Genomic DNA, 71,466 nt, shown 5'->3' on the forward strand with positions numbered 1-71,466 from the left:
CCTTCACTCGCCTCTAGATCAAAAACCCAAAATTAAACTATTTTACTGCTTTTTAGTTTAGGTTTACTAGTTTTAGCAATTAATCTCCTCCCTGTGGGTTCAACAACTTTTATGCTGCATTGCACGTCTGTATACTTGCAGAGGTAGTATTTTTAGGGATTTATTACTTGTTTTGTGTACTTAAATTGCACCCTAAAAATCACAACAATTAACATGTCATCAACGTAGAGACACACTATAACATATCCGTTATAGGTGTTCTTAATATAGACACATTTGTCACACTCGTTGATTTTAAACCCATTCGATAACATCACATTATCAAACTTCAAGTGCCATTGCAACGACGCTTGTTTCAATCCACAGAGGGACATAACCAGTTTGCATACATTTTTATCTTGTCCAGGTACTACAAACCATTTGGGTTGTTCCATATAGATTTCGTCCTCTAGTTCACCATTTAGAAACGCAGTCTTAACATCCATTTGATGAATCTCAAGATTGTGCAATGCAGCAATCGCGAGAAGCACTCGGATAGATGTAATCCTCGTTACAGGTGAATAGGTATCGAAAAAGTCATGTCCTTCCTTTTGTTTAAAACCCTTTACGACCAGTCGGGCCTTAAACTTATCCACTGTTCCACCGGCCTTAATTTTCTTTTAATCACCCATTTGCACCCTAAAGGTTTCGCACCTTCGGGCAAATCAACCAACACCCAGAGTCAATTTCGCTTTGAACAGCTTCTCTCCAATGTAACCCGTCTTGGCCATCAAAGGCTACTTTTATTGACGTTGGCTTTTCATTCAACATAAAAGCAATGTAGCCAGGATCAAATATTTTTGGTGTTCTGACCCTACTACCACGTCTTAGAACTGCATCACTTGGATCAGACCTCACTCGCTTGCGCGATTTAGGCTCTTCATCCACTGATGTAGACTCAGTGGCTTCATCCACTGTTTTAGAACTAGTGGCCTCATCTTCAATTCTTGTCTCAGAACTGATTGTGACTTCTTCTTTGTCCTTGTAAGGAAATGTATTTTCGAGAAATACGACATTCATTGACTCGATTGTTGTTCCTACTGTAATAGTCGATATTTCAGATTTGTGAACAACAAATCTATATGCACTACTGTTAAGTGCATATCCAATGAAGATACAATCAACCGTTTTAGGTCCAATTGTGACTTCTTTGGGCGGGGGAACCATTACCTTCACCAAACACCCCCACACTTTGAGGTATTTGTAGGATGGTTTCCTTCCTTTCCACAACTCATAAGGAGTGATGTCTTTTCCTTTGAGTTGGATTTTATTTAGGATATAGTTGGCTGTCAAAATAGCCTCTCCGCACATGTTATGTGGTAATCCTGAACTTAGTAGCAACGCATTCATCATCTCTTTTAGAGTTCGATTTTTTGCGTTCTGCTACACCATTAGATTGTGGTGAATATGGAGCTGTTGTTTGATGAATTATACCACTTGCGTTGCATAACTCCTCAAACGGGGCTACATACTCGCCTCCTCTATCACTTCGAATTGTTTTGATTTTACAACCAAGTTGATTCTCAACATCGTTCTTATAATTTTTGAACGCTTCTATTGCTTCATCTTTACTTCTTAAAAGATAAATGTAGCAATATCTCGTGCAATTATCTATGAAAGTGATAAAGTACTTTTTACCACCTCTAGTTTGCACCATCCTTAAATCACATACATCGTGTGAATTAATTCAAGGGGTTTCGTTTCTGTTCAACCGGGTGAAACGGCAACTTAGTCATTTTAGCTTCAAGACATATTTCACATTTGTCTTGGGTATCCACTTCAATTGCCTTTAGTAAATATAAATTTACTAATCTTTTCACGGCTTTTGAATTTACATGTCCCAATCTACAATGCCACAAATTTGAAGACTCGGTCAAATAAGAGGAAGTAGATGCTTTATTAATATTATTGGGCTTCGTGGCACTACGAGTTGCCACACTAAGCTTGAAAAGTCCATCGGTTACATAACCTTTTCCGAGGGACTTCCCAAACTTATACAATGCAAACCTATCAGACTCAAATATAAGTTTAAACCCCTTATTAACTAGTATTGATCCTGACACTAGTTTCTTGAGGATGTCCGGGACATGTAGCACATCCTTCAAAGTGATAGTGACGCCAGAAGTCATCATGAGAATCACGTTACCAACGCCGAGGACTTCGGACGATGCTTGATTCCCCATGTTATTCTTCCTCCCTTCAACAGCAGTGTAGGAGACAAACTTGCTTCTGTCGGAGCAGACATGAGCAGTAGCGCCGATGTCAATGTACCAGCCCCCCTTGTTGTCAACAAGGTTCACTTCTTCGGTGACCACGGCAACGAGGTCATCTTCATCCCAGTCCTTGAACTCCTTCTGAACGACGTGGGTTGTCGGATTCTTCTTCTTGCTTCGGCATTCTTTGGCAAAGTGGCTAATTTTGCCACATTTGTAGCACTCGCCTTCAAACTTCTTTGCAGGCTGCTTCCCCTTCCCTTTGTCTTTCTGATTTGGGTGGGGGCGTTTGGTGGAGGGACCACCCCGCTCCAACAAGTTGGCTTTGGCCTCAAATGGACCTTTAGCCTTTTGATAGATTTTGCGCACGTCGGTCTCGATGCGCAGTTTCACGATCAAATCTTCAAGACTCATCTTCTTTCACTTATGTTTGAGATAGTGCTTGAAGTCCTTCCAACTAGGAGGAAGCTTCTCAATGAGTATGCACCGTATAAAGTTGTCGGGCAAAATCATCCCTTCAGCCACGAGTCCGTGGATGATCATTTGAAACTCTTGAACTTGTTCCATGACCGGTCTAGAGTCGACCATTTTGTAGTCCATAAATTTGGATACTACAACATGTTCAGTACCTGCAGCATTATCGATACTGTACTTTTTCTCTTGGCTTTCCCACATCTCTTTGGATGTGGTTACAACGGAGCATACACTGTATAAGTTATCATCTAAAGCACTTAGAATGAAATTTTTACAAAGATAGTCTCCTTTGCGCCATTATTCATAGTCCGCCAAGATTTCGAGACTCGTCTCTTGATCACTTGGCGCGGGCGGCTCGTTCTACGTGAGAAAGTTGGCGACGCCCAATGTTGTCAAGTAGAACAATATATTTTGGTACCACCTCTTGAAGTCAGATCCTCCAAATTTAGGTGGCTTTTCGCCGGGTGGCATCATTCTAGGTGCCCATGGTGCCGCACTTGGTCCATTGAAGGAACCAATCCCGTTGTCCCCGAAGGAGCCAACAACATGGTTGGGCATAGAGCCCTCACCATTCATGTTGGGCATAGAGCCCGCCATGGTCGTACCAGACCCGAAGGAACCGGCACCCGTGTTGGACCCGAAGGCCCCAACACTCGACCCATTAAAGGATCTGAAGGAACCACTAAAAGTGGAACCAATCGACCCACTGGAGGAGGATCCAACAGTGGGCCCAAATGGGTTTGAAAACCCCCATGACAGAGTTGATGAAGAGGTGAACCCAGGGGTTGGGACCATCGTCGAGATCGGTCCAGTGTTCGCCATGGTGGAGGAGATGGTGGCGACGGTGGTGGCCGGAGTGGAGGCAGCAGCAATGTTAGATTCAGTCGACATCTCCAGCAAGGGTGTTATGTTTCGAAAGTAATTAGGTTCAGTTTAAAGATCCAAATTCCTTCAACGACAAGTTATATCTCGTCGTGCGATTGCTGGTTTCTGGATTACAAAAGATAACCGGGCGTAATACAACCCAAAGAAGGAATACATAATGTAAAGAACTGAAACAAAATTATAACGGAAACTGAAACAATAAACCGTGAACAAAATTAGCCGAGTCGAGGAGTCCTCTTTCCGCAAGACGAGATACGCCCCGGTAGTGCTCTTCGGATTTACGTTTCGTCCCCAAAGATAAAACGGCTACGTCTCTGGTGAAGCAGCACCACTATCATCAGAGCTCCGACGAACTGGATGGAGGTGAGGGAAGAACTTCTACAGAAGAACTATGCAAAAGAGAGAGAGAGAGCTTATGCTTTTGTGAAATGCTTGTGAATTCTAGTTTCTGGTGTATTAGAATGCTAAAATGACTAGCCTATTTATAGGCTTAGTCCACCTGCAGGGTGAAGAGGTTGGCAGCGGAAGCATACATAAATCGATTATATAATAATCCTGATCTATTTAGTCGATTATTTAGACAAATTCTATTCGCGCAATTATCACATGTATCATGCTCATAACTCAAATAAATCATGCTTTAAATTAATTAAAACCTAAAACATGCTTTTCTACGGTTTAGCTATTTTACCTTGATGAATCTCGAAAGAATCGAAGATAGCTAGCGCCTTCTCCACGTGAAGATCTTCAGTACTAAACCACATATCTTCTGTCTGGTTCCCGGACTGTAAATTGATATCAGGGTGGGCTGATCTCACCAGTATACTAGGACTTAAATAAAGAAGACGGAAAACCTTTCCCACGGAGGAGATAAATCGTTCCTTTCCTATGTAGAGAGGGGGACGAAAATTTGAAGAAAATTAAGTGTATTTTATGTCTCCTTTATTCTCCTATATATATTAAATCACATATTGGGTCCAGACAAGAATATATCAACTCTATTTGGATTTATACTAGATAAACTAATTTTATCAAAATCCAATTAGATAAGGATTATCTTGTATTATCTTTATCCAAATTTATCTAGGATATTTTCTAAATAGAATAAATCTATTTATATCCATAAAATTAGGATAAACTAGAATTAATATTAATTAATTCAACTAGGATTTAACTGGATAGAACTAAATCTATCTTAAACCCAAAAGATAATTACAATATTGGATTAATAATTATCTAAATCTTCTAAGATATATTCTAGATAGATGCAAATCTATCAATATCTATAAGATAGAGATAAACTTAATTATCTAATTCAACTAGGATATTTTCTAAATAGAATTAATTCTATATATATCCATAAGAAAAAGATAAACATGGATTTTAACTATCCAAATCTACTTAGATATATTCTAGATAGATATAAATCTATCAATATCTACAAGATATGGATAAACATAATTATAATTTATCTTAGTCTATCTAGGATTTATTCACATATAATTAAATCTATATAAATCCATAAGACCATAAAATTAATTATTATCCAAATTTATCTAGGATTTATCTAGATATAACTAAATATATCTAAATCCATAAAATAAGGATAAAATCCAAATATAGTTAATTATTTTATCTAGTCTATCTAGGATTTATTCACATAGAATTAAATCTATATAAATCCATAAGACAAAATAAAATTAATTACTATTATCCTAATTTATCTAGGATTTATCTAGATAGAATTAAATCTATCAAAACCCATAAAATTAGGATAAAAATCCAATTAATCCATAATTCAATTAAAAATTACATTTTGGATAATCCACTTAAGATATATTCAAATCATATTCTAAATTATATCTTGAATTATTTCCAAAAATGAATCCTAGGATTTGGAAACCCTAATCAAAATTTGGAACGCGAACTCGCAAGACGAGGCGACGTTGCACGGGTTCCACCCGTGCGAGCGTCGCGCATAGGGAAAATTACCCTAATTCAGCACCGCTGCACTCCCACTGAGCCTGCAGCCGCTGCTGCTCGTCTCCACCCATCGCTGCTGTGCTTCTCCGCCGGCGCCAATCGGAAATCCGATGGCATAGCCTGCCGGACAGCGGCGCTGCTGCTGCTGCGTCGTCATCTTCGCAGCTGCCAGCACTGCTCCGATTGCTGAATGTCTCCCGAGCCCGGGAACTGCCCACAAAGGGCTCCCACTCGAACCGCCACCGCTACAGCCGATTGGATAACACCGAGATTTCGAATGCAGCAATTCACGAACGTCGTGATATAAAATCATGTACGAATTGAACAATGGTTAATCAAGTCATAATACCACGTAATGATTGCAAACCAGAACCATAACAAAATTGCTACATTCACGCAATTCAAAAAATGAATTGAATCATTCAAAATGAATTCTTGCGGATATCACCGCAATTCACTCCACGTAACCATATGCACGAAAAAATGATTACAATAACAATAAATAATCGTAATTCATAAGTAATCATTTCATACGTTACAAGAAATGATACAGATCACAAATCACATAATTAACGAGATTTGATTATCCCAAAACGTGCAATTAGGTGATACGTGCGAGTTCACCCAGAACTAGGGTTTTCGAAGTTTACATGATACAACATATAATCCAACAACGAAAACACATCTGGTCATGCATTCAAGCAATTAATATAACATGAAATTAATCCACATAATCAGAGCCAAAAATTGGCTCTGATACCAATTGCTGGGGATTGGTGCCCCTTGCACAGCGGAAGACATGCATACACAAATAAATCAGATCTACAGATCTATTTGACCGATTATGGGATTAATTATCTACATGTTAAACAAATCAAATTGCATTCAAGAACACAAATAAATCCTAATTCATGATTTCCTACGGTTTAGAATTACCGATCTGATTCTCCAAAGAATCGTCGATTGCTTGCGCCTTCTCCACGAGATGATCTTCGTACTCAACCATAAATCTTCTAATCTGTATCCCGAACTCAGATTATGACCTTTGGGTGGGCAAAGCTTGTCAGAATCGAAAGGCTTGATTAGAAAGAAGACAGAATATCAGTTTTGTCAAAAACCGATTTTTCGTCCACTCCCAGAGGGGAGCACGAAAATTAATGATTAAAATTCTATTAAGTCTCCTTTCTAATCTCCTTTTATATTGAGTTGTGGTGGGCCAGATTAGGGATCCATGGAGGTTGGACTTGGACCAAACCTGTTGGACTTTTACTAATTAAATTGAGCCCCAATTTAACATAAGTCCAAACAGAATATTATTATCATCCACTATAGTATAATAATATTGACTGCCCGTCCAATCCCATATTACGAGTAATCCGGGCTTTTACCTCTTTAATTTATTATTTCTCGTGTTTAAGATATAAATATCCATTAATTAATTTAAGTCTGCTATTTGACTTTAATTAATTAATATCTTTTTCCAAGAGTTGTCTAGTTCAAAATCTTTATTTATTATTATGGAATAAATTCCAACCGGCCGGGTTTCTGAATAATAAAACCTTTTTCGAACACCTCTTGGGGATATTATCAAACTGGACTCACCCAACACACGATTCATTGCAATAACAATACTAGCACCTCTAGACATTGATCACCACTACCCAAGATATCAGGATTCTTGGATTGCGAAAAATCCGCACCATTTGATAAATCAAAGTAGTGCATAATCAATATCGTATGCTCAATGTTATGTCAACAATGATTAAGAAATAACAATCACTGAGACTTCGTCTTTCGGTAAATAGCAAGAGAGACTTATCTCATCCGTTAGATCATTCAATGCTATACCACACTAGTGTCGTTTATTTCCTAAGGTAAGGAAATATGCGGACTGACACTGCAACCTTTCACGATAGGTAGCCAAAGTCTATCTAGGTTGTGAAATTCTATTTCTCTTCTACAAAGAACCGACTGCGTCACCTTTTGTGAACGTCGTTCACGACCAGTCTACTATGTAGAAGAATTAGACTTATTTGCTTCTTATATATTTAAATATTTGAGAAACATCTTATAAATGCACAAGCAAACATCAATGCGATAAAAGTACTACTTCTTGCCTTGGGTTAAAAGTGGATTGTAGAATTTATTGTATCCAAGCAATTCTATCCGTGCAACATGCTCGAAATATGCTTTTCAGTATACCAATCCTAACAGAACGTCACTCACAACCGGTCTACTAAAACAAAGACTTAGACTTTGTTAAGTTACTTATACATTTAAACATGTAATAAACATCCATTAAATGTATAATATAACAACATTATGACAAAAATAATCTGTTTTATTCCTTGGAAAATAAAATAAGAGTTTTAACAGTATTCAATCACTCGAAAGGTGATTTCTAGTATACAAATTCTAACACAAGGGTCAACAGCCATGATGGCTGTCATCATTGCAAGACCATAACCGCCGACCGTTACAAGGCGTTACGAGAGCTGGAGCTGAGATGATGAATCTAGACGCGTCTAGGTTCATTCACGACGTGGACTATCACATGTCAGCCACGTTGGCTTTACCGCGTCATACTGACGAGGTGTCATCCCGCTTGGCTTGCTGATGTGGAAACGGTGGTGGTCTAAAAAGAACTAGACCCACTAGCCTTGGGTCGAGCCCACGACCAGGCCCAAAGACCAATTGCCAAGATCCAAGGACAAGGACAAGGACACGGGCACGAGCACGGGCTCGGGCTCGAGGCTCGATGCCAAGATCCAAGTCCAAGGACAAGGACACGGGCATGAGCACGGGCTCGGGCACGGGCTCGAGGCGGGTCGGGCGGCGGTGGCGCGCACGTGTGCACGCGTGTGGGCTCTACAGCCCATCTTAGTCCACTATAATTATTACATGTAATAATCCTTCTTATTAAATACTTGTTTAATAAGGTTGTAACTTCCAATATGGGATAATTAACTCTTTTAATTATTCCCTAAGCTTTTCTCATAGGTCATTTAGTTTGCAATTTTGCACAACTTTAATCCATTATTTCTCACTCATCGGGAATCGGATTTGAGAAAATGAATATACCACGGTCATCTACTCCGAACGTAGATCGACGCTATATCATTTAGTTTCACAAAATTAAATGTCTCGTTGAAATTATAATTGGTCAAAGTCCATTGACCGGCATAGATTCCAACAAATGGTTTATGTTTTTTTGTATATTTGTAGCCCGTTTGCGCTCTATTAACCTCTTTTTACGTTGTATTATAGCGCGACCGCAAGGCGAAGTGCATGCGCAACGGCCTTTGTGGGAGACGTGGAAATACATTTTTGGTAAGGATCGCGCTACCGGCGCTGGTGCGGAGACCGTAGCTGACACCGCTAGGCGGGTTTGTCTTCTGTTGGTGGCCAAAGCGAATACGGTGAGACTCAGTCCCAAGATGCGTTTGATGACATCCCCCCATCAGAACAACAAGATGTTGATGAGGATCCCCTGTAATACAACACAAATTGAGTTGCAACCCCACAATGTAGCAGTCGCTGCGACGGTCAGACGTCGATGTTTCAAGCTGCACAACAGATTTGTAGTTTCCGAAATAGAGAGAGGATATGCGAAATAGAGAGAGAGTATGTATATCTCAAAATGACAGACAAATTGTAGGTTTGAAGGGAAACGAAAAACGAAATAGAGAGAGAGAGTATGTGTATCTCAAAATGACAGAAATTGTAGGTTTGAAGGGAAACGAAAAAATCACGGGGCAATTTGGATAATTTACACACATTTCATGGTCTACTGTGGCAGGGCAGAATTCATTTATCGAGTGGGGGTGCAATAATTATAAAATCCTAAAGTCAAAGAGAATAGTGCGGGCCCGTAGTTTTACCGCGGGCCATGCATAAATAAATGGGGAACACCGAATGGACATATTTCCACGCACTTTTCTCCCATTATGCCCAATTAGTCAAAACCGAACGAGCCCTTATATTGGATTGATATACACATGTTGTTTTCACCATCTTCAGCTTTAAGGTAGAATTTGTGCAATATTACAATTGTTTCGTAATATCATAGAAATGGCTTGAGTCAAGATTTACTGTTTAGATTGAGAATGCCAAATATCAAAATAATACTCCCTCCGTCCCGCTTTAGCAGTCCCATTGACTTTTCTGCCATTTTTTTAAAAAAATGATAAAAAATAGTTAAAGAGGAAAAATGGTAAATTAAGAGAGAAAATAATATAGAGAAGAGTCTTATCTACATTATTGTCTCTCTTACTTTACCATTTCTCTGATTTAACTATTTTTTATCATTTTTACAAAAAGAGGGCAGAAAAGTCAATGAGACTGTTAAAGCGGAACGGAGGGAGTACTATTACAAGTAGGGGAGTGATCAATGGCTAACTCATCATTTAATTGCTAACTACAACTAATTTAAGGCCATAGGATTTTAGAAAACGTGTGGTCTACAATTTGCCACGTGTAATTTTTCATTTTTATTAATAGAATAAAAAAAAAGATAAAAAAAACTCCAAATTAGGGTTTTGGATTAAAATATCAATATAGTGTTTCGAAAATATCAACACAATGTTTTGAGAATGTCAACACAATGCTTTAAGAATGTTAACTCATTGCTTATATTGACATTCTACATATATTATATTGACACATTTTATATAGTATGTTGACATTTCTGCTGTACGAAAAAGTTAAAAAATTTTGAATTTTTTTTCAAATTTTGACGTCGCAACATATGCATGTAGGATATCGTTGAAATCCTTATGAAATTGTCTTTAATTTGATATATGTTATATGAATTTAAAGTTTTGGGATTTCTTTTAAAAGTTAGTTATAACTAAACATGTAGTTAATTGACATTAATACTCCTATTGATATTTTTTGGAATTAATCCTATGACCTTATTGACGTTTTTCGTCGATCATATTGATATTTAGGAATTGATGATCTAAGCCTTAATTTGAATATCTAATAGCTATTATTTAATTGTAGTTAGCGATTAAGTTATAAGTTAGCAATATAACACTCTCCATTACACACGTAAGTATTAGATATTTATATCAATGATAGTGATGGGAACTAGAAAGGAATCGGAATTAAATTGAAACTACTGTATAGAAATATAGAATACTACTATAAGAGGGCAAAAATTGTCTATTAACACGTGATGGCCACAAATCCTTCTAGAAATTTTATTTGGCTACAGTGGTAGGAGAAAGAAAGATATGGATAATAGATAAAATTTGTTTTTTTTAAAAAAAAATAACTTTTCTGGTTGCATTCGCCCGTTTAATGTTCACACCCATTAATACTAAAAATGGAATTAAAATACACCTTTTACTCCATTTATTAGTCATAAGTCGTTCACTTTTAGAAGGGAAGAATATGAATCTCATTTGTTCAAGATTTTCGATATTATACGCCGAATCAACGAACTAGTCATGAACCCAGGGTTTTTGGGGATAGGGCTTTCACTTTAGCCTATTTTTAGTTTGTAAATGGGTGAGTTGAGAGATTGTATGAACCGGCCTCATAGATTCCCTAGAAGATGAAGTTTTATGTTGATTTCGTTAATCAATAAGTGAATCTTTATATATACTAGTATCACGCCTGTGCATCGCACAGGTTAAAATATTTTAAAAAATTAATGTTAGATTATAAATTAATTAAATAAAATTAAAAACAATATTATTATATTAAAAATTATAAACAAAATGACTATGAATTTTATACAACTAAAACATATTCCCCCCGTTCCTTATAACTAAAAGAATAACTCTAATCTACAATTAACCAAACTAATATTAATAATATAAATGTCAAAAAAGACTGAACCCGGACATGCAAATTGTACATGAATCGTTTCTCCTAAAATTTCAACACGTGAGAAGTATTTATAGAGATTTTGTTTTGTTTCATTATAGTTTTTAACTTCCCTCATTCATCTTCGAAACATTCATTTCATTGCAATATAGTGACACTCAACACTAAAAACCCAAACCTTGAAACCTAAATCCTAAACCCTTAACTTTAAAATATACTCATCATGACTAACAAATGAGCCATATAACAATAAAATTCTCCCTTCGTCCCAGTTCAAAACTATTTTTTATTTTTATTACAAAAAACCTGACATTTGTTGATGTAGGTATTTGTCGTCGAGATTTTTAAAAGGCGAGTTATCAATATGCATAAGTTACAATATAAGATATAAGTCAATCCATGTTAAATACCATTTGTTATGTGTTTGGGAGATTCCCGGCACAGTGTGGAGTTAGTTTTGTGGGAGGCGAGGTCGGGGTTGGTGGAGAAGTTGAAAATATTTCATGGCTCCAACTTCCAAATTTGAGGAAAGCCATGGAGATTCTATGGTAGACCACTTTGATGAAACCAAGCTCTTTGCAGCGTCTACAATGAGGGTTTTGGCGCCAGATTAAGATAGGTCCACGACGGGGATGGCTGCTGCCCGTCTTGCATGTCTTAATGTGGGTGAGATTGCCGATCGTGAGATAGCACCACCATTATAATAATGAGTTTTAGAGAGAAAAAAGAGAGGGAATTATGGATGTGAGAGGAAGAGAGTGAGTGGTACTATTATATATATGCGAGGAGATAAATGGGGTGTTACAAAACCTTTCATTTGCCATGATAGAATTAAAACTTTGACGTGTGATGCATGGAGAGAAGGGGACGTTACAAAACCTTTCACTTACTAAATTAAAAACCTCGAAACTTCCCTATGTTTAAAACTTAAAAAGCTTTTCATCTTCTACATTAGAGCTGCAACAAACATCATAACATGATTTTATAATAATTATAATTGACATATGAAACTGTCGGCTACAGTAATGCTCAATAATTTCCACACCTATATCATAAAATGTCGATTAAGATGCATAAATTCAATAACTAAAATTAGTTTAAATTAAACTTTTTTTTAATTCAAAATGACAAACATGTGAATATCTTCCAAATATCAATAAAATTCTCCCTTCGTCCCAGTTCAAAAATTTAGCATTGTAAAAAATAATTTAAAAATTGAATAAATTCACAAATAATACCGTACACTACTATTTGTGATGATTAATATAAAATTAAAATTAAAGTATTTATATATATATAAAAAATGTTTATAATAAAAATAACATTCACATAAACATCTAAAAGTGAGGAGACAATTAAACTATAATTTATTGTAATTTAAATGGTCCATTTGTTGACAATTTAAAATAGTACATATTATAGTTAAATTGTCTATTGTACTACAATAGTATACTAAGATTATCAAATTGATAATTTTGTAGGAGTATTCATTGAAATATTTAAAATTAGATTACTATCACAATTAGAAATTATTCCTAAACCGTAGTAGGTAGTATTCTAACTATAGTACAAATTTAAAATTATACAACAATAAGTAGAATAGAAATTACAATGAAAATAGTAAAACAAATCGAACTATAAGTTGAGTCGAGAAAAACCCTCTTTCCGGCCCACAAGACAAATTACTTCCAGCTATTTGCTCTCGGATTGACATATTGTTCCTATAGATAAAAGAACTTCCTCATAATATGTAGAAACACTTCAAACTATTAGACACTAATGAACTTGATGAAGCTTCAAGAATCAAACAATATAATGCTCCTAAAATGCACACTAAAACATAGAAAACTTTAGAAAGGAGGAAAATGCTATTGTTGATGTGTAATCCATCAACAAATCAATGCTTTTTATAGATACAAAAGAATGCAAAAGGTTATGTAATTAAGTCGCCTTAAACCACAAAGTTAAAGCAATGAAGGTTACAAGAAATGAAAAGCCAAATAAATGTCTCTCCATTATCATCCTCCACTACTCAAGCCATTATTCTTATAAGAGTTCTCTCTTTTTATTTTATTTCTTTTTTATTTCTTTGCACAATTAGTTGGATGTAATTTAACGTACGAGACTTGATATGCATGATTGAATTGAGACATAACATAGTAATGGATCATAATATTAAATTATTTCAATCACACATTAAACTCTTTTTATTTACTTCAAAACTCATGGAAGATGAAGGAAATTGTCTAATGCTGTTGCACAGGAATTAATTCATTAATCCTCATCATAAATTCTCATCACCATATGTAACCGTCCAATTATTTATATGATCTTGATTGTAATCAATTAACCAATTTAATAACTTTTGTTTATTGCGTTAACATCCTTCTCATAAAATAGTTATACAAAAACTCCCAAAACTCCCCTTTTATATATGTATAGATAAATCGGTTAATATTATTAACCGACTACAAGTGGTGAGTGCAATTATGGTGGAGGGAGTATGATGCGTATTTTAGAGTATCTGATTCAGTTCACACAAGATATCAAGTTTAATTAATTAACTCTAATAATACTACGATACTGCAAGATTACAGCGTCGTTAGTAGTATTTCAAGTGTCGATCCACAGGGAGGTAGAAGATTGTTTAAAACTTAAAAACTTAAAAAGATGTAGCATAAAGATTTAATTTTTTTGGTTTTGAAAGATGTTGACAAAATAAAGCTACAGGTTAACTAAAGAAAGACTATTCAAATGAGAAAATACGCCACTCCAAGTTGTTCACTAAGCTTGTATTGTTCTACACCTATACAACGAAACATGTGAAGGGATTAAAACATCAACCTAATTACATACACTGAACATGTACACGATGAGTAGTTCACAATTAGCTGAACACATAACATATGAACCAATTTTCAATGTTATAAACTCCTGCGGAAGCGCTGGAGAAATAAACATCTACTATAATCACCTACTTAATCCACTATCAAATTATCCTCTGAACAATTCTAATTCAATAGCATACCAACAAACAAACATTCCTAAACTATGTTAAAGAGACAATAGCAAAGGAAAGAACAACACTACATTATTAGCCAAAAACATAGTGTATAAACATTGAGCACATTGTTGGTAACAAATACATGAGTTTAGCCTAGATTACAACTTGGAGCAACATAGAGAGTTTAGCCTAAACACATGGTGGAATTTGCAATAAAAACCATAGGAATCATGCTCTCGATGAGTGGAATTGGGATGTGGAGACGGATCGCCGGAATGTTGGCCGGAATTTCTTCCTTCTCTTCTTCCTCCTCTCTTTCTCTCTTTTCCTCTCCCTTTTCTCGTCCAAGAATGTCTGAATCTGCCTCTCAAAACCGCCTCCAAACTATATGAAAACTGAATTTGGAGGTTAATTCATCTTCGTACCCGGCCGGGTGCATTATTGGGCATTAAAATCACCCGGCCGGGTGGCCAATTTTTAGGGCTTTCTGGAATTTTCGTATTCTGAACATCGTACCCGGCCGGGTGCCTCATTTTGAGAGCTTTCTGGACTTACGACGCAGACTGGGCAGTCTGTCAACTTGGGCAGTCTGTCAAATTGGACATTTTGCACGACTTTTTCAATGACATCCAAGCTTCATTCCACGTTTCGTTTCACCATTAATTCCTCTTCCTACAACATAAAATATACTTTTGCAAGCATCAAACTATATAAATCATGTAAAGTTATGGGAATAAAAATGTACAATTTGATTCGCATCAGAGTACATTTCTAAGTTTGATGCAAGGACGATTAAACACAATTTAGTTGGTAAGATTTGTCTCCCTCTAACTAATAAGTCATGGTTTGAGTCATTACGAGTTAGATAATGAACGATTCTATTCTACCCATAAAAATATGCATTTTTTATTTGACACGGATTTTAATGCACAATTGATAAAGTACGAGAGAAGTAGAAGGAAAAAATAGTTTAAAGCATTTTTAGTGGAGATGAGCCCCACTCATTAGAAATAAAATAGTTTTTAAATTTAGACAGTGCATATTCTTGTAAGAACGACTTAAAAAGAAAAAAAATACATATTAAGACGAAGAGAATATTATTGATCATTTTAATTAAAAAAAAGACTTCTAACACTATCAAGATTATCGAGATTAGATTTGGCTTTTAGTACTAAAACAATTACGTACTAATTAAAATACTAACAGAAGTTTTACTTTTCAATTGAAAAAATAAATTTTGAAGTATTGATAACTCCTAATACTATAATTCTTCTTATAAATTACAAAATACCTCGTGAAAAGTAATGATAAAACAAAAATTATGAAAAATGAGTATAAATTATTATCGTAAAAAGTTGAATAGTGATACCATATCGAGATGATAACGGAATTGATATAATTATAAAAATAAATAATTCAATACTAATAGCAATATCGATTTTATTTGAAAAACATTATAGTAGGGAGTACTACGGATTTAGAGAAAAATATATAAATTGCGGTGAACGTGGATCGAACACGTGACCTTCAGATCTTCAGTCTGACGCTCTCCCAACTGAGCTATCCCCGCAATTCCTTTATTTTTCATATTTATATTATATTAACTATATAACTAAATTATCTACTAATTTATTTAAGTTGTATCGTTACAGTCATTAATTCATTATTATAGTAGAATATTCTGGAATATGGTTTATTCTAAACTATACGCAGTACAGAGTGTCAGATATTTATTCGAGGTGCTAACAAAAATACAAAAAAAAAAGGAAAATTTAAAAACCTATTTATATTGTGTGATAAGATTAATTAATTGGAAATTCAAATTTCAGGGTTATACCCAGCGTATTATTATTATCATCATAAATTAATACTACCTAATTAAGAAAATCTCAATAAAATTTTATGAATTATATTCAATTATAATACAAATAAATAATTATAATAACAATAAATATTGTGTGAATTATAATAGCATTATTACTATTATTATTATTATTATTAAATATACCTTAATCTAATTATGAAAATTATGCATTATAAATCAATAATTTTATTAAAAAAATCTTAACGTAATTTTATTAATAAACTTTAATTACTATTACGTCAATAAATTAATTCAGTTATTATTTTAATTGCATGATTCAATTTAATTAATTAGTATAAGATCAAAATTTTAATAACTTTTATCATACTTCCAACCAAAATTTGAACAATCTATCAAGAATTATAATCCTCTAACATTATTTCTTAACAGACCAACACGGTGAATAAAACTCAACGTAATAGTATGGCACCACTAATTGAATCCGGAAGGCAATATATATTCAAGAAAATCCTATGCATCAATGCATTTTGCTATTATTATCATTGCATTTTGTTGTGTATTTTATTCTTTTACTTTTTGACATAACTCTCTTCTAAAAAGTCAAAAGTCATAAAGAAAAAAGAGAGAAGGAGAGTGAACTCTCATTACACTAATTGAGCTCGCGTTCGAAATTTTGGGTCCGAATTTTCTTGAGTTGGTCTGAAGTAGAAAGAAAATCATGATGGTGCTCATAACCGAAGAAATAATCCAACAGTTTGAAATCCTCATGGAAAAAGGTGGCCTTCTATTGAAGTTTTATAGTTTTCACCGCCGCATTCCTCTTTTTCTCTTAGCTCTTTTGTCTTTTTGCCGTTGTGTTGATGTTTGAATTTATGTCTGCTAATTCATTTGATGTTTATGTTTGCAGTTGATGAGCCATTAAAGAAGACTTTCCAGGTTTGTCACTAACTGTTGCTGATGACTGATCTGGGTTAATATGATTGGGAAAGGATTGATCTTGAAGATTCCATCTTTGATCTTTCTTTTTTACTTAGATTTTCTTTTCTGTATTTGTGTTTTTCTGGGGTGTTATTTCTGCCAATGTGAAGCCTAAATACTGAGTGGATCTCAGACTTTTGTCATTCTTGGAAATGTGAGGAGTAATTTGGAACTTTGCTGGAAATCTGCAATCTGTCATTCTTCTGTTGTGATTTTCTTCTTGAGCTTGCTCTTATGAGATTGTCTTGTATTGTTTCTCAACTGTGAGAATGAAAATTGGAACATCTGATTTTTCAGCTTTGATTTTTCCTGCATCCTGGCTTTAGCTCTCACTTACTTAGATTAAGGTAAATGGTTCGTGTCGTTTCTTGATAAAGTGTAGGTTGAAAATAGAAAGACTTCCTCGATTTCTAGTCATTTTTAATTAAGGAAACAAAACAATGGAGATTGCTTTTGGGGAGTTTCCACCAGTTAATAATGGAATATTAAGATGCAAAAAAGGAGAGTATATATACTGAAGCATGCAGTGGCTCATAGTTGGTGATACGGCTGAGTGGAGACTCCTTCTGTTTCAATTAACTACCCTTTATGACGTTTGTCGTGATTTGCAGAACATGGATTATGGGCATGAACGGGAGACGTTGGTGAGATTTCTCAACGCAAGGGAAGGGAATATTTCAAATGCACATAAAATGGTTTGCTTTTCAGTGGATTCTATCCCTTTTGGAGTTGAGTAAATTTCTGTTTGGCTTTTGCTTCTTGTGGTCGTAACAGCTGTCATGTATTTTCAGCTTATGGAATGTTTATCCTGGAGGATACAAAACAAAATCGATGACATACTGGCGGTTAGTTTTTTGGAAATGTTACTTTGTATAAGATGTTGTTTATCGAATTCCATGTATCATTAATATTTGATTTTGGCACCATTATATAAAATCTGGAGTGAGAGAGAGAGCTCTTGACTAATTGGATTGATTTATGGTTTGGTTTGATATTACTGTTCATTGTTCTGTATCATATAGTAACATGAGGTTGTAACAAAATAAAAAGGAGATCCATGTCTGAATTGCAACTTTTTAAATAACTGTACATGAATTCCTTCTATGGAGTACAATGTGATAGATGAGGCAAATAACAATAACTGTTTGATGAAAATGGAACAGTGACATGCAATGCAGGGAAGCATCCATGAGCCATTCTGAGTGGTAATGTTCCACCAGAGTTAGAGTTAATTACCCAGTGTTTGTCAAAGCCATTTATATTATGGTTATGTTAGTCTGTTATGGACCATACTGAATTTTGATCTTGGAATATAAAACAAAACAGAAGTGTAGTTGTAGAAGTTTCCGTTTTAATGTTACTAATTAATTATGCAGAGACCAATAAATCCCATTGAGTTTTATAGAGGAATACGAGATTCTCAGCTTATCGGAATGTGTGGATACTCGAAAGAGGTAAATGCCTCAACATTTTCCTTTGCTTGGAAAAGCACATTGTTATTGTAAGACAAATTTACTAATTTCAAAATTGTGCCAAACTTCACTTATCTAAAAAATGCAGGGTCATCCTGTCATTGCCGTTGGGGTAGGGCGAAGCACATATGACAAGGCATCTGTAAGATATTCTTATTTCTGATAGTTGAGCATTCTTTACTTTAAAAACTGGGAGTGGTTCATCTCTCCCAGCTTGTTCTCGTTCTGGTTCAGAAGTGTCAGATGATCTACACTTGACAAAAGTCATGAAAAGATGCATGTGTAATACAGGTTTTTTTCTCCTTTTCAGAATCATTATTATATCCAATCACATATCCAAATGAACGAGTATAGAGATCGTGTGATATTGGTGAGTTTAAGCACTTGAGAATATTTGTTAACATATATATTGATGAGTTTAAGGTTTAAGTAGTGTTAATTCACTCTGATTCGTGATATAGCCTTCTGCAACAAAGAAATTTGGCCGCTACATAGGCACATGCGTCAAGATTCTGGACATGACTGGTCTAAAGTTTTCTGCAATGAATCAGCTCAAGGTATGTTAAAAGTCTATTCGTAAGGATTCCGCTGTATTCTTGGTAAAGTGGGATAACTGGCCAATCGGTGTTTAGAGTAAACATTTCTCTGTCGAGTTTACATGTTCCTATCTCGAATACTGCAGTAGTTAACTTGTAATGAAGAGATATTGCCATCATTGGCCTCTGAGTCCATAAGAGCTCTAACCATATATAGTTCATGCATAAACAACACGAAGAGCTTTATGGGATTCCTGGATTACACCTTTTGACTATAAGGACACTATCCAATTTTCGTCATGAATTTGTTGTCAAATACATGTATATAGAACCAACACACCAGCGGATTATCTTGTGTTTTTGTGGATAACACTTTTGTTTACACGACACACCATCTATCTCACCTAACCCTTGGAACAAATTTATTACCTTTGGATGCAGTTATTGTCGGCAATATCCACCATCGATGACCTGAACTACCCTGAGAAAACAGAAACTTATTACATAGTCAACGCTCCATATATATTCTCCGCATGTTGGAAGGTTTGTGATATGTATCCCGACGTTTATGATTTGTATTTTACATATTCAATGTAGAACAATTTGTCTAAACCATCTTGCAGGTCGTGAAACCCCTTCTGCGGGAGAGGACAAGGAAAAAGGTCCAAGTTCTTTCAGGGTGTGGAAGAGACGAATTATTAAAGGTAGGCTGATATCATGCTTGGATTTATCTATCGAAGCTTTGACTCTTCTATAGAGAAATTAAATGCTTAATTTCTAAATAATCTTTTGACAACCTTATCATCTATATGCAGATTATGGACTATGAATCTCTCCCACAGTTTTGTAGAAAAGAAGGCTCGGGCTCATCTCGAGGAAATGGAAAAGTTAGTGATTGTTTTTCCTTGGATCACCCCTTCCATCAGCAGCTCTATAACTATGTGAAGGAGCAAGCTGCACGAGTTGGCCTCACTACGCCAGTGAGACACGGTTCGTTCCATGTGGATTGTCCAGAGCCTGATCCAGCTGATGTAAAAATTGCTGAAACTATAGAATGTGAGTTTCAAAGACTGGGGAATCAAAATGGCCTTTCCCACTCATCATCATGCGAGCTTAAGGTAAATGGTGACTGAATTTGGTGCGACCACACTACTGTTAGTAGCTGAAGCCTTGGATCGTCATAGAACGTTGGCATTGTCTCAAATTCGATGCAGTTCTTTTGGGGGGCTGAGCTGCCCATCATCTGGTCAGTGGAATGCTTCAATATTTGAAAATGCTGAGTTCGATGAATTTGTTGTGTAGTGTATTGTTGTATTGGATATAATATGGTGGTTTCTTGAATTTATGTATAATAATAGAATGCATATTCACCGATTATTGAATGCGTATTTCTTTCTTTTGATTTCTTATCATATTATATCAAAAATTCAAAATGCATATATTTCAAATTGCATCTTTTGTATTTCCCACCAAGACGCATGTTGAATAATGGAATAAAAGAGTGCACTGGTAAAGGCAAGCTCATGCAACAGATTTCTAATTAACAAACATGAATAAACTAGGTAACAACACAAACAAGAATGGCATTTGACTTTAAAACAGAAGTAGCAAGACATCCTCATTTAATAAGAAAAAAGAAAAACATGTTCCAACAAAAGTATATTTGTAGCAAGATATCCTCTATTATGGTAACATCAAAATTATCACGAAGCTTAGCGGTAGCGACGGAGGGAAAGGGTCTGGTTCCTTTTCCAGGTAGCCCTTCTCGAGGGGCGTGCTTTGTGGTGCAAATGCCCTCTGCCCCTGAGACCTCTGTACTTCTTTCCAGCAGAAGTGAGACCGCGAAGCTCCCTGTGTTTGTGGACTGGATTGCAGACCCAGTTGATTCTTGGGTCGTTCCGAATAGTAGTATGAGCCGGATCAATCAAAATCACCTCAAAATACTTGTAAGTAGAGTCCTGAAGTTTTAGATAACAAGTCAAGCACACTGCATTTAAGATTAGATAGCAAAGAAGTATACTCAACCAATTTCAAGTTCAAAAGCACAAATTGCCAGCCTTGTTATTTGACATCCTACTGTTAATTTGATAGCCCAAATCAACACATTAAGGAGCATCTTGCAATTTTCAAGAATTATCAGTAGTTTTGCATTTTAGGATCAGAACCACTTTAGTTGACCATGTAACTGCTTCTTGACTTTTGGCTGAGGATCAAGTTGCTCATTAGCATGATAAATCATAAAAGAATGAAAAAAAACACCCAAACAGACACATACAAAGAATGTGGTTGAAGCAAACCTCATTAATCCAGTAAGAACTCAGAACCCTAAGGCCACCGAGTTTCCTTCCAGCTCGTTCCTCTGCGACTGAGCGCTTGCTTCGCTGGAATTTCAGCTGAGTAACACCCTGGTTGGTGGGCTTTCCGTAAACAATACCCTTGGAAACTGGCCTCTTCCTTCCACCACGTCTTATGCGGACACGGTAGATGACATAACCCTAGAAAGCAAATTAAGTTGGTAATCATAAACAAAGAAAAGAAAACTCACAAAAGTGCATACTTGCAAGCTGAAGCAGGATATACATGGATATCTGTTTTAATAAGGTGCAATTTGCAAGTTTTAAAATTGGACAACTAAGACAATTGCCCAATTACTAAATAAATAACTGTGCATCAACGATTTAGCAAACAAAAATGTTAATACGATAATACAAAATCAAGCAGTAAGACCTCTTCAGCCGATCGACACTGTATGAAATTCACTTTGATTGTATTTGTGTATACTCGACTTGGAGCAGTGAAAAGTGAAATTAGTAACCCTAATTTGGCAGATTAGAAGCAGAAATTAAAAAGAATAGATTTGGCAGTCAACCTGCTTGGCCTTGTAGCCGAGGCGGCGGGCCTTGTCGGGGCGGGTGGGGCGAGTGACGCGTACAACAGCGGGAAGCTGCCGGTACTCCCAGCAGCGGACCCTAAGCAGGAACCGCATCACATCTGATTGCTTCTTCTTCCACAGCTCCGACACGTACGTGTAAGCACCTGGGGAAGTGAAAAACCGAAGGAAAATTAGAAATTAATGAGATTAGGAACGAAGGAGATGAGAATTGAATTACCCATTGCTGCAGTGGTTGCTGAGTCTTCAAACGCTGCAGTGATTACTAAACTAGGTTTTTAGATGGAGTTGAATTTTGCATTTTGGAGCCCATAGAATTGATGTTTTGCACTTTAGACATTCGAGAGTTTACAAATATCAAAACCTTAGATAGTTTTGCCGTTGTTTTATGGGAAACAGTCCATTGGGCCTACAGCAGTGGGCCTTCTAAAAACGTCATATCTTTTCATCTCTAATTTCTACTCCATTCAGAATGTAACATTAATCAATCTATGTGAGTCTCTCTCTTACCATAATTGTTTCATTATTATATGAATATATAGAGCTTAAGTTGATTACAGCTACTAAGAAGAAGAAATAAAACATCGAATTTTGGTCAACTTTTTGTGCATTATTGCGGCGGAATGATCTTCATTCAAAATAAAACAGTTTATTCCCAGGCTGCGTATGCTAAAAAATTAAAATCTTATCTTTGACTAATAAACATGTCCGAAAACTCTCTGTTCGAAACCAAGAACGCAAAGGGGGATCTAGTTTACAAGGTGTTTGCTAGTTCGATATTTGCAGGAATCCTTCTGATATGGATTTACCGAGCAACTCACGTGATCGAAAATGGGAGGATTGTTTGGATGGGAATGGTTGGAGCAGAGATATGGTTCGGATTCTACTGGATCCTGACTCAGTCCCATCGATGGAATCGCGTTTATCGCCGCACCTTCAAGGACAGCCTCTCCAAGAGGTCTTTTTCTTCACTAACTTTGATTATCTTTGTTATAGTGTTTTGAGGTGGGGTTTGGTTTCCTAGATAAAATAAAGTTAAGATATAATTTAGAATTTGGACGTGAGATTATTTTAGTGATAGGAGTTAGCTATGACTAGTTATTCCATGATTATTCATATAGGATTGAGTCGTGGGATTAACTCTCATGAACCCAACACACTGCTAATTTAATTTTGGGATACAATCTTGCAAACCGAACATCCCTGAGTGTATTGAATTGAAGTTGAATTAATTGGTTGGTGATTGTGATTGTGATTGTGAATAGGTACGAGGATGATTTGGGTGGTGTGGACATATTCGTATGCACGGCTGATCCAGAAATAGAGCCGCCGATGCTGGTGATCAACACTGTTTTATCAGTGATGGCTTATGATTATCCGGCGGAGAAACTGGCGGTGTATCTCTCCGACGATGCTGCTTCCGACCTCACCTTTTATGCTCTTTTGGAAGCATCCGCCTTCGCTAGGCATTGGCTGCCGTATTGTAAGAATTTCAGAGTCGAACCGCGCTCGCCACAAGCCTATTTTACAACACAATCTGCCCACTTGGAACCGCAGCAACCACATTGTTTCAATTCGATCAAGGTATACTATCCATGCTTCATAAATCCAACTTGTCACTTTCGATTTCAGATCTCTCATCGAATCTAAAAGACTATAGGTTTGAATTTTGGAGTCAACAACAATTTTATTCATACTTTACAAAAAAGTAATTAAGGTGTTGTTAGTGAAAAACAAGACCTATCGAAATTATAAAAAAAAAAAAAAAACTTAGTACGTACAATAAATAGATAATCACTCGTATTAAATGAATGTCCCAAAATGGAAAAACAAGACTATTTTTGTGGACGCAAGTTTATTTTATTAGTGTAATTGATTGATTCTTCATCAGCTACTTTAAATCTTGAATTAAGTGTTTACCGTTCACAAAGTTTTTGTTATTGAATGCACACATTCATCAATTTCCTATTCTTTTCACATATTGTGCAGTCCATTTTCCCTCATTTTAATTTCAATTGATAAGAATATTATTTTTGAGGTATGGACTATTTTTCTGTATTTTCCCCCATGGAGAACATGAGATAGAAAGGGGGAACCACTAAAATAGTAAAATGTGATTAAATTCTCTCATATTTTATGATAAATTTGCAACCTTAAATATACTACTAGGAGTAGTAGTATTTTTTTCACCCCAAGCACTGAAAGCCAGATATTCTAACCATTTGTGCAAACTGTATGCATAGAAATTGTATGAAGACATGGAGAACAGGATCGAGCTAGCAAAGAAACTTGGGACTGTCTCCAAATCTACACTAATAGAGCACAAAGGATTTTCTAGCTGGGATTCTTACACGTCGAAAACGGATCATGATGCTATTCTACATGTAACTGCTCCTTCAATTCTAAAAGCATGACTTGATGTTGTGATAATTTTATTTGACATGTTCCTTCTTTCAAGAATCAAGAGGATGACATCCTGGCTCATATTTTTCAGATACTAATCGACAGGGATGGAGAAGCAGCGGACGTTGAAGGCTGCAGACTTCCAACTTTGGTGTATTTGGCTCGGGAGAAGCGCCCCCACCATTTTCACAATTTCAAAGCCGGAGCTATGAATGCTTTGGTGAGCTTCATCATGCATTTTTAGACACGTGAGCCTGAAATGTTATGTTTTGAGATGATGTGAGTCCTAATATAGTAATTCTTCTTCTTGTATGCAGATAAGAGTATCATCAGAGATCAGCAATGGACCTATAATTCTAAATGTTGACTGTGACATGTACTCTAATGATTCACAATCCATTCGAGATGCACTCTGCTTCTTCTTGGACGAAGACAAGGGCCACGAGGTTGCTTATGTTCAATATCCCCAGAAATTCCACAACCTTACTAGGAATGAACTCTATGGTGGCTCATTGAGAGTTCTCTCTGAGGTGAATGCACAATCTCTATCTTATCACTGATCATACCCGCACTGGATTTGCTTTTTCCTTTTTTCTTTTCATCTGCTGACATTTTGGCAGCTCAGTTCGAGTTTCCAGGTTTAGATGCTTGTGGTGGACCTCTGTATGTTGGAACCGGCTGCTTCCACAGACGTGACACTCTCTGTGGAAGAAAATTCGGTGAAGCTTCAGTGTTCGAATGGAAGGGAAGGGCGGTTTCAAGAAGTGGAGAGAGTATTGCTGAACTGGAAGAAAGAGTCAAGGCATTAGCAAGCTGCACATTTGAGCTAAATACTCAATGGGGCCACGAGGTTTCTCTCCTCCCCGCCTCTCCTTCTCTCTCTGTGTGATTTCTTCAAATATATGACAACGTTGATTGTTCCATGACTATGTAGATGGGCTTGAAGTATGGCTGCCCGGTTGAGGATGTGATCACCGGGCTTTCAGTCCAATGTCGAGGGTGGAAATCCATTTTCTTCAACCCTGAAAGAGCCGCTTTCTTGGGTCTAGCAGCAACGACCCTCGATCAAAATCTTGTACAGCACAAAAGATGGTCAGAAGGAGACCTGCAGATTCTCTTGTCGAAATACAGCCCCATATGGTATGGACTTGGAAGGATAAACGTCGGCCTAATAATGGGATATTGCACCTATTGCTTCTGGTCAGTTAACTGCTTTGCAACGCTATTCTACTCCGTTATACCATCTCTCTATCTATTCAAGGGAGTCCCCTTGTTTCCACAGGTACACAACATGTTATGTTCTGACTTGTGATCAATGCTTAAGATTTCCGTGCACGTATAAAAAATAACCTTCTGATTTGTTATGAAAAAACAAAATAGGTGTCAAGCATGTGGTTTCTTCCATTCGCCTACGTGGTGACTGCTGAGCTCGTGTACAGCTTTCTCGAGTATCTCTGGTCTGGAGGGACGGCCCTAGGGTGGTGGAACGAGCAGAGGATGTGGCTGTACAAGAGAACAAGCTCGTATCTGTTTGCAGTGACGGACACCTTGTTGAAGGTGGTGGGATATTCTGATTCAGGATTTGTGATATCAGCCAAAGTGTCTGATGCGGACCTGTTGGAGAGATACAAACAAGAGAAGATGGAGTTCGGAGCCACTACTCCAGCGTTCACCATATTGGCAACTCTAGCAATGCTGAATGTTTTTTGCTTGGTTGGCATAGTGATGAGAGTGATTTGGGCAGGCGAAGTCGAGGCTTTCCATCGGAGCTTGGGTTTGCAGGGTATTTTGTGTGGAGTTCTGGTTTTGATGAATTTGCCCCTTTACAATGCTGCTTTTGTTCGATCTGATAAGGGGAGCTTGCCTAGTGTTGTCACATTTAAAAGTACGTTGATGGCTGTGTCTTTGTGTAGCTTGTCTTCTTTGCTGTAGAAAACGTTTCATTTGTAATGAGTTACATATTGTTAGGTCTACATGCCGATTTAATTCATTCAACTGCAAAAGGGCTGGTTTGATCACTACTTTGGAGTATCATGAAACTCTTCAATAAATATATTTCTTGACTACGATGTACCTTGTATTCAATGTAACACTTCATTCATGTTACATTTCAAACTCATTTCATTGATCTTAAAAATCTTAAACTACTTTGATAGTATTAAGGGGAGTAGTGTTTACATATTTTGGAAGTGTGCAATTTTCTCCCTCCAAGCAAACAGAGAATTGTAGGCACATTTGATCTTACTAAGCATAGTCTGAATTATACATGAAAGTGAAACAATATCGATTTGACGTCCTAATTCTTGAATTTCAGATTGTACTTATAGAAAAATCAACATTAATATTAAAAATTGTGGAAAATATTAGAATTTGTTCAAAGCTTATACTCTTTCTTTCTCATAAAATACTGAATTTGATGCGAAATTAATAAAATAGATGAAAAGTAGTATAAAAAATAATTAAATATTATTAGTAGAAAATAAAACTAATAAAGAAAAATTTGCTAAAAATAGATTAATAATCAATTTTGTTTTGGTTTTTCATTTTTTTCCCCTCATTGGTGGGCCCAGGCTAAAAACCAGTATTTTTGTGGCAAAATAACTAATGTATAGCAACAAAAAAATTGGAAGACGTCATCGCCATCTGCAGTTGGAAGCGACGGCAACACTGTGAATAGAAGCCCTAAAATGAGCAGAGAATGAGAAATAGCTACCTGGCTCGGGTCCTAACTCGGGCCCTACAGCCAGTACGCTCCCTCTGCTCCGCCGCCGACGTGGAGCTGAAGAATGTCACGAAGTCGAATTTCGAGCCCGCGCTGGCTGAGCTGCGGCGCCACGTCAGGGAAGCAGACTTCGTCGCCATCGACTTGGAGATGACCGGGATCACCAGCGCGCCGTGGCGCGAGATCTTTGAATTTGACCGCCCTGATATCCAGTATTTGAAGGTCAAAGATTCCGCCCACAAATTCGCCGTCGTTCAATTCGGCGTTTGCCCCTTTCGATGGGACCAACATTCCACCTCCTTTGTTGCTCATCCGTAAGCCACTGTGTGTGTGTGTGTGTGTGTGAAAGTCTTTGTATTTTTGCACTTTGAACTATGCTAGGTTGGATTTTGCATTTGTGGAATTGATGAAATGAGAAATTGATTCGGGATTTGTTTCGATTGAGGAGTGATGAATCAGCTTTGTTTTACTGTTTTTTGCAGGCACAACTTCTATGTATTTCCTCGGAAGGAAATTGCGGGTGATGGTTCATCGTACGAGTTCTTATGCCAGACAAGCTCATTAGAATTCTTGGCTAAATACCAGTTTGATTTCAACACCTGCATCAATGAAGGTGGACTTTAGTTTCACGTTTACTCGTTTCTTCTTATGGAGCTTGTGGATGGGGGAAATTTTATTGATCGAATTGTCTGAATGACATGAATCGGTTGACAGTGTTCATCACATCTGTGGTTTCTGTTGTAGCATTAAGCATCATGTTTTTGTGTTCCCTGAACAGTTATTTCAAATACATCTTCTATTGCCTTTTTTATATCTCATGTTAGTTAATAGCTTCTCTCTGTGTAAATTTGCATACTAGCACTGACAAACGAGTGTGAATGTTCGCATACAGTTTGAAAGTCTTTAATGCCATAATAATCTTACTGTGAACTTGCAGTAGTTCTGTTATTAAATGTCAAGATCATCACAATGTTGATACAGTTTCTCAAAATATAATGTACCAATTGGTGATTTATGGCGTCTGCTATTAAGTTTGTATGTGGCAAGTTGTGACTGCTAAGAAAATTTTTCAGAGTTGCACAAACAGTTTGATAGCCTTTATGTTGGTTTATCAATGATCAAATGACACTAATTGATTTTGTGATGCGTCTCTTCTGTTTGGCTTAGGGCTTTAAGAATCTAAGATATCAACTACCATTACTGCGGGAATGTGTTTCTGCTAGTATTATTAGATTGCCTAATTATGTTCTAGTTCCTTTTGTTAGCATGTCGTGGAACTACTTTTACACTGTATTTTGCAACCAATGTTCTTTATTTAATTTCAAAGTCCAGTATTTGCTGATCATGTCTTGACCCAGTGTCTTCTGTCACCACTATTTGGAGATTTTACACGCTTAAAAATCTCAGGAATATCTTATTTATCCAGAAGCCAAGAGGAGGAAGCATTGAAATGTTTAGATTCAATGCACAAGGATGAGGTCCTGGATGTATCTTCCAACTTGAGAAATGTTTCGGATATGCAGCTGGTTAGGATGGCAGATATTCTATTCGCTGAGAGAATGAAAAACGTAGTTGGTGAATGGCGTGCTGGATTGTTACGGGGTGGAAGTTGGGGACCAGAATCTCAAGGAAGTTTAAACGATGTGAATCAGAAATTTCAGACTACTTTCTTCCAAACACGGCCCGCCCTTGCAGTGAATGGCTTGACTTCACGCCAGCTGAAGCTAATTAAGTTGGTAATACAACTTTGGCACTATTATAGGCTTTTGTTCAGTATTAACTGTTTCAGCATCTCTCTCACCATTGTTAAGATTGATTGTGTTAAGAGTGCCCCCTTATGAACTTAGTTCAATCAGTATGTGCAACTATAATAGATGGTATGATCATTTATCATCTTATTTTTACATAGATTTGGTTCCAGGTGAAGGATAAAAAAACATCCTTTCTCTGCTAACTAGAAACCAATCTAGTCAATAGATCTTGACTCAAATGGTCAATATTATTTTCAAAGAGATTAAACCTTTATAAGCATAAAATGATTTTTTGTCTATGATTGTGCTTTCTTATGCATAAAAGAATGCTTTTTTACATGTACTCCTATATAATGGTTTTTGAATATCAAATATGTATGTATATATGCATTCTTAGGTTCTTAACCCTGATAACTTTGTTTCTGGAATGACACGAGCTTCTAAATGAGAAGATGCTCTGCAACCTTAATTTAAAACACTTAGTACTTACAGTTACAGCTGACGTTCTAGATCCAAGCATCATTCAAGTTTTCGGTTTTCCATTTGTTAAAATTATAGTTTCACAAGACCTTCTTCTTGACATCTAGTGACCTTTATGGAAGAACATAGTATGATAGATGATAACTATACCTTTTTCTGTGTGTGTTGGTTCCACCAGGGCACTACAGTTTCCACTTTGCTTATTAAACAATTTACCCCTTACTGAATATTTTCATGTTTATGAACACAGGTGACTGAAAAACATTTCAGTGATCTTGCTTATGTCCATGTAGCTGGTGAAAGTTCTAGTCGGCTACCACTGATAGTCTATACAGATTCTGCAAAAGACAGGGATATTCTGAAGGTGATACTAAGTACAAATGCCTATTAGGAAGGATTATCTCTGTTTTATTTATTTTAAGTTCCTTGTTTCATCTCTCAACTTTGCAACTGCAGATGAAATTAAGGCACCTTTTATGGAGGCTTTAATATTACGAACATTACATTTATTTTAATATTACGAACATTACATTTATCTTTCTCTTTCTCAAAATTTACCATGCATTTACTATTCTTCGCAGTATGAATGATACACATCTTAAAAAGCTTCTCAGTTTGCACTTTTGTCAAATAACCATGATCAGGATTTAACATCACCTTTGCATCATGTAGGGGGAGGTCAAAGCTTGTCAAAGAAAAGCAGCAGAAATAAGTATTAAATCTGCTATTGGGTTCCGACATGTTATTGATCTGCTTTCATCAGAAAGAAAGTTGATTGTTGGTCATAATTGTTTTCTTGGTAATTATCCATGTTACTTATTGAGATTCATAGTAAATTAATCCCACTTGTTATTATCTTCTGTTGTTCTAATTGTCTTTTTTGCTAATGCCTGGAGCAGATCTTGCACATGTTTACAGCAAATTTATTGGTCCTCTCCCTTCAACTGCTGAAGAATTTGTCTCAGCTGTTCAAACATATTTCCCTAGCATAGTTGATACTAAGGTGCTGCTAAACTCAGATGATGTGTTATCGCACATCATGAATAAAAGCAGCACATCACTTTCCAACGCGTTTAACTTACTCTGCCTGCCATCTGTTGCTCCAACTGGTACAAACAATGGGTTGGCAAACATACCACGTGTAAAAGTGGACGTTCAAGTGGATAATCAGAGGTTTGATTCCTTTGCGTTGATTTAATATTAAATTAACAACAAATGTTTGTAAGTGTTGCAGTATGTTATTTTTGCTATTTATAGCTCAGCAGGAGAGTATCTAATTTTTTTGTCAAAAAGGGTGTGTCTGAAGTATTGGCCTGAACATACTTGAATCTTGAAGGCAAAGTGATATCACCAAGTGCATGAAATTTCTAACCCCACGTTATATGCCAAGCCTTCAAATGACAATAATGGGTCAAGTATAATTTACAAATTGTCAAAAGTAATTAGCTTCTTGAATTTTTTTTTGAGTAGTAAGATACTAGTTCAGTAGACCACTTGAGGATATCATTAGAACAAGGAAGAACTGCATACCTTGATTTATATTGAACTCCAGTTTTTTTGTTTATCTTCATGATTTATTTTCCTCATTTGATATTTGGTTGGAAGAAGTAAAGTAAAAAAAAGTACATATATTTGTGATCATTAGTATATGTATTCTGCTGATGCTATTATCCACGTATTCTAAATGTAAAGACTTAGTTACTTTCAGGATATGTTTGACAAGTCGAACTAGAATTGATAAATGAGTTTAAATGATTGATGCATTTTCCCTGGTACAATGTCGTATCTCTTCTTCCCTTTTCTGTTCAGATTATGATAAAATAATTAAATGTCATATGCTTCCCATGGCATGGTTTGTTTATGGATAGGCTTGACAGAAGAACTAAGACGTCTTCAAAGTGAAGGAATATTATTTATGCGTTAAAGTTTAAACAGAACTACAGATTGCCTGTTTCAGGGACCTCTGTCACTAACAAGTAGAATACTTCTGCAGGTTCTCAAATTGGAACTCTGGCGCTAAGCATGAAGCTGGATACGATGCTTTTATGACGGGATGTGTTTTCTCTGAGGCATGCTTCCGTTTAGGAATTGATTTCAACCCACTTGCACCAGGCTTGGTTTTGCAACACAATGAGAAGCTCCAAAAGTATATCAATTATTTATATCTAAGCTGGGCGAATGGAGATATTATTGATCTGAAAACAGGGAAGAGTGGTCCAGACACTTTAGGTTCTGCGATTGGGAGGCGGCGCTGGCCTGCAAAATTTATGTTCTCAAACATGATACTGTTGTGGGGACTACCCACGAAGCTGAAAGCGAAAGATATTAGAGAGTGTTTCTACAAAGCTTTTGGGAGTGGCTCAATCACCTCAGTCCACCAAATGGATGAAACTGCGGCCTTTGTTCAGTTCAGCCGTGCAGAACTGGTTTCAGACTTTCTTGAACTGAAGGATCGTTTAGAGAGAGATAATAACAACCCAATGTCTGTTGTGCATCCTTTGTCAAGAATTCTTGAGACAGGTTGCGTACGAGCTGCCAGTTACGAGACATACAAAGAGGCTTGTCTTTCGCCTCTTTCAGAACTGCTGTTTGCAGACCAGGCAGAGAGACTTGGGATGAAGGGGGAAGCCAGACTTGTGCAATCTTCTGTTGATGTCGATGGGGAAGACAACCGTGAGGAAGAAGGCGAAATAACTTTGCCTACGTTTCGAGAGCTGAAGCAGAGTGGTTCTAGTGTTGGAACCAGCAATTTTCAAACTGATCGAATTATGGATTCTTTGTGTCGCTCTGCAGCTCAGTGAGCAGATAGAATTTATATTGCGTTGTAGGTATTCATGATTAACTTGTTTATATAGTGAAATGTTTGTGAGGTGAAATAGCATATATAGTTATCGATTTCAAATGATTTCCTAGCAACTAATTTAATTATATAATAGGGATATTAAAATAAACATGGCAGTCTCACAAGTAAAACAAAATGATGTGCTAACAGTGAGCAAACAAATCAATAATAGTCCATTACAACTACCATAAATCTACCAAATAACCTAGGCAAAATCAGAAATGAGTTTTTGAATTCGACAAAGAAACAAAGCTAAGCAAACGCATGAATTCCTAGAGGAAGAGCCAAAACGTGACAGCGAGGGCTACAAAAGCAGCAACAAAGTAGGAAACAACAGACAGCTTGGCAGTCGAACTAAACTCCGGCCACCCGGAATCGCCACCAGTAGGAGCCGAAGCTGGCGGAAGATCAGGCTGCAAGGGATGCATGACGCGAACGATGAGCCTCTGGCCCAACTTGCAGTGGCCGGGCTGGCCGCTAATGAAGTAGAAAAAGCCCGGCCTGCTCAGTTCGTAGACAGTGCTGCCGTGTTCGAACTTGGCGATGGGATTGGACGTGTTGCATGTTAGATAGTCGGCGGAGCTCACCTCCATCACCGAGTCTTTGGCGTACTTGAAATCTAGCAAGTAAAAAATAGGAATAGGTATATGTGAAAATTGAAATGAAGATAATTTGTAAATGTAAAGGATGTTCGAGTTACGAAGTGTGTCGTGAATGTGGAATCTGTTCTGTGCGGCCCAGTCGTTGTAGGAGTGGCGCTCTTTTCCGGTTGGTTTTATCCATCCCGTTTCGTCTCCGACCTCGAACTGGTAGGCTGAGGCCACTGCGGCGGAAGCGAGGAGGAGGGCGGAGAGGAGGAGAGCAGCCATTGATCGGAGAATTACAGGTATTTATAGTAGAGAGAATGGAGAAAGGTGAAATACTACTAATGATTATGTGTGTGTGTGTGTATATATATATGTAGAGAGAGTGGGGAGATGGAAGATAGTGGGGTGAATCAGTTAGGCTAACGTGATTTTCTTCTTTGGAATCAGTCAACATACTTCTCCAAATTTCTCTCTTATTTATTCAAATTATACTCTCAGTTAGCTATTTCCGGCCTTTTTCACTTTTCTCCTTTTCCAATTTTATTCTCTGTTTATAAGCATTAGTATGTAGGTATACTCGCAAACAAAGAGTTGCTTGCATCAACTATGTTATACTATTTGATCATTTGAGGCAAATTTTATTCTGATTCAGCATTTAATAATCTCTTGCATGAGTATTTTAGATTTCTTAAGCTATTGACAGGTTAAACTGTACTTGGGTGTATCATAAGTTGTTCAGTCCATCTTCCTCACAACTCAGTGTGAAAATTTTACATAAAAACAAATCCACATAAATTTACTGATTTAGAGTAGAATGATCATTGTTCAATCCAATTAACAAATATAACAGCAAACAATGAACTACATATATGAGTTGCAAACTCAATACTACTATTCGTTTTGTCTAATGAGTTGCAAAACTCTCTATCAAATCAACAAAAGCCACTATATATGCACAAAAAACACAGGGACCCAAAAAAAGAAGAAAGAAATAAAAGAATTCCCAAAACAAGAAAAAAACTCAATCAACTATGATCTCAACATGAGAAGAGCCAGGCGAACCACAATCAGACACAATCTCATCAATACTCAAAGGAATACTGTTGGAGAAACTAAGGCTGGGCTTGGTCTTAGGCACATTCACAGGGTCAGCCTCATTGTTGAGAATCTGCAGCACCCTCCTCATAGAAGGCCTTTCCGCCCCATCCGGATTCGCGCAGCTCAGCCCCACCAGCAGCAGCTTCCTCACCTCCGCCTCTTCAAACTCCCCGTTCATCCTCCCGTCTGCAGCTGCAGTGATCCTCCCTTCCCTATACAGCTTCCACACCCAATCCACCAAGTTCACCATCCTCTGCCCTTCCTCCTCCCTCTCTATCGGCCTCCTCCCACAGGCCAGTTCCAGTATCACCACCCCAAAGCTGTACACATCGGTCTTCTCAGTCGCCTTCCCGTACTGAAGATACTCGGGAGCCAGATACCCCATGGTCCCAGCCGTGAGAGTCGACACAGGGCTCTTGTCATGATCCATCAGCCTAGCTAGCCCGAAATCCCCCAACCTAGCGTTGTAGTTGGCGTCCAGCATTATGTTGCTCGTCTTCACGTCTCTATGGATCACCTGCTGCTCACATTCCTGATGCAAATAGGTGAGCACAGAAGCCAGCCCCACAGCAATCTTGTACCTATACTGCCATTTCAACACAGTCCCATTTTTGGTATCTTGGTACAACACATTGTCCAAACTCCCATTAGGCATGAACTCATACACAAGCAGCAATTCACCCTTCTCCACACACCAGCCTTGGAGCTGCACCAGATTCTTGTGCCTCAAACATGCTATTATCGATAACTCGGATAGGAACTCGCTTTTACCTTCGTGTGAGTGCTTCGACCTCTTGACAGCAGACACTGCCCCGGTCTCAACGAAGTAGGCCTTATACACGGTGCCGAACGCGCCATGGCCAAGAATCCTGCTCTGGTGAAACCCTCTGGTTGCTGATTTCAGCTCTTTGTAGCCAAACTGTCTTGGCCCCATCACCTCTGGTTTTAAGTCATTCTCTGCCTTGATACGCCTCCATTTCGCAACAGAAAACCACACGAAAACTCCAAGAATTGCTGAGAAGAAGGCGGGGCAGCCAATGCCGAGAGCTAGTCCAACCCTCTTATGACTCCTATGCCCGGAATCAGAGACCGGCAACGGAGAATTCAACGGCACAGTGCTGTCGGAGACGTTGTGAGGGCTGAATCTCGGCTTGGAATTGCGAAAGCCGGTGGTTTGAAAGGTCCAGCTCTCGATGAAGTGGAGCTCCGTGCTGCCCTCGGTGGAGGCGGAGAATCCGACGAACATGAGCTCTTTTAGATAGTCGGAGAGATCAATGTCGACGGTGAGCAACGGCTCCTGCGGCTTGAAGCTGGAGTAGCTCAAGAAAACCTCCAATTTCTTGGCGGGGCTGGTGTAATCGATCCAGGAGGTGATGACGTTGCCGCTCTTCAAATCGATCGCCCACGTGAGGGGATTGGCGGTCTGGATTGAGATCAAGCTGTCGACGTCTAATCCGACGTGGTTGTCGTCGGGGTCGTCGAAGTGGAGGTCGAGCTTGGTGTCGAATTCGACGGCGACGAAGCGGTTCTTGGTGAGCTGGGAGGAGTTGACGAGGCCGAGGAAGCCGCCGGGGCTGCCGGAGGTCTGGTTGTTGGGGGAGAGGAAGAAGGTGAGGCCGTCGCCGAAGGAGGGCGGGTTGAGGTTGTGGATGGAGAAGGAGAAGCGGGTGGAGAAGGAGGCGGTGAGGTTGGTGTCGGGGTCGAAGAGGGCGATGGGGTCGTTGAAGATGACGGAGCCGGAGCTGGAGGAGGGGACCTGGAGCTCGCGGGTGAGCCCGACGACGCCGTTTCGGATGTAGGAGTCGCCGAGGAGGCTGAGGTTGCGGATGGTGAAGTAGGGGAATTCCAGATTCACATTCTGCGATGCGTTGCTGCTGCAGAGGAGGATCAAGAAACTGATCAAGGAACCAAGGAGGTTTCTTGAATTCATCATTCCTTCTATTCGGATTGATTAATGTTTTTTGGTTAGTGGGATTGTTGATTTGGATTGGATTTGATGGTTGGGGAAGAGATGAGGAGGAGGAGTGGAGAAATTGTGGTGGAGTTCATGGGTGTTGTGGTGGGAAAATGGGGTTTAAACGGTTGTGGCAAAATGGGAGCGTGCTCTCTTAGTTGAACATGATATATACGACTTCACTTTAAAATTAAACATTCCTTTAAATATAAAAATAAAAATAAAACAGGAATCTAATGGAAAGCAGACTTTGCATTATCATAGATTTGTAACGGTAATATAGGCAGGATAGATTTGGAGGGGACTTGGGGTGGGCTCCTCCCCTTAAACGCCCGCGTTTTATAATAATACTACTACATAGTACTTATTAGTACTGCTATTATCTAATTTTTCATTATTAGATGTCGTCAGATGAGGGGGAATTTAATTCCCATTAATCTGTATGTATTCCAATTGTTTATTGTATTTATAGGTCCAACTACTCTTAACTGTTGGAATTAATTATTTTCTTTTTATGTTTATCTTACTAGGCAGGAATTAAAATCATACTCCATGATAAATCGAGAGCAATGATGGTACGGTATGTATTAAGATTTGGTGGTATTCGAATTTATCAAGTTCAATCACAAGCCCATATATTTTATCATCAGACTATTTTTGTATAAACGTTTTTATATCAAATTACTTAATTATTAGTATTACTCATTTTTACTAGCTAGCTTTGCGAAGTGCGATGCACAACAATAGTTATGCTTATATAAAAAAAATAGTAGAAGATAATCACAGCTAAAGATAGAATAAGAAAAATTAAATTATGAAACGTAAAATGTTGTACTAGTAACTAGTAAGTACTAGTATTAATTTTCATGCATCATCCATAGTTGCATTGCAAAAAATATTGTAGTACATTTATCAAAATAAATGTGTTATGACTTATGAGTAGATCTCAGTTTATTGTGGAAATTATGATAACAAAATTATTTTTCTAAATGATGATAACTTTATCATTTTAATTCCATTTTCCGCATATATGTTGTCATGATTTTCAGTTTATAGTACATATTAAATATTTCATTATTCATCAAATTATTCATTTTCTAAAATAAAAATGAAAGAGAATGAAAATTAAATTAAATTAAATACGTAAAAATAGCATATACACGATCTCTACTACAAGTCCACTACTCCACGCATGCATAAAATTAGCTTTTCACAAAATCTATGAATAATGTTTTAGTCGGCAAAGACTTTAAGATTAATTAATTGAATATGAATAATATGAAATTATAAAATTATGTAACGTAAAGATGTTTTAATATTGCGGTCAAATTCTAATATTGCGGTCAAATTCGTAGAGCTTCGCTTGGGTGATTGCTGTGCATAAAGTGTAGTACATTCTCTCTAAATAAAATAAAATAAAAATGAATAATTTTGTTATGTTTGTGTAGCATAAGCAATCAAGAGTGAGTGGATGATGACTTTAAAAGAAAAATAAAGAATAGTGAAGAAATTCAAAAGAAGCCGTTATACTATAGACAATTATTATGTGCATTGAAATATTTGACCGAATCATAGTATACAGATAGTCAATGATAGATTTCCAAAGCCTTAATTTGGCTAGCTCAGCATCCTCATATTCACACTCTACTGGCCAATATATTTTAGATATCAATCTCTTCCAAGTATTTTATTAATGGGAAATGATACAATCAATTGTTTTGGATGTTCCTAAGCTGTACCATATTAATAAAAGAAGTGATGGAGTAACGTATGTTGATCTAGCAGTAGATTAATTAACACGTGATGCCAAAGGTTTTGAATTTGAGTTCACAACGATACGATTTTTAAAAGTTTTGTAATTTGTCCCTCTTTTGTGAAGGTTTAGAAATCATCCTCTACCTTAGAAACAAAAATATTGTCTTTGCCGCAGTTAGTCATGTATTTATTTGTTCAATATTAGTAATATTTTCTTTTTTGAATTGTCCCATTAAAAATAAACAACACCATCTCTATTTTTAATCTCTATACTATATAAAATTATGTACCAACAAGCAAATGTTTCGTTTTTTATAGACCGGAGGGAGTATAATCAAAGAATGTGAAAATTCCCTTATAAGTTTGTAGTAACAAAGAAATTATTAATCCCCCAATTTAACAATTTATGCCAGTTATTATAGCATGAAAATCAGTAATTGCAAAGAGGTGAGGTGCATGATTGGTTGGAAAGCAGGAGGACACTGAAATCCAGGAACCTTGGAAACTGTAAACTAGACTTCTTCAAACACACAGAATACCATGTGTCATGCTCAAACACTATTAAATTTTTCTATTTTTACTCATTTATCAATCAAACATCTGAATGATACTATTATACAAAATTAATCTAAAAAAATAATTTTAAAAAACCTTGTGGTCAGTCATAATTTAAACAAAAATGCATATTTAAACCACATGCAATGGAGCCGTTGTGAAATAGGAAAAGTTAGACGGCCCCAAAACTAGTTAATTTGTACGATTATGCTCTAGTGTGAAGCTACCCTTTTAATTTGTTTAATAACACTAACTATTAGTGCATCTTTAATCCAGCATAGAATTAACTAAGTAGGAGTATTGGTTTTCATCTCGCTGTAAATTAGCTTAGAAATTTAATACTAGTACCTTAGTTCTATTTCATTATCTCTATCTTGTGCGCTTTGCTTATAGTAGATGGATAATAAATGCAATCTCTAAAGTTTCCTTATACTAATAATTTCGTACCTAGATTAAAAGGGTGTTAAATTGGGGGTTTAAAGTATTTTAACAAAATAGTGACGAGCAGAAAAATAACCAAAATCCTATGAAAATGTAAGTGGACTGTTAGAAATTTAGAATCATCCTAAATAGAATTTCCTTGATTGCTGATGTAGTTATAATTTCAAAATGGGCCACTGGAAGCCCATCACATAGCTAGAACACAAATGAGTCCAAATGAAGACCCAAATGTTTTCACGGTAGTACCATTTTTTTCACATAAACTGCATGCCTTTTTTAGTACATACTCACACAATTAAATTCAAAACTAGTAAACCACAAAATGCATCAACGTCCATTAATAAGCATTTCATTTATTCATTCCCTCTCATAATAGATGTTACACTTTCCTTTTTAATTTGTTACAAAAGAGGTCATATTTTCATTTTTGGAAAACTCTTTCTCACATAAATATAAAAATTATATTTTCTCTTTCCATTTAACACACAAAACAAAATCTCATAAAATCCCATGTCGTCCCACAAGTGTGACATTCTTGTTATGGGACGGAGGGAGCTAGTATTTTTTATGAGATGATGACATATGGGCCACACCTTTTTATAAGCTTGTTATAGTTACTTGAAATATTTCCGTGCACAAAATCCAAACATAGCTAGTGAAAATATGAATTTCCAATAACAAATCACCCCACAAACTAAACGTTTATTGTGGAGTCAAAGGACCAAAAGTTTAATAAATGTTCATATAGAATCGAGGAATAGGTTAGCTAGAAAAATTGCGGACCTGCACTCGGAATTTCGACTCGTTTGCTAGTTTGCTAGCACAAAGTGCTAGCAATCAGTATTTTAACAATAGACCGGTAATATATATCGGTAAATTCGTTATTAACGGTAAATGTGGTTTTATATTTCTCTTATATTTTTCTTGTGCATTCTATTATAATAAAATTGATTTTTAACAATCCTTTGTATTTATTTAATTATAAAAATTCTTATATACAAATTTTATAAGATTAGTGATTAATTAAAAAATAATTTTGCATTTTTCTCCAGTAGGTTCAATGCAACTAGTATTGTTTATCCTATTTCAATTTTTATTATACAAAATATTTCATCCGTTTATATATCATATCTTGCCATTTTGATAAGATATGAATTGTCTTCATTGTTGACGCATTTGTGTTAAAACAGATGTCATTCTTCTTCCGCTACCGACCTCAAGCCGCGATTGTTGCACGCCTTAACCGACGTGTATACACTCCATCGCAACTGATGAATCTTCACATGAAGTACAAATACGCTGCTGTTCCGACGACCCCACAAGGGGGCTTGGAAGTCAAGGTGAAGTTCCTTGACGAGATTGCATCGAAGGCGTGGTCCCTTATTGCGGAGAGAGCCAGCAACGTGAAGAGCCGCGATCTGCTATGTGCGCAACTTGCCATGTATGTCGATGAGGGCTTGGAGGACGTACATCGTTACCACGAGGACATCGGCCCACACATTCTAAATCAATATAAACATAAATTTTTCTGTTATTTGGCGAGAAGAAACAAACGTGAAATTTGGTTTAAACAAACAACATTTTTTTGATAACATCTAAAAAATGTCAGATCGTTACATATATCGGTAAATTCATTATATTTGGTAACATATACCGGTAAATTCGTTATTACCGGTAAATTTGGTTTTAAATCTCTCTTATATTTTCTTGTGCATTCTATTATAATAAAATTGATTTTTAACAATTATTTGTATTTATTTAATTATAAAAATTCTAGTTTACAAATTTTATAAGATTAGTGATTAATTAAAAAATAATTTTGCCTATTTGATTTTTGTCCAGTAGGTTCAATGCAGTGAAGCAAACAATCTTATTCAAATTTAATGAATTTGGTTATGAATTTTGTAGTTCTTTGTTCTCATAATATTCAAATATTCTTATTTGAGAAGTTCAATGCAGTGAAGCAAACAATCTTATTCGAATTTAATGAATTTGGTTATAAATTTTGTAGTTCTTTGTTCTCATAATATTCAAATATTCTTATTTGAGAAGACAAATGTAAGTAAAAAAGTTAAAACATATTTAATTATGTTAACATTCAACATTATGCAATATAATTATATCATATGCTATAACGATGTCAAACGATGCGAAATTTAAAACACAATATGAATTTAACCGTGCGAATTTCAAACAATGTTGGAACGTGCAAACTTCAAGCAAACCTAGGGTCCTTAGATTATTATAAATAGGGATTTTGTGCATTGAAACATTAAGAAATCCTAACATGTTTTATTTAAGACTAACCACACAACAATAATTTAGAGTCTAAACAAAATTGTGTATTGCTGATAAATCCTAAATAACCAACATAAAGTAGTCAGAACCAACAACATATTAAGATCAGAAGATTAAAAAAAGAGAATAAGAGAATATAATGATGTTTATGGTTAAGAAAATGTGTTAATTACAATAAGTATTCATAATATTATAAACGATTAAAAACATTATAAAGAATAACAAAAAGATAAATGTGCTTCTCTCAACCCACATTAAATGTAATATGTTATATTCGGTAAACGATTTTATACAATTTTAATTTATGATATGAGCGGAGTAAAATAAAAATAGAACAAATAACTAAAAGAAGATGTGCGATAAATGATCAAATAGTGGGTTAGTTAGAATAAGATATACAAATAAAAGAAAATATATGTGCAGCTAAAGATCTAAGAGAAAAAAATAACATAACTTGAACAAAAATATTGGAATATTTACTTAGATTTACAAAAAAAGGTATAATATTCTTTCATCTATTCTAATAAAAAAAAATGACTCATCATTGTATTAGCACAAATTCGAATCTAGGGAATAAACTGAATAATTGACAAAAACTTTTGGCTTCTATACTCCATCCTGAACTGCAGATTCATAAATCTAAATAAACCTCAATAGCTTTATTGTTTCGAAGTAGAAATGTAGATTACCAAAATGTTTCAATAAATGTAATGCAGAGAAAAACGTTCAAGCTTGTAACATTTATTATCACGTCTATGCTTTAAGAAGGGAAACATAATAACAATAGATTCTACACACTCAAACGCAACATATATAATTCTTTGATGTATATTTAAACATTTTCAAAATGCAACATAGTGGCAGTTTGGTGAATATCAACAGAACTACCACTTTAGATAGTTATAGATAGATTATTGGGCATACTAGAACTCTAGAAGAATAATGATCGTGATGACTTAAATCATTATTGAAAAAATAAAATTGGAAGTCTTGAAGAGGTTCTATTTAAAATTGAAATCATACTAGAACCTGTGTTCCGACTTGTATATTTTTTAATTGACATAATCGATGATCAACCTCTAATCAATCAATGAATAATGTGTAAATTTAATAATGTTGTATTACTCTAGTGACATGTGAATTGCTATTTATATAACAGGACACATAGTACTCAACTTTCTCTCCCTCTTGCTCTCCAAAATGCCACACAATCTCTCCACACAACAATAAGCAACCATCTCTCTGTCTTTTCCCTTGTTCCTTCTCCTAAGATGGGAACGTTGGTAGAGTAAACTAATTTATTGAACTTTTATTTCTTGTATTTTACTCTCTCATTTTCATTATCCCCTTTTGTGGGAGTAGTTTCCTTCTCTTTTGTTTGAGTGGAAGAAGGCACCTTCCCTCTTGATAATTTTCCTTGAGTTCGTTTCATTGAATTTGATTATATTGCACTGGAACAGGTTGTACCTAGCAATGCAATGGTAGAAACATATGTTCGAGTATTGCTCATTTCACCTCATGCACTATTTCGATCACTCATGACGGTAATTGTTACCTGCACTCCAATTATTTTTGGTCTTTATATAAAAAATGTCTCATATAATGGGGCCTCTCATGAGAATGGCTAGAGACAGCTTTTTTACTCCATTAGAAACGGCTTTTTTTATGTTTCTAAATATATCATTAAAAAGCGTCCTTATTGGTGGTGTGCCAAATAAAAATAAGGATGCAAATAGTGAGCGTCGGTGAATTAATTTGGGATGCTTTTAATAAGCGTCCCTAAATGCAAATTAGGAACACTATTAAAAAGCGTCTCTAAATGCAAATTAGGGACACTATTAAAAAGCGTCCGTAAATGTTTAGAGACACATTGAGACTATTACCAAACCCTTTAAATGAAGAACAACACAAAATAATTTCATTGGCTCTATAAATTGTAACATACACTAAATTTCAAGATCATTGCAAATATACACATTCCAAATACAAATAAAGCTTCATATCAAAATCTATCATTAAGTCTGCAAGTGTTCAACTTTACAAACCAACCAAATATATTCATACATCGAAAACCCAGAGCCCTATAACCAAGACTCGACCTTTGCCTCATACAGATCGCAAACTAACACTAAATTAACTAACATTAGTGTTAACAGATAGTCACAAAAAAAACTGGGTAACAATCACCTGAGGTGATAACCACCGGATGGTCATCCAAGATGCCAATTAACATTCTTCTGTATTAGTGTGTACTCTTGCTCAATGCCATACCTATCAAAAAGAAAGAAAGAAAACATTAGAATGAGCATGCTATACAAAAATGTACTTGCATTGCATCTGAGGAGAGATAAAGGAAAGAGGAACGAGATGAGAGAAATGAGGTGGGTAGGGTGAGAGAAGGGGCATTTATGGGTAACAAAGTGTAACACTGCACAGTTGCACCAATTTCGGGGGATAGAACAAGGTGTAACAGTGCACAATCGCACCAATTTTCGTGGGATAGGACTCATAGGAGTATCACGATTTATTGGTTTAACTTTTCGGGCTAGGACGGGCTTCATCACTTTCATGGGCCTTGTGATTGCCCAAACATGGCAATCGAACGACCATAAACTAAAGCCTATCATGGCATTTCCACTTGTTTCTAGTCAATCAAACGAGACCTAGGTGGACTTTTTTATTTTTGGTGGACTCGGCATCACAAACTATTACTCCCTATTTTCGAAAAATAAAGTGAATTGATACTAATATACTGCTAGTAACTTGTTTGGCGGAAAAAATTATTACTCCGAGTACAAATTTAATGGCATTGATGCCCTACTACATTGTTTTTATACAATTACAAATTACAATCACAGAAAGAGAGGAAAATTGTAATTGTATGCACTTTCCAAATTTTATCGTGAAAGAGATGCACAGACCTAATTGGCGATCATCTTTATATTGGTGATCATCTTCATTTTTAAATAAAACACACATGAAAAAAGAAAAGAGAAACAGTAAACAAGAAACGTCGTCGTATCTGAGAGAGACATTGGTCTTGTGTTTTCACTACATAGTAGGGGATCCATCGTCCATCCGTATCCATCCCCTCCACTACTCTTTCTCCATTCATTTCCTTCCACTTCTTTTTCTCCATTCTCTTAATCTAAACAAAAAACCCTAAATCTTGACCATGAATCCCGCATAGTTGCCAAAATTTAAGGTGCTTTTCTATTCCGGTTTGTTTCGTCTTCGATTTGGTAGATCCACAAGTGTTATCATCGGGAATTCTGTTTAATTTTTTGATTTTGAAGCGCGAGTTCCGTGATTTTATCGGCAGATCCGTGAGTTTTTGTGGTTCTATTTTAATTTTTTGAAGCGTGATTCTGTTTAATTTTTTGATTCCGTATCGATAACAAAAGTTTAGATATGTAAAGTGTATAAACAAAGTGTCTCAAAAAAGCTTGGAAAATAAACTGATTTCTTAATATGCAAAGCTTGAGCACTCTGAATGCAGAAACATGTTTGCTTTATGTATTTCTGAATGTTGGAATTGATCTTCTCTGAAATCATTTAATGTCGTTTCATTGTCTGAATAGACTCCCTACAATGTCATTAGAATTTAGATACTTGGATGAGTTGTATTATACATTACTAGTGTTAACACCCGTGCTATGCACGGGCCAAACGATTTTAAAAAAATAATGTTGACTAATAAAGAAAAAAAGAGAGAATAACAATAGCGTCTATGATTAGAAAAATGTTTTAATTACAATAAGTATAAATATTTAATAACAATATCAAGAATTAAAAAAGGAAAACGTACTCCTTCGAACTCAATCTAAATAAAAAAAATTATAAAATTGATATAATTCAATCTGAATATAGATAGAAAAATACATTCAGATTGAAACAAACATGATGATGCAACAGTGCTCCCTTCCATATTTGGCGTATCAAGTTCATCACTATCAACATCATTTATAAGCCAAAACCCAATTAATTCAAGCCCAAAATCCAATCCTATTGTAAAAAAATTTAATATTATAAAATTAAATTTTGTAGAATACATATTAATTAATAAAATAATTAAAGAAGGGAAAAAAATGTAAATAGTTTAATCTCATGGTACATGTTATAACTAATTCAATAATTATGAATAAAACAAATAAAACAGATTTTTTGATAAATATAGAATTTATTAAATAAATAAAAACAACAATATATAATAAAAATAAAATTCTCATATTTACATATAAATATTAAAAACAATTATTATACAATCATTATAAATCTCTAATTACACAATTAAATGGCCCAACACATTAAAACACACACCAAAAAAAGAATGGAATAAGCCCAATTCGATTTTTTAAATTGTCCCATGCATCTAAACAATGCAGGCCCAGAAAATCAAAAGTCCAATAACAATATTATCATTAGTTGGGAACTAATTAACTTAATTAGACTATATCAAATATAATTAACACACTTAGGAAACAAAACCATAATTTATACACCATATATAAGAGCATCCACAGTTGGGGAGCCGCGGCTCTCGGCCCAGGCTTGGGCAGCCCGCGGCCCCCCACTACTGAGGCGAGCCATGCCCACGGCTCGGGGGGGTGGACGAGAGAGAGCCGAGCGCTCGGCCAGGCCGAGGCTCTTGGGCAGGCGGCTCGGCCCGCCACTGCAAGGGCCGAGAGCCGCGGCCCTGCCCACCGAAATTAATTTTTTTTTTTTTTTTTCAAAATTTTTAATATATTCATCCATTCTCCCCCAATTTTTTTACCCCAAACCAAACTCTACACTTTCCACTTGATTTCAATTTAAGATTCAAAACATGGATTCCGACGATGAAAATTTTCAGCGCTTGGTCGATGAGGAGTTCGAAGAACTCGTTGCAGCGGTGCAAGATGAAGCCGACGAGGAGGAGGCGGCTTTGGCGGCGGCGGCGGCCATCCCTCGGCCGAGATACCGTCGCCGGTTTATCAACCGTGACCATGTCGGAGCCGACCAGCGGTTGATGGAAGACTACTTCGGCGACAACCCCCGTTATCCGCCGGAGATTTTTCGTCGGCGATTCAGAATGTCGCAACGACTCTTCAACCACATTGCGGATTGTTTGTCTCAGCGATACAGGTGCTTCACCTTGCGGAGTGATGCCACCGGTCGACCCGGATTGTCGACATATCAGAAGTGCACGGCCGCAATTAGGCAGCTTGCCTATGCCGGGCCTGCTGACATGTTCGACGAATATCTACAGATGGGCGAAACGACTGCCCTCAAGACGTTGAGGCAGTTTTGCAAAGGTATCAAAGAACTCTTCAAAGGGGAGTACCTACGGAAACCGACGGCCGAGGAATGCCAGAGACTGATAAATATGCACGGGACAGTGCATCATTTTCCGGGCATGATGGGCAGCATCGATTGCATGCACTGGGAGTGGAAGAACTGCCCGGTGACTTGGAAGGGGCAGTTCACTTCTGGTTTCAAAGGGCGACATCCCACGATGATTCTTGAAGCCGTTGCTGACTACCGCTTGCGAATCTGGCATGCGTATTTTGGTGTCGCTGGGTCGAACAACGACATCAACGTTCTACAATCATCGCATCTCTTCAATGACGAGTCCCGGGGTGAGGGTCCGCAGATCAGCTTCGTGGCCAATGGCACGCAGTACAACAGGGCATACTATTTGACCGATGGAATATACCCACGCTGGCCCGTGTTTGTCAAGACGATCCGACAACCTGTTGGGCCGAAGCAGACCTATTTTGCAAAAAAACAAGAGGGTGCTAGGAAGGATGTTGAGCGGGCTTTCGGAGTCCTCCAATCGCGATGGGCCATTTTACGGTGTCCGGTTCGACAATGGCACGAAGATGATGTCGCGGACATCATGACTGCGTGTATCATACTGCACAATATGATAATAGAAGACGAAGGCTTTAGTGCAGAGTGTTGGGCACCGGAAGATGGTGCTAGCACAAGTCACGGTATTGCAACCCCTCCTCTGCAGATGGGTGTACCACGCAGTAATGAATACTTGATTCAGCGCTTCACCAATATGCGGAGTGAAATATCACATTCAACACTGCAGGCTGATTTGGTTGAAGAGGTCTGGAACCGTAGAGGAGGGGGCGCAGCGTGATAGGGGTTCTCTTTATTGTTCGTGTTGTATCGAAAATTTTCGTTGTGTAATTTTCCCATTTATTATAATACAACGAAAAGTTTGTTATAATTTTGTTTAGTTTAATTATTTCTATGATTATATGCAAATAATTTTTATTCTAGCTAAATTAAAATATATCAAAAAAGTTAAGAAAATAATTTTAATTGGTGGCCCGGAGGGCCACCATTGTGGTGGCCAAGTTTTGAGGGCGAGGGCCAAGTTTGTTGGGCATGCCCAAGAAATGGTGGCTTGGGCATGCCCAAGAGGGCCACCATTGTGGATGCCCTAAGCCATTCACTCCTCTATCTCCTCTCTCCTTGTCAGCGCAAACCCTAAACTTTCTCCATTATAATTAGCCGGAAAATCCGTCGTCTACCACCGAATCGCCGCCGGAGACGACACCAGCACACCATACAACTCCTTACCAACTCCTTACCACTGTTAATCCAAAGATTTGAACCTAAAGGACTACCAAAACAATCTCAAAACCTACAAATTCGCCGATTTAGATGCCCGACTAAATTCTATTCGCCGAAAGCTTATCGAGGCCTCCATCATCGGTTTAACGAAGACGACGGAGAGTGGTGTAAAATCCGTTTCAATACAGCAAAAATCCATTGATATTTCAGCAATTACATTGAAATCGGTTTCGGTTAAAGGTATATTCGTGAGAAAATCCATTGAATATTTAAAAATGTCGAACAATAGATCTATTCCGACTCTTTTCATTTTGGTATTTTTTTCAGATTCGGAGAAGTAGTAGAAGACTTTCTATGATTCAATAAATTGATTGAAAATATTGGGAAAAAAGACCCAAAAAATTCGAAAAACCATGTAATTACATGGCTATTCAGATAAGTTTCTCACACTAAGTTCGTTTCATCAGTATTTTGAGCAATTACATGTTGGAATGTTGTTGATATATAGAAAAATTTTATATCACTCTGAGATTTCATTTTGATGCAACACAATTGTATAAAAGAGCATTTTATAGAATTTCAGAATCTGTATAGGACTTGCTGTCTGTTAGAAATTAAAGGTTTTATGACAATTTACATGATTCAAATGCTTTTTCTAGTGTATACATTCTATAGATGCTGTGAAAGGAGATTATACTATACTGCAAGCTTTATATCTATATATGATCAACTACAGTTAATAAATAAAGACCCGTTTTTGACAGGACTGTTCTGTTGGTTTGCTATGTGCTCTTCTCCCTATCCTTGGTGGTAGTTTCTTGTGCCCTTCAAGGAATTGTTTCCATGACAAAACTGTAAGACAGTAGACCTTGCATAATGATTTTTTCGTATTTTAGTGACGTGTTTACCTGATTTGTACTCGCAATATTTTCTGGAATTGATATTCAGTAAAGATATTAGTAGTTGGTAATGAGTAGGAAAATGATAAAGCTACCTGCAGATGTTCTTATTGCAACCTTCTCCTTGGTGTGAAACTAACTACTTCAACCACTTATTTTAGAAATTGGCAAACACCTCTAGCTGCTGATGAGGATCACTAAGCTGAAACATGTAGAAAACAAACACAAATGGCAAATATGTTACCTGCAGTTAACTTTTCTTGTATCTTGCAGGTTTGAGAAGAAAATTTAAAAACATAGAATGAAAAACATCCACTGCAGATGATCAAGAGAGTTTTTCAGAAAGCATAAAACAGTAAGGTAAAGAATCTGAAGCTAAGATCAATATTCAGTTGCACGATTGAGTTTATATGAATGTTGGCAATGAAAATAGATAAATATTCTATTATGCTACTGCTTGAATATTGCAGATTTGAAAGGAAGCAACTAAAGATATGGAATGCAGATTAAAAGAGAACTAATTTGGGAAGAAAGAATGTGGAGGTAAAAAAACTGAACTACCTAATATTCGGTTGCTTGTTTCAGTTGATAGTAATTTTGGAAGAATGGAGTAGGTTTTATAGAGAAAAAAACGTGAGCTTACGTGATAAAAGATGGGCCTGTAGTGTAATCCAAAAGTATGCATTTTCCCCATAAAAAGTTAAAAACATAATCATAGAAAGGACCTTCCAAATAAAACAATAAAAAAGTATCAGAATTATCATCCCTGAAAAATATTAAATATGTATATTATATAATTAGGTTTAGTAAATCTTAAAATAAGTAGAGTTTGGTATAGCCTGTTAATCCTGAAACCCATTGCATTTAATAAATAGAATTTATTATAACCACCTGCAAACATAATATTACGATTAGTCAAGTATAAATGATCAATTTATTAGGTTAAGTAAATCTTAGTATACATGTCAATAAACTGAGTAAATAAGGCCTTAAAATCATAGTACTACTAATATTTAACGTTCATAACAAATAAACAAACGTATAAAAAGATTCACCAAACAATAGATTAAGGAGTAGCTGCCACATGTCAATTACAAAAACATTGCATTTTATAAATAGGGCTAGCATTGCCTAAAAAGATAGTAGCAGCCGCCTTCTTTGTAGTAGTCCATTATAGCCTAGGCTGGTTCAGGAAGTAGGACAAAAGAAGATAAAAAGGTACTACTATTAAAACTTCATTCACTAATTCTTCAAATATAATATGCTCAACTTTTTCTATAATTGGATATACTTTGTTTAAAACAGAACCCTAAGAGCACTCCCAATGGAGGTGGCGAATTCTCGGCGATAAATCGCCGATTATCGCCGAATTATCGCCGGCCATTGTGGCGAAGTCGGCGATAATTCGGCGATAATGTTACCGTTGCTTCGCCGAGTGGCGATTTATCGCCGGATTATCGCCGAGCGATCGCCGGCCACTGTGGGCGACGCTCGGCGATAATCGGCGATTTTTAAAATTTTTTTTTTTTTTTTTGGCCGAACGGCTATTTTATCCCACCCCTATAAATATTTCATCCTCTTCCTCCATTCATCACCCACAAACTTCATTCACACAAATTTTCAATCTTTTTTCTCTCCATCTTTATTAAATGAGTTCTGATTCATCGTCTCGTGCTCAGTCCGACGAGGAAATATCACATTCTTCTTCCGAAGAAGAGGTACCTCCCGCTCCCACCGGATGGGATGTAGCGGGTTTCGCCAACAACCCAATCAACAACTATATCTCCCGCTGCATACAAAGCGAGATCGCTCGAATGCAGCAGCCACCCCCCCAACGGCCAATCCGCCGGCGGCGCCGATACATCCCTCGCAACCACACTGGTGCGCACGATCGGCTGTTCGCCGATTATTTCGCGGAGGAACCACGTTATCCGGCAGATGTATTTCGTCGCCGGTTCAGAATGCGCCGCTCCCTCTTCCTGCGCATTGTTAATGCGTTGTCCGCGCGTTACCCCGAGTTCCGGCTCCAGCGAGACGCAGCAGGGAAGCCCGGACTATCGCCCCTACAGAAATGCACTGTTGCCATCCGGCAGTTGGCATATGGAGGGTCCGCCGACATGTTCGATGAGTATCTGCAATGCGGCGAGACGACTGGCAACGAGTGCCTGAAGAATTTCTGTCAGGGCGTGCGAGAGATATTTGGGGAGCACTACCTTCGCTCGCCGGACGCAGCTGACTGCCAGTTCCTACTGGATTGGCACTGGAGGACCCACGGCTTTCCGGGGATGCTCGGCAGCATCGACTGTATGCACTGGCAGTGGAAGAACTGCCCAACCGCGTGGCGAGGCCAGTTTACTACCGGCTACAAAGGTACGCATCCCACCATCATTCTTGAAGCCGTTGCCGACCAACGGCTTTGGATTTGGCATGCTTATTTTGGTATAGCCGGGTCGAACAACGACCTAAATGTTCTCAATTCCTCGCCCCTTTTCAACGAGCGGATCAACGGATTAGGCCCCTCCATCGAATTCACGGCCAATGGCAATGTGCATAACATGGGGTACTACCTGGCTGACGGCATCTATCCGCAATGGCCCGTGTTTCTGAAGACGATCAGATGCCCACTCGGAGATAGAAGAAGGTATTTTGCCCGAGCGCAAGAGTCTGCGCGCAAGGATGTGGAGAGGGCATTTGGGGTGCTCCAATCGCGATTTGCACTGGTAAAGGGTCCGACGCGCTTTTTCTACCAGGGGGATATTGCCGATATCATGTATGCGTGCATCATCATGCATAACATGATCATCGAAGATGAACACGAAGGCGTCCTCGACGTCACCAACGACCCAAGTGTTGCATCATCGAGTCACGGTGTCTCAACCGAGTCCGCCCGCCAGGGTGTACCGCACAACGAACATGAACGGTTCCAGGCGTTCATGGACATACACCAGAAGGAGGCCCATCAAGCACTACAACACGATATCATCGAAGAATTGTGGGCAAATAGAAACCGCGCCCACCGCCCTTGAATTTTTTTTTCTTTGAATTTTTTTTTTGATTTTTTATTTCCATTCGTGTACTTTTTTTTTTTTTAATTTTCTTCGTTGTAATGTGTACCCGTGTTTAATACAACGAACTTTATTACTATTTATTTGATTTATCTTTATAAATTAAATAAGCTAGCTTTATTATATATAAAAATAAAACAATTAAATTAGTGATGATGTAAAAATGAAATGTTGAGTTAGGGAGAAATAAGGGAGAAATAAGGGAGAAACCATTGTAGGGGTTGGCTAAAAACTGGGGATAAAATGTGATGCTGATGTGGCGCTGATGTGGCAGGAGTTAGGGAGAAATAAGGGAGAAATAAGGGAACTCCATTGGGAGTGCTCTAATAGCATATAGTGTGAGTATATGTTATATATGCTATTAGGGTTTTATGCTTCCTAAGACTCGATACTTTCTGCAAAAAAAATAAAATTTAAGCATAGCACCCCTCCAAAAATTGCATCCATACAGTATCATACTTTGTCAATAGCTTTTTTTTTATGAAATAGAAAGATTGTAAAAGTGTGTATGTAATTTGTTTTCGTTTTAAGTTATGATTTCATAAAAGAAAAATGCAGAATATATGATTGCCAGTTCAAAACAGTGTTAGTAATCTTGATTTTCAGAAATTGACAGTTCGATTAGTTTTAGAATTATGCCCATGTAATAATTAATATGTATGTTATCAATTAATCTCTTATGAAACATATTAAGTTTATACGCTACCGTTATGGGGACTTGGAATACTTATTTTTGTGGCAGATATTTATGAAATGTTTTAAATACTTATTTTCATGAAAGGTTTTAAATATGCATTTAACATATGAAATATTTCTTTTTCAGAGACAAAATGCATTGGAAACTGGAGTGAATCAGACAGCTTTGGAAGAATTGAATAAATAGAATAGAATATTTTTTATAAAGCCTATGCAAAGCTAACATGTATAGGCGGCAGGTTGCAAGCTGCTGCTATACACTTAAATTCTCGTTCCATATCAACTAATCAGACATAACATCTATATTAAACAAACTGCATTTTACAATAAGATAATAAAATTTAACTCAAGATGCATGGGACCCAGTGGCAGTTCTATAAATTTTCCAAACAAGTCTCCCTACGTATGAGTATAGATATAGATGTGTTTACCCTATGTATTTAAGTTATCAGGACAATGCATGTCCATATTGTATGAGTTTACCCTCTCAAAATGAATGTCTCTAAGCAATATATGCTCTACAAATTGATCTTCTCTACATAGTTTACCCTATGTTATTTAAGACATTCATTTTGTATTATGAATGTCTCTACATTAGGTCTTCTATACCTTATTTGCTCTCATATTAAATCAATCTGACTGGAATTATTACGATGGTGATGATGAAGATGAGTAATTATCTATTTAATTTTTTATTGTGATAGATTTTTATATTCCTACTCCATAATTTATTGTTTAAACATTATATTATTTAATTTGTTTCAAATTTATTATGCTTTTGATTTGTATAAATTTTTTACTCTCATATAACTAAATTGTTATTCATATTGTTCATTGTTAATATTGATTTTAATTTGTTTAATTAATTTAAAATTAAAAATTAATATTTTAAAAATATATTAATCTGTAACACAGGATAAGTTGTGGTATGATTTATGTAATTATGATATCTTTATCATTTTCCATAATTTAGTTATTTTGTTGGAGTTAGAATCCACTCGAAGGATTCTTTATTATTCATGATTTACTTTGTACATGTAATGTTCATTGTATTATGGAATACACATGAATTATTTACAATTTTTATATAATGATATTATTCCTAATTTTTTTTAATTGATTTTGATTAAAAATATTTTAATCTGTGCATCGCACAGGTGTAATGGAATAGATTCATTTTATTTTATTTTATTTTTATCACGTCTGTGCTATGCACAGATTAATAGTATTTTTTAAATATTAATTTTCAATTTTAAATTAATTGAACAAAATTAGAATCAATATTAACGATGAACAAAGTAACAATTTCAATTATATGAAAATAAAAAATCTTTACAAATCAACATTGAAGCATAATAAATTTGAAACAAATCACATAATATAATGTTTAAACATTAAATCATGGAGTAGGAAGATAAAAATCTAGGATCAACTTTAAAGTAACATAGATTTACTAAAAATCTAATCATTACTATTAAAAAAATTATAATTATTAAAAACAAATAGAAAGAAAATAGTGGTAACATCAATCTAAAAAAGAAACATAGTAATGGACTGACAACCAAAGAAATTGAGGAAGCTTCGAGCTCACTGAACATGGTGTGGAATGATTCTATGGCGTGATGGTGTCAAGTTTTCCTTCTATGGTAAGAGCAAAAATGGTATGCTTGAGTTCTATAAGGTAAATAGGAAAAACAGCCAGCAAATGAATCAGCAATGATTGCAGCGAAGATAGGAATGAAAGTGATGCTTCCATTGACATATTTGGTGATTTTAGCAGCATCAGTGTCTTCAAAATGGAACTCATCTCTCAGGAATGTAAAAAGGTTGGCGTATAATCCCGATGAAAATGTCAAACAACCCATTGTTGTTGTTTCACCACAACAAAATTAAACATTAATTCAATACTTGTAAAAATGGTTTAAGAATTAAAAGAGACATGAAAAAGAACATGTGATGAAAGGGAAGGTGATCCATCTGCCAAGAGCGCGGTGCAGAAGTGCTTCACTCTCCATCATCACTCAATTCCCACTCTAACTTGATTTTTTGTTTTCTCCAAATTGTTCCAACTTCAACTTTGTTTCCACGCAAATGAAGAGAAGGAGATGAAAGTAATGATGAAAATGAGAGTATAAGAAGAAGCGGTTATGGGGGTTATGGAGGAGTTGGAAAGTTTTCAGTAAATGGGGTGTCTATTTTAAAAAGAAAATATCCTTAATTACCCCAAAACTCCCTTTTTTTTATATATTGTATGGATAACACTAACTATTAGTGCATCTTTAATCCAGCATAGAATTAACTAAGTAGGAGTATTGGTTTTCATCTCGCTGTAAATTAGCTTAGAAATTTAATACTAGTACCTTAGTTCTATTTCATTATCTCTATCTTGTGCGCTTTGCTTATAGTAGATGGATAATAAATGCAATCTCTAAAGTTTCCTTATACTAATAATTTCGTACCTAGATTAAAAGGGTGTTAAATTGGGGGTTTAAAGTATTTTAACAAAATAGTGACGAGCAGAAAAATAACCAAAATCCTATGAAAATGTAAGTGGACTGTTAGAAATTTAGAATCATCCTAAATAGAATTTCCTTGATTGCTGATGTATTATAATTTCAAAATGGGCCACTGGAAGCCCATCACATTGCTAGAACACAAATGAGTCCAAATGAAGACCCAAATGTTTTCACAGTAGTACCATTTTTTTCACATAAACTGCATGCCTTTTTTAGTACATACTCACACAATTAAATTCAAAACTAGTAAACCACAAAATGCATCAACGTCCATTAATAAGCATTTCAATTCCTTCCATCCCATAATAGATGTTACACTTTCCTTTTTAATTTGTTACAAAAGAGGTCATATTTTTATTTTTGAAAAACTCTTTCTCACATAAATATAAAAATTATATTTTCTCTTTCCATTTAACACACAAAACAAAACCTCATAAAATCCCGTGTCGTCCCACAAGTGTGACATTCTTGTTATGGGTCGGAGGGAGCTAGTATTTTTTATGAGATGATGACATATGGGCCACACCTTTTTATAAGCTTGTTATAGTTACTTGAAATATTTCCGTGCACAAAATCCAAACATAGCTAGTGAAAATATGAATTTCCAATAATAAATCACCCCACAAACTAAACGTTTATTGTGGAGTCAAAGGACCAAAAGTTTAATAAATGTTCATATAGAATCGAGGAATAGGTTAATGAATGATTGGGTACATTCGAAATAGCTCTCTCCGAATTCGATGCGTCGTTATAAATGAAAATTGGCATCGATGCAGCTGACCCATTAATTGATAGTCAAAACTTAGAATTGTTAGAATTAATTGTGGAATATATATCGACCATGTGCACAGCCATGTGACATGCATATGAATTCCATTCCCATACAAAAAAGGTGAGACATTGCTTCTTCAAGTATAGTTAATCTCCTACTCAATATATAGCTACTTGAATTTCTATTTTTTATTGCTAGTCAAAACTATAAACAAGTCTAATTATTAACGAATTGCTCAAGCTGCATTTCATAAAAATTTGTGTAATTAGTATTTATTTGAACGAGATTGAAAAACATAGAGAAGTTAAGATTGGGCTATGTCATGTTTGATTTTGTTATGTGCGAAAATTCATTAGTCAACTAAAAGGCAAATATAGCACATCATAAATTGTTAATTTGGCGCTCAATTGAAATTTACTTTATAGATATACATATTTTAATAAACAAATTAATATAATATACTCCATCCACCCATGAAAGATAATTTCATAGTGATCCATATTGAATTTTAATGTAAAATTGTTAAAAAAAAAAATTAGAGAAATGAAATTGTAACGCCCCACTTTTTCAAACCCTAATTTTCGGGTTATAAAATTTTTGCATTAAATGCCTTAAATGCTATGATATGTGAATTATTTGATGAGTAATTAATTGCATAGTGTCTTTGTGACCTAATTGCGTATGGGAATTGAGATTGAGTTGAATAGTCAACTTGTCGAAATGTTGACGTGGCTATTGAATAGTCAAAGATGTGGAAAAAATGATGTGGCCGTTGAAAGGTCAATACACTGAGAAAAGGGAGTGGAAGTGAAGAGATGATTGATCTGAATATGTGAATATTTGATGCGGAGAAATATAATTGTGGGGGAATTATTATTTATTTTGCTAAGGGATGAGTGAGAAAAATAATAGGAGCATTTCTTAAACCATGTGGAATTTTCGGCCATCATGATTATTGGAGAAGAAATAATATTTTTCTTGGATTTAATTTATTGCTTGGGATAATTATCCGAATTTAATCCAAAGTCCGATTATTCCTTATTTGTTGGTGGAATTTTCGAAACCCCTAATATTTCTAGGAGATTTTCGAGATCTCCTATTTTGTGGAGGAAGGGATTATTTTTATCCCTTATTTATTCTATTCCATGAATAAATATAAATATGCTAAAATATCCTAGCATATCTTGCCAAATCTAAGAAGATATTGCCATATCCTAATTAAATTAGGATTTGATTTTGAATCCCTTTGAAGAAGTCAAAAATACACGCCACTTTTCCTATTATTTGGGGAGTTTAAATAATTATTCTTGCTCCGTGATATATTATTCTACTCCGTAAAATATCTGAATTTAATTATAGGTTAAATAAATAGCCTATAATTTTCGAAATCCTCATTCTTCTCAACCAATTCAACGCCACTTCCCCAATATCTCTCCCAAATCTTTTATTTAATTAATTATTGGGATATTATTTTGGCACTCTATAAATAGGAGAGATCCTAAACCCTAGAGATCAAGAAACCGGCGCCCACTCTCCCCATTATTTTCGAAAATTACTCCTCCACTCTCTCCAAGTTTTCTTCAAGTTTTCTTCAAGATTTCTTCATCAATTGTGAAGAATTCAAGTGAAATTCAAGAGATTATTGAAGAATCAAGACTAATTCCTTGTTTCTACCGTTTGTTCTTTTGGAAAAGGTACTTTAATTATTGATCTCCTCTTCTCCTACCGATTAATCGGTATTCTTGTTTCCACATGCATATAGATTGAGTGAAGGGGAAATTAATCGGTGAATTTTGGGATACATGTGTGTGAGTTTGTGTGTGCGAGACCGTGTGTGTGTGTGTGCACGCCTCGGTCGGCGTGCACAAGTGTGATGTTCGTGTGCGTGTGTTGTGTGTGTGGAACCTCATGCGTGACACGATTTAATGGTGAAATTGGAGTTGTTATTTGAATAAAAATGATATGCTAAGCATACTTTGATTTTGATTGATGATTTTGAAAATAATCGATGGGAAAAAGGGAAATATGGGAGACATGCATGATTTGAAATCAATGATTGAATCTGATTTGTGATACGCCTAATTTAAAGGTGATACTTCGCGCTCTCAGCGTGATAAACGAGGAGAAGAGAATACTTGCGAGATAAGCCGACGAGGTGGGCTTTCTTTTAAAATAAGGACATTGTCCTAAAATGATATTGATGAGAATGAAAGATGTGTTATCATGCCTTGATTTGTTTTGTCGTGCCTATCCCTCGTGGCTATGCCACTATTGTTATAATCGAATTCGGATCCTTGTAGAGCCGCAAACTCTACTTGGGTTAGTGTACACCAATGTTAGACCGAGTGCTGGCGTACGGGTCGGCCGGTCTAGTGACCTGGATTGCGGCCGCAGTCCTTGTCATGTAGAATGAGGATATGGTAAACGTCGATGAGAAAAATGGTTGCGCGACCGTGATATTTGAGAAAGAATATATTTTGGTGCCTCGGGTCTTTCTAAAGTTAAAACCCCGATGGACACTTGAAAATGGCATGATAACTATATTTGTGATAAAACTGTTTTCGGCATGAGTCCACTGAGTATGTTTATAGTACTCAGCCCTGCATGTGTTTTCCCTATGTGCAGGTTGAGTTGTGACGAGCGGGCGGCGGTGTTGAGTAGGAAATAATAAGATGAGCTGTTGGTACTTAAAGTGTCGTTGTGTCTCCATACATAGCCTCACTTCTCTCTTGATCGCTTCCGCTATATTATGAAAACTTGTGATCTTTGGTTGGGTATAAACTCTTTTAGTACGTGGGAATATTTTTGAACATGAAACAGATGAGTCTATTTTGGAACCTTTGCTATTTTGGAGCATTTATTGTGATAGTCTTTTTGGATTTCAATGCTAAGGCATTATTTCTTCTTCTACTCAATTGTTCATTAAATGTTTTGGCTAAATCCCTTTTAAAATGGAACCCTAGCCCATGATCTTTGATGCATTCAAGTCCGCCTAGTTAACGATCGCCGCATTTATTATACCCTAGATGGGCGGGTCGTTACAGTTGGTATCAGAGCAATCGTTCTTTCCGCTCTGGACCCAAGAGTCTTGTTGAATTAAAAATCTGAAATTTGTGTAAATTGATTAATGGATAATCGTCGAAGGCTCAACACCGCAACTCGTCTCCGCTCAACCACGATGAATGAGGTAACAGGTATCTCTTGAATATTGATTTGAATTATGAAATATTGGAAGTTGAAGCGAATGGGAGTTGTTGTGATATTTGGAAATTTGTGATGGAGTATAAAATGATGATCATGCATGCAATTGAAATTTGCGGATTATGATTATGCAAAATAAAAGATGAATGTTGTTATGCAAGTGATTTGCGACTAAGATCGCTACGAATCGAATAAATGAGATTCTATATGATTTGTGATTTTCGTGATGAACGATATCTATGAGTATTGATTTGAATTGTGAGATGTTGGAAATTGCGATGGGAATATTACTCTGGTGAAAATGAAAATATTTCAATGGTAATCGAAGTTAATATGACGTCTTTGAAAAAAAAAAATATTGCTTGGGAGTGTGAAATGATGTATATGCATGGATATGAAATTGCTAAGTGCGATTATGCCAAGAATGATGAATGATGTTGTGCAAGTGAACTTGTATTTTACTCGATAAAGAAAATCGGCGAATACGTGTTAGACTTCTTTGTGCTTGGATGAATGAAATCCTATATGACTGTGATTTCTTGATTGTATGTGAAACAACACCTATGGGAAATGTGAAGTAAATACTATGGCTTTTGGAAAATGTTGTGAAGATACGAATTGGGAGACATTATGAGAATATACAAATTGTTTTTAGCAATGAGGCATGAAGGCGTTGAATGTGATGGATATTGAAGTATGATTGTGAACTTGTATTGGTTGATGTTGAGATTTGTTATCACTTTTGCGAAACTAAAGAATTAACTTGAAGGAAATACACGTTGCTTCCATGAACGACAAAACTTTATGCCTATGTGATTGAAATTTCATGACTATGAAACTGTGAAAGGAAAAGCATGATACGCGTGTGGTTGTGAGCTGTGATTGTGATGTACATGCGCATGAACTACATGATTTATGAAATGCGATTCCATGAATGATTGATTGACTAAGTGTTGCTATTCACATATATCGATTTACGACGCTTGTTATGAAACACCAAATGGGTTATATGACAAACATGTTTGATTGTGCAATATATGAATGAAGTTTCATGTGGTGATAACCTATGACCAATGAAGTACAAGGTATCGTATAGAATCACTACGAGAGTGAAATGTGAAATTTGTGAACTCTGTTGCGAACGTAGAAGCCATATGGAGCTTGAGTTAGGTAATGATCGAATATACGTTGAAGTGTGAGACTTCAAGCTATGCTTGAGATTATAGAGTGCCTAAGAAGTAGGCCAGACTGAACGTGCTAGAACTCAGTTGCAAGATGACAACTGCAATATCACTTTCCCGAGTGACAAAACCAACGAAAATATATATGTTGAACTTGGTGTATCCTTACAAGGGTGAGATCATACCTAAGAGCTAATAAAACTATGCAGTCTCGCATACCCTGCCAAAGTGGCAATGCGACACAAATACGACGACGTTTATGACACATTAAGATCGCGTGTATAATGGCAATCAAAAATGACCATGTGGCATGGCAAGAAGAAGACTTTGAAGATGCGACCATCAAAAATAGTTATTAATTTCGATAATACGATGAATCTCAATTTGGAATCCATGGTTTCATAGAACGATGCTACCATGTTCATGCTCGCGAAAAATGTGCGAGAGAGTGCGACCTTCGTAGCTTGAATGGCCGATTTTTAAATCAACAGTACTTACTTGGATCCTAAGTTCTTTTCGGGACGTTTTGAATGACCGTGAGCCATTGTCTATTTAAACGCCTTGGTTGATTCACAACTTGCAAGTGATATCCATTATTTCTTTTCCTATAACGAGTCATGACTCACCTGGCTTGAAAATTTGGTGTTTGCTCTTGTAACTTTGGACATCTGGATTGAGTGGTCTTCTTTAATTCGTCATTCACAAGGACGATATTTGAATTTACGAGCCTCCGTCACTGAACTTTGATCCTAAAGTTGTTTGCAGTTATGACCTTTAGTATGATCACATCTCCAGACCTGATTTATTCAAATGATGGAATATTCTACTTGAAATTTTGTTCACCTCTTCATTTCGCCAGTTCGCTCTTGCAGAAGTGAAATTCTTTGTAGCTCAATGATTTTTTCTTTCGCCAACACCAAGTTGAGGCTACGATGTTCTCTTTTTCGTTAAACGGGTTTGATCGTGTTAATTTTCTGAAAAGTTCCAATCACTTTGGGTTGCCCTCAACAAACCCGTGAATCCATTGATGTGATTTCATATTTCAATACCATGATGTCATTGAACCATTGATAGTGCTACTTCATGACATTTGTCTATGTTTCTAAATTCTGTCGCGACTGATTGTTTTAGGCTTTGACATGTTTGAACGATATCATTCATTGCTGTCCGGAATTTTTGCAAATTTTGATCGGGCAGTCTGCTATGGAATTTGAGATTTATGGTAGATTCATCCTGTTTTCATGACCTACCTCATGTTCTTTCGAACTCTCGTCTGAAGTAAATTCTCAAGCTTTATGGGTTTTACTTGATCACTCTAAACCCATTTAAATTCTCAGAATGGACGAGTTAAGTTCAATGGAACTTAGTCCTCGCTTTGTTTCAAACCAATTGTCAATGATGAGATTTGGAAGTGTCAAGCTAGAAATATTATCCTAGTTTCCTTGATTAAGTTTGGAGCCTTCCGATGAAAGACATTTTGATGGTGTTTTTTTTGAGTTGAAATCAATTTCTATCCAAGTAAGACTGTTTGATCAATTTTCGAATTATTGATAATAGACTCAAGGAAATGTTAGAATTGTGCTTTCGAATCACGCGCGAAAATTTTTACACCAACTAAAAGCGTCGACATAACCAATAAACGAGACGTTAGATCATCTGCAACAACGAACTGCCTGTCACAAGCTGCTAGAAGAACGAACTTAAACAATAATCTCTTGAGAAAGGAAATATGTGTACGAATGGTTGATGATCAAGGCATGACTGCTAATGTGATAATTGGTTTTCGATAAGATGATGGTGTCTTCACCAGTGGGTGGGACGATATAAATCTCTCGAGCATGCTCAAACGTAGAAATTCTTTTACGAGATCTTAAATTAGTCGCTCACGACCTGCAAGTAATGGCGATGGGAGAGATCGATATAATCTTGGGAATGGACTGGCTGACAACGAACTTTGCGACGATTCGTGGTAAGGAGAGGCAGATATCTCTACAAGCTCCGGGAAGCGAACCCATCATATACCACAGAATCTCGATGAACCGGCGAATCGCCATCATATCCGCGCTTCAAGCGACCGCAATGATGAAAAAAAGGGCGAACTACCTATCTTGTCTACCTCCATGGAGAGGAGAAAAAAGAGAAGAAGATGGAAGATGTTGTTGTCGTGCAAGAATTTCCCGACGTTTTTCCAGAAGTGTTACCTGGACCACCGCCAGATCGACAATTGGAGTTCACGATTGACCTTGAACCGGGAGCTGCACCCGTATCAAAGGCACCATATCGAATGGCGCCAAAAGAGTTGGAGGAACTAAAAAAAATACAACTCCAGGAACTCATGGACTTAGGTTTCATTAGACCTAGTGTCTCGCCGTGGGGCGCACCAGTACTCTTCGTGAAGAAGAAGGACGGATCAATGAGGATGTGCATCGATTATAGGGAGCTAAACAAGTTGACCCTAAAGAACAAGTATCCACTGCCAAGGATAGACGACTTGTTTGACCAACTGCGAGGAGCAGGAGTCTTTTTAAAGATGGACTTGAGGTCCGGATATCACCAGCTACGAGTTCGAAGGGAGGATATACCCAAGACTGCGTTTCGCACAAGATATGGCCACTACGAGTTTGTGGTGATGCCGTTTGGATTGACGAATGCCCCAACGGTATTCATGGATTTGATGAATCGAATATTCCATCCGTACTTGGATAAATTCGTTTTAGTCTTTATAGATGACGTGCTAGTCTACTCAAAGAACGAGAAGGAACATGAGGAGCACCTACGAATCACGTTGGAGACGTTAAGGACCGAGAAATTGTACGCCAAATTCAGCAAGTGTGAATTCTGGCTGAAGGAAGTGAACTTTCTAGGACACATTGTGTCGGCTGAAGGAATCAGAGTGGACCCCGCCAAGGTTGAGGCGGTACAACGATGGAAGTCGCCTTCAACACCAAACGAGATTCGGAGTTTCCTAGGATTGGCAGGATACTACCGAAGATTCATTGAAGGGTTCTCCAAGATAGCGAGACCAATGACGCAACAACTCAAGAAGGGAGTCAAAGTGAATTGGACCCCAGAGTGTGAAGCAAGCTTTCAACTCTTGAAGGAAAAGTTGACAACCGCGCCAGTGTTAGCTGTGCCCGAGTCTGGAGTGAACTACGTAGTCTACACCGATGCTTCAAAGGTCGGATTAGGATGTGTATTGATGCAAAATAATAAAGTGATCGCCTACGCGTCACGACAATTAAGACCACACGAGTTGAATTACCCAACGCACGATTTGGAGTTAGCAGCAGTGGTACATGCCCTAAAGATTTGGAGGCATCATCTCTACGGAGTTAGGTGTGAAATCTTTACGGACCACAAGAGCTTAAAGTATTTCTTCGAGCAGAGAGACTTGAATATGCGACAACGAAGATGGCTCGAACTAGTGAAGGACTACGATTGTGACATCAACTACCACCCCGGCAAAGCAAATGTAGTGGCAGATGCTTTGAGCCGTAGAGATCATTCGCAAATGGCTACTTTCCTAACGGAAGAGGAGAGCTTGATACGAGAATTTAGCAAAATGCGATTAGAAGTGATAAGAGCACCCGAAACAGTGGAAGAGCGAATTGCCACTTTGGTGGTTAAACCAGATCTGAAAACGAGAATCGTTGCAGCGCAACGGATGGATGCGGAACTAGAGGAAATCCGAGTTGAAGTGAGAACCGGCAAATCCGGAAAATTTAGTGAGGAGACCGACAACGCCCTCACCTTTGAAGGAAGGTTGTGCGTACCAAACAGCGAGGAACTTAAGAACGAAATCATGAGCGAAGCTCATGAAACTCCATACACTGCTCACCCTGGAAGTACGAAGATGTATCAAGACTTGAAAAAGTCCTTTTGGTGGAATGACATGAGGAGAGATATCGCGGCATTTGTGGAACGTTGCTTAGCTTGCCAACAGGTGAAGGCATTACATCAACGACCACATGGAAAATTACAACCATTAGAGATACCCGAGTGGAAATGGGAGCAAATCGCCATGGATTTTGTGACGGCCTTGCCAAAGATCCTAAAAGGGAACACCGCAATTTGGGTGATTATAGATCGCCTTACCAAGAGTGCGCATTTCATACCGATTCCGGTAACCCATGGATCGAGCAAACTGGCTCGGATCTACATAAAGGAGATCGTGCGATTGCACGGAGTCCCAGTGACAATTACGTCCGATCGTGACCCGAAGTTCACATCGAAATTTTGGATTAGTCTACTGCGCGAGCTTGGAACAAGATTGAACTTTAGCACGGCGTTTCACCCGCAGTCCGATGGACAATCCGAGAGGACGATACAAACTCTCGAGGATATGCTACGAGCCGTAGTGCTCGACCGAGGCAGAAGTTGGGAGACCGCACTACCGTTAATCGAATTTGCTTACAATAACAGCTTCCAAGCAACAATCAACATGGCGCCATATGAAGCCTTATACGGAAGAAAATGTAGATCGCCGCTCTACTGGGATGAAGTTGCAGAGCGACGGGTGCTAGGACCCGATGCGGTCGAAAAAATGGTCGAAGTCGTTCGACAAATTCGTGTGAGAATAAAGGAAGCCCAGGACAGACAAAAGTCATACGCTGACGTCCGACGAACTGACTTACAATTTCAAGTCGGTGATAAAGTTTTCTTAAAGTGTCCCCGTCGAAAGGGATAACACGTTTTGGCGTTAAAGGAAAATTGAAACCACGTTTTATTGGGCCTTACGAAATTCTAGAAGGAATAGGACCCGTAGCCTATCGATTGGCGCTACCGCCAAGTCTTGGAAACGTGCACAACGTCTTTCACGTATCGCAGTTGCGAAAATATGTGTTTGATCCGAAGCACGTGATTCACTACGAAGAAGTCGCGTTGAATTCCGACTTGAGCTACGAAGAGAAACCCCAAATGATCTTGGACCGAAAGGTTCAGAACTTGAGAAATAAATCCATTGCTAGCGTGAAAGTACTATGGAGGAACCACGAATATGAAGAAGCCACGTGGGAGCTTGAAGACAAGATGATGGAACTGTACCCGGATCTTTTTCCATGAGGTACCAAATTTCGGGACGAAATTTCTTTTAAGGGTGGTGGAATGTAACGCCCCACTTTTTCAAACCCTAATTTTCGGGTTATAAAATTTTTGCATTAAATGCCTTAAATGCTATGATATGTGAATTATTTGATGAGTAATTAATTGCATAGTGTCTTTGTGACCTAATTGCGTATGGGAATTGAGATTGAGTTGAATAGTCAACTTGTCGAAATGTTGACGTGGCTATTGAATAGTCAAAGATGTGGAAAAAATGATGTGGCCGTTGAAAGGTCAATACACTGAGAAAAGGGAGTGGAAGTGAAGAGATGATTGATCTGAATATGTGAATATTTGATGCGGAGAAATATAATTGTGGGGGAATTATTATTTATTTTGCTAAGGGATGAGTGAGAAAAATAATAGGAGCATTTCTTAAACCATGTGGAATTTTCGGCCATCATGATTATTGGAGAAGAAATAATATTTTTCTTGGATTTAATTTATTGCTTGGGATAATTATCCGAATTTAATCCAAAGTCCGATTATTCCTTATTTGTTGGTGGAATTTTCGAAACCCCTAATATTTCTAGGAGATTTTCGAGATCTCCTATTTTGTGGAGGAAGGGATTATTTTTATCCCTTATTTATTCTATTCCATGAATAAATATAAATATGCTAAAATATCCTAGCATATCTTGCCAAATCTAAGAAGATATTGCCATATCCTAATTAAATTAGGATTTGATTTTGAATCCCTTTGAAGAAGTCAAAAATACACGCCACTTTTCCTATTATTTGGGGAGTTTAAATAATTATTCTTGCTCCGTGATATATTATTCTACTCCGTAAAATATCTGAATTTAATTATAGGTTAAATAAATAGCCTATAATTTTCGAAATCCTCATTCTTCTCAACCAATTCAACGCCACTTCCCCAATATCTCTCCCAAATCTTTTATTTAATTAATTATTGGGATATTATTTTGGCACTCTATAAATAGGAGAGATCCTAAACCCTAGAGATCAAGAAACCGGCGCCCACTCTCCCCATTATTTTCGAAAATTACTCCTCCACTCTCTCCAAGTTTTCTTCAAGTTTTCTTCAAGATTTCTTCATCAATTGTGAAGAATTCAAGTGAAATTCAAGAGATTATTGAAGAATCAAGACTAATTCCTTGTTTCTACCGTTTGTTCTTTTGGAAAAGGTACTTTAATTATTGATCTCCTCTTCTCCTACCGATTAATCGGTATTCTTGTTTCCACATGCATATAGATTGAGTGAAGGGGAAATTAATCGGTGAATTTTGGGATACATGTGTGTGAGTTTGTGTGTGCGAGACCGTGTGTGTGTGTGTGCACGCCTCGGTCGGCGTGCACAAGTGTGATGTTCGTGTGCGTGTGTTGTGTGTGTGGAACACTCATGCGTGACACGATTTAATGGTGAAATTGGAGTTGTTATTTGAATAAAAATGATATGCTAAGCATACTTTGATTTTGATTGATGATTTTGAAAATAATCGATGGGAAAAAGGGAAATATGGGAGACATGCATGATTTGAAATCAATGATTGAATCTGATTTGTGATACGCCTAATTTAAAGGTGATACTTCGCGCTCTCAGCGTGATAAACGAGGAGAAGAGAATACTTGCGAGATAAGCCGACGAGGTGGGCTTTCTTTTAAAATAAGGACATTGTCCTAAAATGATATTGATGAGAATGAAAGATGTGTTATCATGCCTTGATTTGTTTTGTCGTGCCTATCCCTCGTGGCTATGCCACTATTGTTATAATCGAATTCGGATCCTTGTAGAGCCGCAAACTCTACGTGGGTTAGTGTACACCAATGTTAGACCGAGTGCTGGCGTACGGGTCGGCCGATCTAGTGACCTGGATTGCGGCCGCAGTCCTTGTCATGTAGAATGAGGATATGGTAAACGTCGATGAGAAAAATGGTTGCGCGACCGTGATATTTGAGAAAGAATATATTTTGGTGCCTCGGGTCTTTCTAAAGTTAAAACCCCGATGGACACTTGAAAATGGCATGATAACTATATTTGTGATAAAACTGTTTTCGGCATGAGTCCACTGAGTATGTTTATAGTACTCAGCCCTGCATGTGTTTTCTCTATGTGCAGGTTGAGTTGTGACGAGCGGGCGGCGGTGTTGAGTAGGAAATAATAAGATGAGCTGTTGGTACTTAAAGTGTCGTTGTGTCTCCATACATAGCCTCACTTCTCTCTTGATCGCTTCCGCTATATTATGAAAACTTGTGATCTTTGGTTGGGTATAAACTCTTTTAGTACGTGGGAATATTTTTGAACATGAAACAGATGAGTCTATTTTGGAACCTTTGCTATTTTGGAGCATTTATTGTGATAGTCTTTTTGGATTTCAATGCTAAGGCATTATTTCTTCTTCTACTCAATTGTTCATTAAATGCTTTGGCTAAATCCCTTTTAAAATGGAACCCTAGCCCATGATCTTTGATGCATTCAAGTCCGCCTAGTTAACGATCGCCGCATTTATTATACCCTAGATGGGCGGGTCGTTACAGAAATCCTATATAAACCAATTTTTGTCGATTGAGTAAATACTATACTCCACATGGTAATTGAAATTATGCCTGTGCAATTATTTTTTACTACATATAAACCAATTATTGTTATTGAGAAAATGATGTTTCCGTGAAAAATATATTTTGTTGTTTGGAAAATGTACTATATATGCTTTGATAAAAAAAATGATTTTGCATTTTGTCGTTGGTGGACAAAAATGAAAAATAAATGAAAATGATATGAAATCGCAAATAAATTTGGATCATCCATTTTCAGATCCAATGATCCAAATAAATAGTTACATTTTTATTTAATGGGATTTTTTTAGCTTAATGTGACTTTATATAGTACTTCATATTGCATTATTACAATATTATGGAGTAGTATGAAAAGCCAAATCAAGCAATGTGACTTTATATAGTTACTACCTTTTTGAGGAAGTTTTTTTGTGTTTTAGTTTTAACTTTGAAGGTTCAAAGCTAGTCATTTTCATGTGCCAATCAATCATCATACCCAAAATAGCAATTTGATACTATCTTTAGAGAAAGCTATCAAAACAAATTAAACTACCCAACCTCCGTTACGACTGTTACTTGAACAGGTAATGTAAATTATGCAATCACTTTTTTACCTTTCTTTTTCAAGGTATAGTCCTGAAGACTCAGAAAATTGGCTTACCCTATCTTAGCACTAAATTAAATCACGCCATGTGTGTGTAAGTTGATGTCTACAGACCACATTTTATGTTGGATCAATTTAATTGGGAAAAAGAAAAATAAACATTGTTCACATTAATCATGGAATGGTTTTCGAACAGCAATGGACTTGCTCTACCTGGCCAAGTGCAAATGTGTATAAGTATTGAACTCTGATTGGTAATAACTAATACGGTCTTTTATTGAAACTAATTCACTTGAAAATATTCATATACGAAAACTGATAATAGTGCACAAATTGAGGAGTTCAAAAGAAAAGCTGGCAGTAATTTTTTTTTTCCTCATAATTCCTCAATAAATAGATACGAAGTCCACAAATCAATTTTAAATACTAATAATGTACTGTAACGCATCCTTGTCAACTTTCTAGGCCTTGATAAAAATTCATCTAAATTTGAAAATCGAAAATGAAAGCCAAATAAATATAAAAAAAAAGGAACAAAAATAAAAATAAAAAAGCTCACAACTGTAGAAGCGCAAACCCAACACTGAAAATCACACCAAAACCAACAAATCTAGGCGCTCCGCCATCGGAATGCTGATCCTGATCCGCCACATCTCCGTCGGGACCTTCCGCCGGCGAGTCAGCCGGTGGTGCCGGCGGCGATTCGTCTCTACTCGACGGCTTCGGCGCCTTCGCATGACGGCCTTCTACCGGCGCCGGAGACGGCGCCAGATCCGACTTGAACAGCTCCGACGGCAACAAAACCTTATCCAATTGGAAAATCGACAACGGATCCTTATCGAAAACGGTGGAGACGATCTTCGCCGTGACGATCGGCGTCTTCACCGTGACGTCATTGCCGTCGTTCTGCACCGTGATGCTGAACCGCTTCGCTCCGTCGGTGGCCAGCGTGTTCGCCGCCCCGTTGCTGGATCTCAAACCGGACAGCGACTCGTACACCGGCATTCCGTGATACTCAAGCAACGACTGCTTCCCCTCGGCCGTGAGGTTGTTGAATCTCGGCGCGAAGCTCTTCATCGCGGCGTCGCCGGGGCAGAAAACGGTCAATCCGCTCTCGACGTTGCCTCTAAAAGTCTCCTCCGCCGCTCTGTTGTCGGCCAGCGCGGCTGCAAAGGCCTTGCAGCCGCGGGCCGACAGGGCGGAGGTGAGGTTGACCTCGCTCGGAGCAGGGGCGGGGGCCTCTGCTGCGGGCGAGGGAAGCACGGCGGAGATCTGGATCACGGATAGGTTGTACGGCGCGGCCTCGACGGACTTGACGAAGGTGGCGGCGGTGGTGTTGGCGGAGTCTTGAGGGGAGAGGCCGACCTTGCCGCCCTTGAGGACGGTGATCTGGACGAAGCCGGAGGAGCCCGGGGCGGTGCCGGTGGACTGGAAGATGGTGGCGGCGAGGGCTTTGCCGTCGGTGATTTGGTGGAGCTTCTTGGCGTCGAAGTAGTCGAGGAGGACGTGGAGGGAGAGGACGTTTTTGATGGAGCCGAGGGTGAGTTGCTTCGAGAGGAGGCTGTCCATGGCGGCGTTGTCGACGGCGCAGACGGTGATTGTCTTGCGGCGGTTGATCTCCGGCGCGAGCAGCGTTGTGGTTAGGTAGTGGTTGAAGGTGGAGAATTCGGGGTGGTTTGCGAGGATGCGGGTGATGTTTTGGGCATTGGTGGTGGAGGGGAGGAGGAGGAGGAGGGCGAGGGATAAGAGGGCGGCGGCGGCATAGTGGAGCTGCATTGCGACTGGCGGCGGAGAGACAAAGTTCCCAAGAGTGATGTAGCAGGAGTGTGAAGAAATGAATTGCAAATGTGGGGTATATATTTTTAATTTATCAGATGTTACTTTATCAAAATGTAATAAATTGATTATTCAATCATCGTATGAAAAGAAAAGGATAAAAAAGTTTGGAACAATTAATTATATCGTTCTAATAAGGAGTATCATAATTCTGTCTTTTTACATTGATTGTAAAAAAACGCCTAATTGAGAAAAATATCCAGCTATTTAAAATCTATTCAAGGAAAAGTTTATAATCCTTTCATTCTATTAAAGGCAACAGTTTTAAATTTGATTGACCAAATGAATTAAAAAAGAAAACGGTAAGACTGGAAATGAAACATCAAACATCCTAAGTTGAAAATAAAGTAATAAAGAAAAAAAAAAAAGAGACAAGAAAATTTTAAATTAATAAAAAAATAAAAATGCGAGGATAAATAAAATAAACCTAGACAATCAGAAAAGGTAATTAACCACTATTAAAGAATATGCTAGAGAAGATTGAGAAAAAAAATGATTATTAAGCAGTTTTGATGTGGGTAACCAATTAATTTGATTATCTGGGCTGTGTGGCAGTGGGAGAGTGATGAAGAAGTTGGTGTGTTCCGTGAATTGAAAGAAAACAGAAAGTCTAACAACGCATAAAGGCATTAAATAAGATTGAATAGTAAAAGCGGTTAACATATCACGTGGTTTAAGCTGCAGTTACGCTGAAAATCTGCTCACTTGCTTATGTATAAACTCCACTTTTGCATGATTCATTTCCTTTCCTCTATTCCATTTCATAGGTCACAAGGTTCTGGCATAGATAATTATGATAAAACATGAGCATACTATATCTTATTTTGAAAGTGTATTTATCATAAAATATGAAAGAAAAAATATTAAAAGGAGAGAGAGAGAAAAAAAAAATTTAGTGAGTAGTAAGTATACTGATTTATGATGAGGTTTTGTGATGAATTGAATTTCCATTTGATAGTATATTGGTATATAGAAATAAATGTCTAAAACCTATTAAAATAAGTAGAATGAAAAGAAAATCAAAACAAAAAGAGTTTCTTGGCATGCACAAATAAATGTTTGAATAAATTAAAATGACAGTTGTTATAAATGAAATTGTTACTACAAATAAAAAATGACAATTGTTATAAATGAAAGTAACAATCATTTTGAAAAAGAAATCAATACTTATGAACAAAAATTAACGGTTAGTAAACAAACTAAATATTCTTATCCATGAAAGTAACATTCTCTAGAGTGCGCGCACTATATAGCGGAGAGCACACACAAATGCTCATTTAAATAAATTCATAGGAGTATATTTATTTCTATTGGTACCCGGATGCAGTATGATGGTAGAAATTCAAAATATTACTACTATTGTTAATTTGTTTTATATTCATCTGTCATTAATAGAATAATTTAATTAAAAAACTGAACTTAATGATACCAACATCTGAATGTGAATATAATTTTAAATATAACTGCATGAATAAAAAAACACAAACTC

The 71,466-nt window shown here is 37.0% G+C and overlaps 6 protein-coding genes, 1 long non-coding RNA gene, 1 other non-coding gene and 1 pseudogene across 9 annotated transcripts; 4 read left to right on the forward strand and 5 right to left on the reverse strand.

Annotated features, from left to right (window-relative positions):
- Positions 1-15,930: 15,930 nt before the first annotated feature.
- On the reverse strand, positions 15,931-16,003 carry TRNAF-GAA (transfer RNA phenylalanine (anticodon GAA)). The gene has a single exon. It is a non-coding gene; the product is annotated as a tRNA-Phe (tRNA).
- An 844-nt stretch (positions 16,004-16,847) lies between these two features.
- Positions 16,848-20,621, forward strand: LOC125193153 (Sec14p-like phosphatidylinositol transfer family protein). Of its 2 annotated transcripts, XM_048090897.2 has the most exons (11): positions 16,848-17,034; positions 17,166-17,194; positions 17,848-17,931; positions 18,028-18,081; positions 18,613-18,690; positions 18,797-18,850; positions 19,019-19,078; positions 19,170-19,265; positions 19,686-19,787; positions 19,868-19,948; positions 20,060-20,621. In XM_048090897.2, exons 1-11 carry the CDS (start codon positions 16,977-16,979, stop codon positions 20,375-20,377), a joined length of 1,014 nt encoding a protein of 337 aa, XP_047946854.1. In that variant the 5' UTR covers positions 16,848-16,976; the 3' UTR covers positions 20,378-20,621. The 2 variants fall into 2 exon arrangements, with proteins under 2 accessions (XP_047946854.1, XP_047946855.1); XM_048090898.2 differs by lacking the exons at positions 16,848-17,034; positions 17,166-17,194 and adding an exon at positions 17,226-17,583.
- A 186-nt stretch (positions 20,622-20,807) lies between these two features.
- On the reverse strand, positions 20,808-22,493 carry LOC125192196 (large ribosomal subunit protein eL15). Its single transcript, XM_048089712.2, has 4 exons — positions 22,355-22,493; positions 22,114-22,280; positions 21,542-21,739; positions 20,808-21,202 (listed from the first exon to the last, which is right to left on the reverse strand). Exons 1-4 carry the CDS (start codon positions 22,356-22,358, stop codon positions 20,957-20,959), a joined length of 615 nt encoding a protein of 204 aa, XP_047945669.1. The 5' UTR covers positions 22,359-22,493; the 3' UTR covers positions 20,808-20,956.
- A 244-nt stretch (positions 22,494-22,737) lies between these two features.
- Positions 22,738-26,603, forward strand: CSLE1 (cellulose synthase like E1). Its single transcript, XM_048089836.2, has 8 exons — positions 22,738-23,092; positions 23,400-23,718; positions 24,378-24,518; positions 24,629-24,757; positions 24,855-25,067; positions 25,163-25,387; positions 25,472-25,819; positions 25,918-26,603. The coding sequence occupies exons 1-8, from the start codon at positions 22,839-22,841 to the stop codon at positions 26,467-26,469; spliced, it is 2,181 nt and encodes a 726-aa protein (XP_047945793.1). The 5' UTR covers positions 22,738-22,838; the 3' UTR covers positions 26,470-26,603.
- Positions 26,604-27,156: 553 nt separating this feature from the next.
- AHG2 (Polynucleotidyl transferase, ribonuclease H-like superfamily protein) lies at positions 27,157-32,395 on the forward strand. The gene is made up of 7 exons (XM_048094697.2): positions 27,157-27,573; positions 27,742-27,872; positions 28,667-28,995; positions 29,741-29,854; positions 30,163-30,289; positions 30,390-30,663; positions 31,484-32,395. Exons 1-7 carry the CDS (start codon positions 27,236-27,238, stop codon positions 32,289-32,291), a joined length of 2,121 nt encoding a protein of 706 aa, XP_047950654.1. The 5' UTR covers positions 27,157-27,235; the 3' UTR covers positions 32,292-32,395.
- Positions 32,396-32,425: 30 nt separating this feature from the next.
- Positions 32,426-33,239, reverse strand: LOC125192747 (mavicyanin-like). Its single transcript, XM_048090381.2, has 2 exons — positions 33,033-33,239; positions 32,426-32,951 (listed from the first exon to the last, which is right to left on the reverse strand). The coding sequence occupies exons 1-2, from the start codon at positions 33,199-33,201 to the stop codon at positions 32,605-32,607; spliced, it is 516 nt and encodes a 171-aa protein (XP_047946338.1). The 5' UTR covers positions 33,202-33,239; the 3' UTR covers positions 32,426-32,604.
- Positions 33,240-33,734: 495 nt separating this feature from the next.
- LOC125192746 (Concanavalin A-like lectin protein kinase family protein) lies at positions 33,735-36,133 on the reverse strand. The gene has a single exon (XM_048090380.2). The coding sequence runs from the start codon at positions 35,948-35,950 to the stop codon at positions 33,941-33,943; it is 2,010 nt and encodes a 669-aa protein (XP_047946337.1). The 5' UTR covers positions 35,951-36,133; the 3' UTR covers positions 33,735-33,940.
- Positions 36,134-47,476: 11,343 nt separating this feature from the next.
- LOC148928675 (uncharacterized) lies at positions 47,477-52,600 on the forward strand. The gene is made up of 5 exons (XR_016128790.1): positions 47,477-47,830; positions 47,918-48,444; positions 48,763-48,849; positions 48,960-49,032; positions 52,378-52,600. It is a non-coding gene; the product is annotated as an uncharacterized LOC148928675 (long non-coding RNA).
- Positions 52,601-68,546: 15,946 nt separating this feature from the next.
- On the reverse strand, positions 68,547-69,971 carry LOC148928676 (fasciclin-like arabinogalactan protein 1 pseudogene; annotated as a pseudogene).
- Positions 69,972-71,466: the final 1,495 nt, after the last annotated feature.

Source organism: Salvia hispanica, chromosome 4 (assembly GCF_029641045.1).
Source record: "Salvia hispanica isolate PSC_SH4W2 chromosome 4, Shi_PSC_v1, whole genome shotgun sequence".
In the NCBI taxonomy this organism is placed as follows: Eukaryota; Viridiplantae; Streptophyta; class Magnoliopsida; order Lamiales; family Lamiaceae; genus Salvia; species Salvia hispanica.

Bases quoted from the DNA above. Each gene is read 5' to 3' on its own strand.
- LOC125193153 (XM_048090897.2), top strand. From the start codon at position 16,977: ATGATGGTGCTCATAACCGAAGAAATAATCCAACAGTTTGAAATCCTC. The intron at 17,195-17,847 runs GTTTGTCACTAA...CGTGATTTGCAG, and splicing joins CATTAAAGAAGACTTTCCAG to AACATGGATTATGGGCATGA. The intron at 18,691-18,796 runs GTAAATGCCTCA...TAAAAAATGCAG, and splicing joins TGTGTGGATACTCGAAAGAG to GGTCATCCTGTCATTGCCGT.
- LOC125192196 (XM_048089712.2), bottom strand. The intron at 21,740-22,113 runs GTTGACTGCCAA...TTTGCTTTCTAG, and splicing joins TCGGCTACAAGGCCAAGCAG to GGTTATGTCATCTACCGTGT. The intron at 21,203-21,541 runs GTTTGCTTCAAC...CTAAAACTTCAG, and splicing joins GTTCTTACTGGATTAATGAG to GACTCTACTTACAAGTATTT.
- CSLE1 (XM_048089836.2), top strand. From the start codon at position 22,839: ATGTCCGAAAACTCTCTGTTCGAAACCAAGAACGCAAAGGGGGATCTA. The intron at 25,068-25,162 runs GTGAATGCACAA...TTGGCAGCTCAG, and splicing joins CATTGAGAGTTCTCTCTGAG to TTCGAGTTTCCAGGTTTAGA. The intron at 25,388-25,471 runs GTTTCTCTCCTC...ATGACTATGTAG, and splicing joins ATACTCAATGGGGCCACGAG to ATGGGCTTGAAGTATGGCTG.
- AHG2 (XM_048094697.2), top strand. From the start codon at position 27,236: ATGAGAAATAGCTACCTGGCTCGGGTCCTAACTCGGGCCCTACAGCCA. The intron at 30,290-30,389 runs GTAATTATCCAT...TGCCTGGAGCAG, and splicing joins TGGTCATAATTGTTTTCTTG to ATCTTGCACATGTTTACAGC. The intron at 30,664-31,483 runs GTTTGATTCCTT...ATACTTCTGCAG, and splicing joins GTTCAAGTGGATAATCAGAG to GTTCTCAAATTGGAACTCTG.
- LOC125192747 (XM_048090381.2), bottom strand. From the start codon at position 33,201: ATGGCTGCTCTCCTCCTCTCCGCCCTCCTCCTCGCTTCCGCCGCAGTG. The intron at 32,952-33,032 runs GTAACTCGAACA...TTTACTTGCTAG, and splicing joins CCACATTCACGACACACTTC to ATTTCAAGTACGCCAAAGAC.
- LOC125192746 (XM_048090380.2), bottom strand. From the start codon at position 35,950: ATGATGAATTCAAGAAACCTCCTTGGTTCCTTGATCAGTTTCTTGATC.